The 72089-nt window shown below is 48.7% G+C and overlaps 2 protein-coding genes, 1 long non-coding RNA gene and 7 other non-coding genes across 10 annotated transcripts in view; all 10 read right to left on the bottom strand.

Annotated features, from left to right (window-relative positions):
- The window catches only part of LOC135821923 (uncharacterized), a 104588-nt gene extending 64042 nt beyond the window's left edge, over positions 1 to 40546 (bottom strand). The window contains exons 1-3 of the long non-coding RNA XR_010554419.1: positions 39951 to 40546; positions 21338 to 21522; positions 17589 to 17764 (exon numbers count right to left, since the gene is read on the bottom strand). This is a non-coding gene — a long non-coding RNA (uncharacterized LOC135821923). The remainder of the gene's footprint in view (positions 1 to 17588; positions 17765 to 21337; positions 21523 to 39950) is intronic.
- LOC135821965 (small nucleolar RNA U3) lies at positions 15595 to 15818 on the bottom strand. The gene has a single exon (XR_010554453.1). It is a non-coding gene; the product is annotated as a small nucleolar RNA U3 (small nucleolar RNA).
- Trnan-guu (transfer RNA asparagine (anticodon GUU)) lies at positions 16497 to 16570 on the bottom strand. The gene has a single exon. It is a non-coding gene; the product is annotated as a tRNA-Asn (tRNA).
- LOC135821959 (small nucleolar RNA U3) lies at positions 19052 to 19275 on the bottom strand. The gene has a single exon (XR_010554448.1). It is a non-coding gene; the product is annotated as a small nucleolar RNA U3 (small nucleolar RNA).
- Positions 19707 to 20053, bottom strand: Trnan-guu (transfer RNA asparagine (anticodon GUU)). The gene is made up of 2 exons: positions 20016 to 20053; positions 19707 to 19742 (listed from the first exon to the last, which is right to left on the bottom strand). It is a non-coding gene; the product is annotated as a tRNA-Asn (tRNA).
- On the bottom strand, positions 21629 to 21701 carry Trnak-cuu (transfer RNA lysine (anticodon CUU)). The gene has a single exon. It is a non-coding gene; the product is annotated as a tRNA-Lys (tRNA).
- Positions 33552 to 33775, bottom strand: LOC135821950 (small nucleolar RNA U3). Its single transcript, XR_010554440.1, has one exon. It is a non-coding gene; the product is annotated as a small nucleolar RNA U3 (small nucleolar RNA).
- Positions 38491 to 38564, bottom strand: Trnan-guu (transfer RNA asparagine (anticodon GUU)). The gene has a single exon. It is a non-coding gene; the product is annotated as a tRNA-Asn (tRNA).
- A 2335-nt stretch (positions 40547 to 42881) lies between the features above and the next one.
- On the bottom strand, positions 42882 to 64916 carry LOC135821068 (mucin-19-like). The gene is made up of 5 exons (XM_065334130.1): positions 64365 to 64916; positions 62363 to 62937; positions 55639 to 55884; positions 54738 to 54974; positions 42882 to 47543 (listed from the first exon to the last, which is right to left on the bottom strand). The coding sequence occupies exons 2-5, from the start codon at positions 62442 to 62444 to the stop codon at positions 44128 to 44130; spliced, it is 3981 nt and encodes a 1326-aa protein (XP_065190202.1). The 5' UTR covers positions 62445 to 62937; positions 64365 to 64916; the 3' UTR covers positions 42882 to 44127.
- Positions 64917 to 66680: 1764 nt separating this feature from the next.
- Positions 66681 to 70733, bottom strand: LOC135821627 (uncharacterized protein K02A2.6-like). Its single transcript, XM_065334624.1, has one exon. The coding sequence runs from the start codon at positions 70731 to 70733 to the stop codon at positions 66681 to 66683; it is 4053 nt and encodes a 1350-aa protein (XP_065190696.1).
- Between the last annotated feature and the right edge of the window lie 1356 nt (positions 70734 to 72089).

Raw genomic sequence — 72089 nt, 5'->3', positions numbered from 1 at the left:
AACCCCAGCCACCAACGGCACTGGTGGTGGCTCCGGCGGCGGCAAGGGCAACGGTGGAGAAGGCACATTCGGTTGGCTTAGTGATCCACCACTCTTCCTCTGCACCGTGTGTTCGACTTGCTCTGGTTGTGTCGGTGGTAGAGGGAGCGGGTTCTTGCGTGGTCTTCCCCGCTTCGGGCGCTTCGCTTTTGCTGCGTCCTGCAGCATGTGAAGTGGTACATGCTGCTTGATACGTGCGCTCAGGTGTTGAAGGGTCCTACCAACGTACCGGCTATCACAATTCCGGCACTCAAATTGGTAGACCAAGTGGCTCAATAGGTGGGATGGTAGGACATCCTTCCTCACCGTGAACGCACGTATCGTAGTGAACACAGGGATGAAGTGCGCCGCAAAGTATGTTTGTGTAACTTAAGTTTCACGAACACGAACGTTCCTTTACGAGAAACAATAGACATTTGCGCCATGGCGTTATACCATAACAGATCTATCACTCCCCCAGATTTGAATGAAACAGAGTTCGTGAAACTTATGTTCATGGTCACGTCTGGTGTGGAGTTTTCATTCGACAATATAATGTACAAACAGAATGATGGAGTCGCCATGGGATCGCCTTTGGGACCAGTCTTGGCGAACATATTTGTTGGCTTCTGCGAGTCGTCTATTGACCCTTCACTTTGGCCATCAATGTACTGTCGTTTTGTTGATGATGTGTATTGTCACGACGACGACAAGGAAACCTGTGATAGGTTTATGGAAACTCTCAACTCCTTACATCCAGCATTAAAATTCACATCAGATGGTGAAAACAATGGTACACTTTCTTTCCTGGATGTTAGTATTTCTCGTAACATGGATACGCACAACATGGACACGACCATTTATAGAAAGCCCACTTTCACAGGCTTGTATATCCCATGGTCAAGTTTTACTCCAACTAAGTCCAAAACACACCTCGTCAAGGCCCTTGTCTACCGTGCACATAGGATATGTTCCCCTCATCTGCTGGACGAGGAACTAGAACGACTCTTAACCATAATGACAAAGAATGGCTATCCAAAGACACTTTTAATGAAACTCATCAACCAGAAACCGACCTTGGAAAAGACGATTACTTTTGGACCAGAGAGATGCCCTGTGGTACTACGTTTGCCATGGGTTGGTGCCGGTTCTTCGCGCGTGGAGAAGGAGGTGCGGAATATTGTTTGTTCCTCTTATCCGTGTGTCAAATTGTATGTCATCTTTGGGACGACCCGTGCGTTCAGCGTGAAGAAGGACGTTCTACCTACCCTAAGCAAAAGTAATTTAATCTATTTCTTTCAGTGCCGAAATTGTGAAAATCGGTACGTAGGTAGAACCTTTCAGCACCTGGGCGCACGGATTCGTCAACATGTACCGTTGAATCTTGTCCCTGTAGCTGCACGTGGTTCTCGACCTCGGCGTGGTCGTCCACCGAAGTGTCCAGTGCAGTCCATGTCTGAGGTGGACTTGTCCAAGTCCGCTGTGGATACGCTTGCCGACGCCTCCTCCTTTTCGTCGGGCGGAGGGCTGGAGCCAGCCCAAACAACAGTCAACAAGAAGAAGAGACCTATACGGAAACCACCGAAACTGACATCTGGACAATCGAGCCCCGGACGAGTCACCAGAAGTCAATTGAGGAGACGAATTGATGACGAATCAAAAGAACCAATACTGGAAGTGACAACAACGGTTAATGTGAAGAAACGAGGTAGACCACGGAAGCAGGACAGACTGGACGTGGGGCAGCACACTGATCTCGACCGAGGCAATCGGAATTGCAGGGACGCAGGGCGTAATGGGAGAGATTCGCAAGCGGCAATATCGGAGGTGACAACGGCCAAGTCGTCGGGTCAGGGAAACGGTACCTCGGCAATCAAGTGTCACCTGTCGGGCAGTGCTAGTTGTCGTGAGTGGTATTCCGATGATGTATTCTCTGTTTTGTCGCGTGGTAGGTCTTTGTTACATCTTGCCGTGTTGGAAGCTTTGTACATACGTAAGTTAGACCCTGAGCTTTGTGTTCAGAAGGAGAATGTGTTGTCTTTGCAGTTGTTTGGCACTGTTCGTCGTGAAGGTGCGAAATAGATCTCTTGATATTTCTCTCTTTTTCTTGTCACTACGTTTTTGTCACTTACTGGATTTGCATGCTGTTTTCTTGATTCATTATATTTTTTTTTCGTGTCACTTCTACACATAATTGGAGTGATATATTTCTGAACTTCTTTTCCTTATAGTTGTAGTCTTTTAGCTTATTTCCATCATTCCCTGTAGTATTTTGACAAGAAGGGAACGAAAACGTTCAATACTGTGACACATGTCCTAATTGGCTGGTGGTGACTCTTGCGTAGATGCATGCGTAGATAATACACTTTTTTTGTATTATTATTATTATTATTATTTTACAAGAAGTCGGAGGCGGATAATACTTTAATAACGAAGGTACGTGTTAGGTCGTAAGTATCCACGCAAACACACATCCAGTCAAAATAAGGCACTTGTCAAAGTATCCGAACGTTTTCGGTCCCTTCTCATCAAGGATTATACAGGGAATGGCTCAAGTTGGAAAGACTAAAACTTATATAGCGTAAAGATATGAGATAACAACACTCGTGACAAGGTGAAAAAAAGTATCAAGTTCAGCACGACACAAAACTCGAAGGACATAATAATAGCGACAAGAACATAGTGAGCAAATTAAGTTACATTGTTAACACCTCGACGAGGAGTAACACCAAACAATTGTAGCGACAACACATTTTCTTTTTGTACGCAAAGTTCAGGATCTAACTTACGGATATACAAAGCTTCTAACACAGCCAGATGCAACGCACATCTACCACGTGACAATATTGAGAACACATTATCACTGTACAACTCACGACAATTGGTACGGGCTGACAGATGTTGCTTGATGGACGAAGTGCGATTCTTAGCTCCGTTGGGTGTAGTCTCCTCCAATCTCATATCTTTACGCTATATAAGTTTTAGTCTTTCCAACTTGAGCCATTCCCTGTATAATCCTTGATGAGAAGGGACCGAAAACGTTCGGATACTTTGACAAGTGCCTTATTTTGACTGGATGTGTGTTTGCGTGGATACTTACGACCTAACACGTACCTTCGTTATTAAATTATTATTATTATTATTATTATTATTATTATTATTATTTTAGAATTGCGATCAACAGAACGAGCTGAACCGACATTTCACAAAGGCTTTTATTGTTTTCAAAAAACGAGTGGATACGAAGGCAGTGAAGAACGTGGAAGAAAGAAAAAATGTGATATGGAAAAAAATGATGAACAAAAAATTTGTACTTCGAACTAGTTTTCGCACAACACTCCTCAGGAAGCTACGTTGTACTAATGAAAAACAATCCAGAAAGATACTAATAAAGAGAAATGGAGTGAGAAGAAACAACACCTATGAAAATGATAATCCTAGCACTAAGGTAATAACAGGAAAAACTGCGAAAGCAATTAACGAACTTGTAAGGACTACTAGTATACTGTGACACAAGATATGACACCATGGCCAACCAGAGCCAAACCGACAGAACAAGCTGCCACTAAAACAATTTCAAACGAATAATGCTGTCCTTCTGGACACACAGATCAGGCTTATGAATACGTTGACAAACAGCTTCTAACACACTCAACTGCAACTTATAACCATGACGAGCACGGCACAAAACAGAAAAAGAAGAATCAGAATACACCTTGCAACAATCAGGACGAGATGCAAGATGCTTATACACTGATGACTTCCTACTAGAAAACACACGCTCGCACCCACTCTTACTCACACAATCATTCTCGCTCTCACACTCACCGGAATCACTGGACTCACTGGCCGAATCCTCCTCAACGACGTCCTGCCTCGGAGCAATCAGGTCCCGTCTCCTCCCATCCCTCGTCTCACGTTCCTGTTGTGTATTACGTTGGCTCGGTACTTCCGTACTGAAATAGGTCATGGTGTAATTAGCAGTTGTTCTTCTGGGTCTCGTTGATATTGAGGTAGGTATTTTTGTCGTCTCTGCCGGTGATGCAGCAAGCGATGCTGATGCAAACGTGTCTGCATGCAACACACGTGGCGTCGCCGAAGCCACATCCACCTCCGCTGGTGGAGGGAGTGACTTGGTCATGGCCACGGGAGCCAATGGTGGACTTGCCGAGTGGGACGCTAGGTCCTGTGTTGGCGGAGGTAGTGGTTGTTTACGGGGTCTTCCCCGCGTGGGACGCTCCAGTTGTGCGCTACGTGGGATAATGTGTAAAGGAGTGTGTTGCTTGATGCGTTCGCTCAGGTGCTGAACAGTCCTACCAACATACCGGCTAGCACAATTCCGGCATTCAAAGTTGTAGATTACATGACTTAAATGATGGGTTGGTAGGACGTCCTTCAACACCGTGAACGAACGCATCGTTGTGTAGACGGGTATGAAGTGTACCGCATAGTAGGTTTGTTTGATGATCGCACGAACTTCACGACTCACATTGTCAGACTTCTTGCCCTTCCATGGTAAGCACAAAAAGACGGGACAACGAGCAGGCCCTATCAATTCATGTTTCGGCGTGGGGGCTGTAGACAACAGTTCTGCCAACATGTCGCCTGGGTATCCGTTTTTGGTGAAAACTGAACGGAGAAATTCGAGCTCACCACTGAGTTTACAAGGCGAACAGATCCGTTTGGCGCGATCCACGAGATTCTTTACTAAGTTGACTTTATAATTAGATGAACAGTACGACAATGTGAGTCGTGAAGTTCGTGCGATCATCAAACAAACCTACTATGCGGTACACTTCATACCCGTCTACACAACGATGCGTTCGTTCACGGTGTTGAAGGACGTCCTACCAACCCATCATTTAAGTCATGTAATCTACAACTTTGAATGCCGGAATTGTGCTAGCCGGTATGTTGGTAGGACTGTTCAGCACCTGAGCGAACGCATCAAGCAACACACTCCTTTACACATTATCCCACGTAGCGCACAACTGGAGCGTCCCACGCGGGGAAGACCCCGTAAACAACCACTACCTCCGCCAACACAGGACCTAGCGTCCCACTCGGCAAGTCCACCATTGGCTCCCGTGGCCATGACCAAGTCACTCCCTCCACCAGCGGAGGTGGATGTGGCTTCGGCGACGCCACGTGTGTTGCATGCAGACACGTTTGCATCAGCATCGCTTGCTGCATCACCGGCAGAGACGACAAAAATACCTACCTCAATATCAACGAGACCCAGAAGAACAACTGCTAATTACACCATGACCTATTTCAGTACGGAAGTACCGAGCCAACGTAATACACAACAGGAACGTGAGACGAGGGATGGGAGGAGACGGGACCTGATTGCTCCGAGGCAGGACGTCGTTGAGGAGGATTCGGCCAGTGAGTCCAGTGATTCCGGTGAGTGTGAGAGCGAGAATGATTGTGTGAGTAAGAGTGGGTGCGAGCGTGTGTTTTCTAGTAGGAAGTCATCAGTGTATAAGCATCTTGCATCTCGTCCTGATTGTTGCAAGGTGTATTCTGATTCTTCTTTTTCTGTTTTGTGCCGTGCTCGTCATGGTTATAAGTTGCAGTTGAGTGTGTTAGAAGCTGTTTGTCAACGTATTCATAAGCCTGATCTGTGTGTCCAGAAGGACAGCATTATTCGTTTGAAATTGTTTTAGTGGCAGCTTGTTCTGTCGGTTTGGCTCTGGTTGGCCATGGTGTCATATCTTGTGTCACAGTATACTAGTAGTCCTTACAAGTTCGTTAATTGCTTTCGCAGTTTTTCCTGTTATTACCTTAGTGCTAGGATTATCATTTTCATAGGTGTTGTTTCTTCTCACTCCATTTCTCTTTATTAGTATCTTTCTGGATTGTTTTTCATTAGTACAACGTAGCTTCCTGAGGAGTGTTGTGCGAAAACTAGTTCGAAGTACAAATTTTTTGTTCATCATTTTTTTCCATATCACATTTTTTCTTTCTTCCACGTTCTTCACTGCCTTCGTATCCACTCGTTTTTTGAAAACAATAAAAGCCTTTGTGAAATGTCGGTTCAGCTCGTTCTGTTGATCGCAATTCTAAAACTATTGTCGCCTCGACGCCTATTTACATTATTATTATTATTATTATTATTATTATTAACTGGTTTGAGGGAAAGAGACAAACGGGAAAAGTCTGAAGAAAAAATTGACTGTCACCACCAGGACTCGAACCAGGGACCCTCGCTTGTAGCCAGCGATGCTCTAACCACTGAGCTATGGTGTAGTCGTCATCCCAGCAGAGGCCGTTCAACATTTTCCTCAGACTTCATAACTCACACTTCCTGTGAATCCACACAGGCGGGTGGGACGCAGCCCTCACTGTAACCCACACACTTCACGTACAAACTAGCACGCGGGGAGCCCCAAGTCATAAAATAGTAACTGGTTTGAGGGAAAGAGACAAACGGGAAAAGTCTGAAGAAAAAATTGACTGTCACCACCAGGACTCGAACCAGGGACCCTCGCTTGTAGCCAGCGATGCTCTAACCACTGAGCTATGGTGTAGTCGTCATCCCAGCAGAGGCCGTTCAACATTTTCCTCAGACTTCATAACTCACACTTCCTGTGAATCCACACAGGCGGGTGGGACGCAGCCCTCACTGTAACCCACACACTTCACGTACAAACTAGCACGCGGGGAGCCCCAAGTCATAAAATAGTAACTGGTTTGAGGGAAAGAGACAAACGGGAAAAGTCTGAAGAAAAAATTGACTGTCACCACCAGGACTCGAACCAGGGACCCTCGCTTGTAGCCAGCGATGCTCTAACCACTGAGCTATGGTGTAGTCGTCATCCCAGCAGAGGCCGTTCAACATTTTCCTCAGACTTCATAACTCACACTTCCTGTGAATCCACACAGGCGGGTGGGACGCAGCCCTCACTGTAACCCACACACTTCACGTACAAACTAGCACGCGGGGAGCCCCAAGTCATAAAATAGTAACTGGTTTGAGGGAAAGAGACAAACGGGAAAAGTCTGAAGAAAAAATTGACTGTCACCACCAGGACTCGAACCAGGGACCCTCGCTTGTAGCCAGCGATGCTCTAACCACTGAGCTATGGTGTAGTCGTCATCCCAGCAGAGGCCGTTCAACATTTTCCTCAGACTTCATAACTCACACTTCCTGTGAATCCACACAGGCGGGTGGGACGCAGCCCTCACTGTAACCCACACACTTCACGTACAAACTAGCACGCGGGGAGCCCCAAGTCATAAAATAGTAACTGGTTTGAGGGAAAGAGACAAACGGGAAAAGTCTGAAGAAAAAATTGACTGTCACCACCAGGACTCGAACCAGGGACCCTCGCTTGTAGCCAGCGATGCTCTAACCACTGAGCTATGGTGTAGTCGTCATCCCAGCAGAGGCCGTTCAACATTTTCCTCAGACTTCATAACTCACACTTCCTGTGAATCCACACAGGCGGGTGGGACGCAGCCCTCACTGTAACCCACACACTTCACGTACAAACTAGCACGCGGGGAGCCCCAAGTCATAAAATAGTAACTGGTTTGAGGGAAAGAGACAAACGGGAAAAGTCTGAAGAAAAAATTGACTGTCACCACCAGGACTCGAACCAGGGACCCTCGCTTGTAGCCAGCGATGCTCTAACCACTGAGCTATGGTGTAGTCGTCATCCCAGCAGAGGCCGTTCAACATTTTCCTCAGACTTCATAACTCACACTTCCTGTGAATCCACACAGGCGGGTGGGACGCAGCCCTCACTGTAACCCACACACTTCACGTACAAACTAGCACGCGGGGAGCCCCAAGTCATAAAATAGTAACTGGTTTGAGGGAAAGAGACAAACGGGAAAAGTCTGAAGAAAAAATTGACTGTCACCACCAGGACTCGAACCAGGGACCCTCGCTTGTAGCCAGCGATGCTCTAACCACTGAGCTATGGTGTAGTCGTCATCCCAGCAGAGGCCGTTCAACATTTTCCTCAGACTTCATAACTCACACTTCCTGTGAATCCACACAGGCGGGTGGGACGCAGCCCTCACTGTAACCCACACACTTCACGTACAAACTAGCACGCGGGGAGCCCCAAGTCATAAAAATAATAGTAACTGGTTTGAGGGAAAGAGACAAACGGGAAAAGTCTGAAGAAAAAATTGACTGTCACCACCAGGACTCGAACCAGGGACCCTCGCTTGTAGCCAGCGATGCTCTAACCACTGAGCTATGGTGTAGTCGTCATCCCAGCAGAGGCCGTTCAACATTTTCCTCAGACTTCATAACTCACACTTCCTGTGAATCCACACAGGCGGGTGGGACGCAGCCCTCACTGTAACATTATTATTATTATTATTATTATTATTATTATTATTATTATTATTATGACGACTTTATTCACTCCCAAAGCAGAAAAAGAAAGCTTGAAAGGAGGCATGAAGCACAGCACCGGGATCCATATGACCCAAGGGTGAAGCACCAATCAATGAAGATAAAAGAAAATCCTGAACCAAATTTTGATAAACTTCATGAGAGAAAAATTCAAGTATACCAACTTCGATACTCACATAAAATCACAGTCATGTATAACAGAACTACTCAAGTAGTAAACACCAAGCATGCTGCACATGGGACACTCCAAGCAAGACAAACTCAGACGAGATAAAACGGCATATGCAGAGAAAGACAATACATGACTGGGGGCATATGGCAGAAATTCACGCCTCTCGGCTCGTCACACAGCACATGATGCACCACAATCATAAAACACACAGACTGAGACACATCGAGACATTACGGGCAGGCTAACATAAGGTCAACCGACCGTTCCGACCATGCCACTCTCCCATCCATGACCAGTCACCGACCGCACAATTCTCAGGGTGCCCAGAATAGCACATTGCTGCAGCCGCTGGATCACGGACGCGTGGAGCCCAAGGCTTAAGATGTGGCTGCGGCTCGTTCCTGACACACCACCCAGAGCACCAATGATAACTGGAACAATAGTTATCTTTTTGTTCCAGATCCTCCTCAGCTCTGCTGCCAAGGGCAGGTATTTGCTGATCTTCTCCTGCACCTTCTCATTGACCCTGTGGTCCAATGGGACACTGACGTCCAAGAGCAGTGCCCGATCATCCAGAACCAGCACCAGATCTGGTCTGTTCGCTTTTATTACTCGATCTGTGGGAATGGAAATCTCCCACATCAGCTTGCAACTGGCAGAACTTGTGACCTGCACCAGCTGCTTACTGCTGGGTAATCCATGCTGCTTACACAGCGCACGATGCAGGGCCTGGACCACAAAGTTATGCCGGGCAATGTATGCAGTCCGTGCCAGGGCTGGACAGCAGGCGATGATGTGGTCCATATTTTCTCCGGGTGCACCACATACACGACAGAGGTCCACGACATCATGCCTCTTGTGGATATGGCGCATATTGTTTCTCGTGGCAATCACCTGATCCTGGCAAGCAATGAGAAAGCCTTCCGTTTCAGGACGCATTGTCTGGGATCTGAAACAGGAAAACGAGAGCTGCATGTCCAGGATGCCATCAACACGCGCCCAATAGCGACCATGAAGAGGCATCGCTCGAAGTTCACAGCGGCGGTTGTCATTGAGGGCCTGTTTAACAGTCTCTTTGTTAGCGGTGTCCAGGCTCGTCAGGCGAAGGCGCTGCAGGACAGTATTTGCCAGCTTTGGTATTGATTTTCTAGAGGGACGTGATTCATGGTGCTGGAGAACAGCGGCCAGGGCAGGAACATCTTCCCGATCCTTCAGGTACTGAGCGAGCCGGATGCAAGTACGGTCATGGAGATCTACGATGCATACTAGGCCACGACCTCCCTCACTCCGCGGTAGATATAGGCGACGGATTGAGGCACGTGGGTGGTGGGCCCTGCTAGCAGTCAGAGCCTTCCTCACTGTCCTGTCCAGCGAGCGGAGCTCATCCGCAGTCCAAGGAACGACTGTGCCAAGGCCATAGGACACCATTATTATTATTATTATTATTATTATTATTATTATTATTATTATTATTATTATTATTATTATTATTATTATTATTATTATTATTATTATTATTATTATTATTATTATTATTATTTTACAAGAAGTCGGAGGCGGATAATACTTTAATAACGAAGGTACGTGTTAGGTCGTAAGTATCCACGCAAACACACATCCAGTCAAAATAAGGCACTTGTCAAAGTATCCGAACGTTTTCGGTCCCTTCTCATCAAGGATTATACAGGGAATGGCTCAAGTTGAAAAGACTAAAACTTATATAGCGTAAAGATATGAGATAACAACACTCGTGACAAGGTGAAAAAAGTATCAAGTTCAGCACGACACAAAACTCGAAGGACATAATAATAGCGACAAGAACATAGTGAGCAAATTAAGTTACATTGTTAACACCTCGACGAGGAGTAACACCAAACAATTGTAGCGACAACACATTTTCTTTTTGTACGCAAAGTTCAGGATCTAACTTACGGATATACAAAGCTTCTAACACAGCCAGATGCAACGCACATCTACCACGTGACAATATTGAGAACACATTATCACTGTACAACTCACGACAATTGGTACGGGCTGACAGATGTTGCTTGATGGACGAAGTGCGATTCTTAGCTCCGTTGGGTGTAGTCTCCTCCAATGTCCCGTCATCTCGCCTCTTCGCGGCATCACCACTATCCGTCTCTTTGCTTTTCCGCGGCCTTCCACGTTTTCTGACACTAGCCGTTGTGTGCGCGATGCCCAGTGTCCTTTCAGCTACGTCTCCTCCATTGCGGATTTCTATTGATCTTCTTACTCCAACTTGTCCGGTGTTCGATATTGAGGTTCGTTTTCGCGGTCTACCACGTTTTCGAATATTGACTGTTGTTGTCACTTCCGTTGTCGTTGTACGTGCGTCCTCACCAGTCCGTATTTTTACTTGGCTTCGCGTAACCCTTCCCGACGCAGACAGATCCTTTGTCAATTTCGGTGGTTTACGTGTCGGTCTTTCACCATCTTTCACGCTGTTCTCAGCTGGACCCTGCGCTATACACGCGGAGGAGGACGGGCATGCAGTGACATCTTCACAGGAAGAGGAAGATCCACCGATGGACTGGACAGCACATTTTGGAGGACGACCACGGCGAGGACGACACTCACGCGCATCAAGCGGAACAAAACTTAACGGCACATGTTGACGAATGCGCGCGCCCAGGTGCTGAAGGGTTCTACCTACATACCGATCTTCACATTGTCGGCATTGAAAGAAATAGATAAGGTTACTTTTACTAAGGGTAGGTAGAACATCCTTCTTCACACTGAACGCACGCACTGTCCCAAATATGACGTACAGCTTGACGCACGGATAAGATGGACATACGATACCACGAACATCCTTCTCCACGCGCGCAGAACCGGCGCCAACCCAGGGTAAACGGAGCACCACTGGGCAAAGGTCAGGTCCAAATTGGATCGGCTTGTCTGTCGCCGGTTTTTCGTTGATAAGCTTGGCCAGAAATTCCTTTGGATAGCCGTTGTTCGTAAATATTGATGTCAGTCTGTCTAATTCGTCCTGCAATAGATGAGGGGAACATATTCTATGCGCACGATAAACTAGCGCTTTCACAAGATGTTTCTTCGATTTCGTTGGAGTATAGCTCCCCCACGGAATGTAGAGGCCGGTGAAAGTTGGCTTCCTATAGATAGTGGTGTCCAAACTCTTAGTGTTAATGTTGAGTGAAATTTGTACATCCAAGAAGGATAATCTGCCGTTTTGTTCCGCTTCCGACGTGAATCTCAACGCCGGATGGAGGCTATTCAGAGTTAGTAGAAAAGTCCCACAGACATCCTCATCCTCATCGTGACAGTACACATCGTCTACAAAACGACAGTACATAGAGGGCCACAATGATGGACTAATGGACGCTTCACAGAACCCTACAAATATATTAGCCAATACAGGACCAAGTGGCGAGCCCATGGCAACGCCATCTATTTGTTTATACATAACGTTGCCAAATGAAAACTCAACGCCAGATGTAACCATTAACATGAGTTTCACAAACTCCGTTTCGTTCAAGGACGGCGGAGTAATGGATTTATTGTGGTACAGTGTTGTTGCGCAGATGTCAATGGTCTCCCGTAGTGGCACGTTAGTAAATAAGCTGACCACGTCATACGAACACATGAATCCGCTCGATTCAAAGTTTGCGTCCCTTAGCTTTTCCACAAACTCGAAAGTATCTTTGACGCAGTGGCTGTTGTAGAGGTTGAGTACCGGCTGTAGCATGGCACATAGCCACTTGGATGTTTTAAATTGCGGCGATCCTGACATGCTCAGTATTGGTCGTAAGGGAATGTTCTTCTTGTGAATTTTTGGGAGCCCATACATTCGTGGTCTTGTTGATCCCGTCGGTGCCAGAAGGTCGTACTCATAATCAGAAATTTGATGTGTTTTTGAAAGAGACAATAGGTATTTGCTAAGTTTAGTGTCGATGTTTTCTATATGATCATATACATCGCACGGTCCGAGTCTACAGAATTTCGTCTTGTCCTCCAGAATGACCATCATCTTGGTTTGGTAATCCTCCCTTGACATAATAACCGTTGCCCGACCCTTGTCAGGGCGGGAGATAATAATGTCCGGATTTTTCCTAAGCTCTCTCATTACTTTGAGGTGCTCTCGTGTGAGTGAAAAAGACCGGGTGTCAGGAGAAGACTGCGCAAACTTGTGTGCCTCGGCAGCCAGAGACGCCCGGCAAGTCGCTGCTGTTTCGTCAGATTTTGCTGGTACCTTGGACAATTGCTGCTGCAGCAGCTCAAACTCCGCCAACATCTCCAATCGGTGGAGTTTCGGAGGAATGCCAAAATCCAAACCGCCGCACAGCACGTCCTTTTGTAGTTGCGTCAGAGGGATATCGGCAAGATTAATAATAGTATCATAATTGTCGCTACATGTGCCGAATCGGTCCTTTCTCAAGGCAGACACAATCCAAACGTGTTAACCGCACTTCGTCCATCAAGCAACATCTGTCAGCCCGTACCAATTGTCGTGAGTTGTACAGTGATAATGTGTTCTCAATATTGTCACGTGGTAGATGTGCGTTGCATCTGGCTGTGTTAGAAGCTTTGTATATCCGTAAGTTAGATCCTGAACTTTGCGTACAAAAAGAAAATGTGTTGTCGCTACAATTGTTTGGTGTTACTCCTCGTCGAGGTGTTAACAATGTAACTTAATTTGCTCACTATGTTCTTGTCGCTATTATTATGTCCTTCGAGTTTTGTGTCGTGCTGAACTTGATACTTTTTTCACCTTGTCACGAGTGTTGTTATCTCATATCTTTACGCTATATAAGTTTTAGTCTTTTCAACTTGAGCCATTCCCTGTATAATCCTTGATGAGAAGGGACCGAAAACGTTCGGATACTTTGACAAGTGCCTTATTTTGACTGGATGTGTGTTTGCGTGGATACTTACGACCTAACACGTACCTTCGTTATTATTATTATTATTATTATTATTAACTGGTTTGAGGGAAAGAGACAAACGGGAAAAGTCTGAAGAAAAAATTGACTGTCACCACCAGGACTCGAACCAGGGACCCTCGTTTGTAGCCAGCGATGCTCTAACCACTGAGCTATGGTGTAGTCGTCATCCCAGCAGAGGCCGTTCAACATTCTCTTCAGACTTCGTAACACACACTTCCTGTGAATCCACACAGGCGGGTGGGACGCAGCCCTCACTGTAACCCACACACTTCACGTACAAACTAGCACGCGGGGAGCCCCAAGTCATAAAATATTAACTGGTTTGAGGGAAAGAGACAAACGGGAAAAGTCTGAAGAAAAAAATTGACTGTCACCACCAGGACTCGAACCAGGGACCCTCGTTTGTAGCCAGCGATGCTCTAACCACTGAGCTATGGTGTAGTCGTTATTATTATTATTATTATTATTATTATTATTATTATTATTATTATTATTATTGTAAAATAGAAAAGGACATATGGATACGAGTTTAGAGTAACTCTCCATCACTGTAACATGATACTATATACAGTCAGAAAGTGCAATAACTAGGCACAAAACTGACAGAGTACTGAGACATTCGACGTCCTGACACCTAACTTTAACACATCTCCGTAGCGCTAACCGACAGCCTTCCAACTTGGAAGGTTCAAGGTTATGGAAAAGACCAAAGAGGGGAAGGCAAGCGCAACGAAAACGAGCAAAAGCCACAGTCCCAACGGAACAAAGAATGTCGATTGTTACTGGACGATGACGAGACCAGTACGATATTTGACAAAGCGGTCTAACTACAATTCGAAGCAGCAAAGCAGCACACCACCCAACTTGGGTGGGTCATAAATATCAAAGATAAGTAAAGAAAGGGAAGCTTTGCGAAAACGAATTGTACAAGCCGAAAGCCAAACTCCTACAGTACTCCTTTCTGACTGTATATAGTATCATGTTACAGTGATGGAGAGTTACTCTAAACTCGTATCCATATGTCCTTTTCTATTTTACATTTATTTATGGCTCAACATCCGAGTTTCAAATTATTATTATTATTATTATTATTATTATTATTATTATTTTTTTTTTTTTTTTTTTTATGGTGCAAGCCTCTTTTACGGGCAAAAATTAACACAATGTATTAAAATGCAATACAACATACACTGGAGAAGAAATCAGGAAAATAAAATATGAGCTCAAAAATGGAACGAAAAATAGCAAATAGAATCAAAACTCACGATGGAATCAAACTCACGATGGAATCAAACTCATGATGGAAACTACAACCCAATGAGTTGAATTATTATTATTATTATTATTATTATTATTATTATTATTATTATTATTATTATTATTATTATTATTATTAACTTAGAAGTGTCAAGTTCGGCAAGAAGCGTGTGCTCCTCGTTGGAGCAACCAACTTCATTATTATTATTATTATTATTATTAAGAAAGGGTTTGCTCCCCACACCGGAGCACGCGCTATTCCGCCGACTTTACTTGACACTTGACTGACTCACGACTGCTATCCAGAGCACACGAGAAGTCCATCGAACCTTCGACTCGGCAAACCTGCAAGAAAGCACCACTCCCTGCTCAATACACAGTGTTTCGGGGAATTCACCCCTCATCAGTTGAGCTTGAGTAGGCTGAGGAAGATTGTGCCTGAAGAGCACCACTTATATAGTGCTCTCCAGGCACAAACATCACCAGGGATACAAACTTACAGAGACGCTCCGCTTCCAGCGCGACAAACACCTCGTGAACACCAGATAGCAGCGTGAGTCAGTGTCGCTCCTGGACGGTGAGACAGACGTCGAGGACCCTCGGTCATTCGCAACGCTGTCACCTCCAAACCAACTAGTCGCAAGCCCGCGCTGGGCACAACAGTACGAAGTAGTGGTTGCGACTTCGGCGATGACTTGTAAGAAAGGGTTTGCTCCCCACACCGGAGCTCGCGCTATTCCGCCGACTTTACTTGACACTTGACGTGTGGGGAGCAAACCCTTTCTTACAAGTCATCGCCGAAGTCGCAACCACTACTTCGTATTATTATTATTATAAAGAATGGAGCCACTCATAAAGCAGCCTCCCCCTCCACACTGACCAGAAGGACAGTGCAGAACGGTCATCAATCACCAGCACTCTTGCATCCAAACATGGATGCTGTCGTGCTGGTGCGCTTCCCGCTCAGGGGAGGATGCTACATGTCATCCTCGTGGCTTATGCGGTTGTCTTTGTAGGAGAACAAAGACGGGATACGTACTATAGAAATGATCCTAGTGAGTACGATCTTGATTTTCAACCAGCACTCAGCTTCACTATGAACATATTCTGACTCTAGTGTTCATCATCACCCATTCTACATCAGCCATTCATGAGCTACTAACACTACCAGACCGTGCCGTGCCAACAACAACACCACAACAGTACGGCAGAAAAGTTCCGCGGCATAATCCATCGCCTCTAATACGTCTCACTGTTGTCATGGTTATGCCCTTTGGGTTCTCCTTTCCCATTCCTCGGCAGTCGGTAGGAATTCCCAAACAGACACACACCAAGGCAAGGGTGTTAGAACTGGTGCGGCAGATGCAGCATTTACCGCAGCAATAAATGTACTTATCTTGTGCCTCTCGAAGCAATAAATTTGGCCCCAATTTTAAATTTCCACCCACTTTTGTCTGTCTTTCGTGCACACAAAGACTGTAACGGAATCACAGCCATTCCGTTCCCCGGGACGCAGGACACAAAGGACAAGACTGGTTTGTATTACATTATTTATATTGACAAGACGGAAACGGAGACAACACTCAAAGGGACGATCAAGAAGACTGACAAAAGGACTCTCGACTACAAAATCGCGCATGCTCATATCACACATGCACGCGACTAGACGAGACAGTTTGGGGAATGCCATCACACAGGAAAACAACACATCATTTTACAACAAGACTATAATGCAAAAAAAGATGGTCGTCCCCGGGTGGGCTTGAACCACCAACCTTTCGGTTAACAGCCGAACGCGCTAACCGATTGCGCCACGGAGACAAGTTGCTTTAGCAAGTGGAGATGATAGTCTCTGTTGCAAAAGAAGGAACCACACACGGGATCCGAACCCAGCACCTCCTGTATCTTACCAGGGAGTCGGGGACAGTGCAATACCAAGCAGGCTACTGGGGATCTCAACCACACCCATGGCCAGTTCTTGCTACCGTATTTCTCCGATTATAAGTCATACTCGATTATACCGTAAAGTACCGCCAGAGCGCCCCGTCTCGCGAGAGCGCCCCACCTTGATTTTACAGCCAAGGGAAGAAAATCGTATGGCAGAATGCTACTAAGTTTGTACGATGTGAGAACCTTAGTGTACTACGGTCACACTTGGCATGTTTTCATGTGGAGCTCGCATCCGCTCGAAGGTAAACTGGATACGGATTGACTGCAATGTGTGTACTTCAAGGTTCGTGTCGTATGACCTACAGACAGGAAACCACCTCCACAAGACGACCACGAGAGGAGGAGATGGTGGGGCGCTCTGGCGGTACTTTACGGTAGTTCACAACCCCATTTCAGGTCTGACCCATAATTGTTTCAATATACATGCATTGACATCACAAGGAAGTCAGGTTCGATTGCAAGTCGCACCCCCTTCTTTGCTCTTGGAGTTTAGTGTAAAATGGGGCGACTTACATTCGGGGAAATACGGTTCATGCATATGCCCGATGGATCCGGTCCGGTTGGTCAGGCCATGGCGAGACTAACTTTTGGCCGCCAAAATGCGTTTGCTGCTGAAGAAGTCATGACTGTATATTCCCTCAATATCATACACAAAGCATGTTAGGCTAGGTAGGGTACTGCAAGTCAACAAATATTCGGCGCGTATTTATTTTCAGCTATTTTCGGCCTGGTTGTCTTTGGCCGAAAATTTGATGCGGCCGAAATTTTGTTTAAGCCCTGGCAGGCCAAAATTTGAATGGGCCGAAAATTTGCAGGCTTACAGTATAGGCGGACACATCAAAAACTGCTTTCACCGGTCCTGTGAATCTAAGCCCGCCAGCTTGCTTACCATATATAAATATGCTGCGGGGGCCGTTGTGAAGTGTTTCTTGACACGCTGCATTCCTCTCAGGTAGCATCAACCGATTAGCCGAGAAGCTAGGAGCTGACTGGACCACGTGCATCGTGCCCGTCCACGACAGTCACTCCAGAAAATTAATGTCACAGACATGCTCTGCGAGAGAACTATGCCGGAAACAGCCAACAAAAGGAAGAAAACAGAACAACGCGAGTCAATCGGAGAGCTAAGCCGGTTACCGTGGTCACAGACAGAACTCTTCAATGAAAAAAAGTAAGCGCCCAACGTGGGGCTCGAACCCACGACCCTGAGATTAAGAGTCTCATGCTCTATCGACTGAGCTAGCCGGGCTGCATATTATTTCTTAGCCCGTGGTCTTCAGGGAAAACCGGAAAGGTACGTAGTAGGGAGGTTTCGCTCTACGTAATTACATATGAAAATCCGTATGTCGTACGCGCCGGGGAGCGAGGGCAACTTTCATACGTAAATCTCTCTACGGATTTCCGTAGGAAAGCTCTTTCCTACGTTGGGTCCTCCGTAGGACTTTTGAAATATTTTTTCGCATTTTCGGCATTTGTCCATGGTAACGTTCAAGCCGCGCGAAACACAAGGTACACACACCGTACACCACGTGCAAAATAAAATAGAAAACGCGGTTTCGGTTCATGGTGCATGCGGTGGGCGCATGCAGCCAACGCGTCTCCAAAGCAACTTTAGAGGTCGGGGAACCCGAATTTAATGTGTGCCTCTAATTCACACAAATTTACAGAAAACCACTCGATTTTTAATGGTAGGATTCTTCCATATCCCACACAATCAACTGAGTAAGTATGATGCCAAAGTAACTGCCTATTAACCACAGAAAAGCATTGTGCATGACCGAGAAACCAAACAACCAGTCAACTGCATACCTGTAAAACTCTCTGCCCTGGGGTGAAGAGCGAGGCCTCAATAAAAAGGGAGGGCGGAATTTCTCTAATTCTGGCGCCAGAATTGCACAGTCGGTGTGTTACCAGTCTGGTCATGACTCAAGCGTGTGAAGAGCCTCCCTTGTTTGTGACGTGACATGAATAAAATTGATGAATTGCAAAAAGAGATGACGTACACCCTCGCGCGCACGTGGACCCAGCATCGCGCACACGCCGGCCAGGGAGGCTCTTCGCACGCTTGAGTCATGACCAGACTGGTAACACACCGACTGTGCAATTCTGGCGCATCCATGTTTGGATACAAGAGTGCTGGTGATTGATGACCGTTCTGCACTGTCCTTCTGTCCTTCTGGTTGTGAATTCCAGTCGTTCGTTTACAAGGCCGGAATCCGCTCATTCTGGTCATTCCAGAATTTTAAAAAACAGTTCCAGAATTGCGTAAACGTGTAATCGATAGCGCCCAATATAAGCCAGCATGGACTGGAAAACATGAGTACTTTTTTCCTTTCATTGAAATATAAAGGAGCCACTCATAAAGCAGCCTCCCCCTCCACACTGACCAGAAGGACAGTGCAGAACGGTCATCAATCACCAGCGCTCTTGCATCCAAACATGGATGCTGTCGTGCTGGTGCGCTTCCCGCTCAAGGGAGGATGCTACATGTCATCCTCATGGCTTATGCGGTTGTCTTTGTAGGAGAACAAAGACGGGATACGTACTATAGAAATGATCCTAGTGAGTACGATCTTGATTTCCAACCAGCAGTCAGCTTCCCTATGAACACATTCTGACTCTAGTGGTCATCATCACCGCTTCTACATCAGCCATTCATGAACTACTAACACTACAACACCATGCCAATAACACCACAACAGTACGGCAGAGAAGTTCCGCGGCATAATCCATCGTCTCCTGATGTAACGTCGCAATGTTGTCATGGTTATGCCCTTTGGGTTCTCTTTTCACAATCCTCGACAGTTGGTAGGAAATTCCAAACAAACACACACCATGGCAGGGGTGTCGAGACCGGTGCGGTAGGTGTCACATTTGCCGCACCAATTTTTGATTTTGAAGAAATAAAATATGGGGGGGGTATTTGACCCCAATTTTCCAAAAACATTCCTCCAACTTTTTTCTCTTTGCTGCGCACAAAGAATATTCCCAAAAAAAAGGAGATGGTCGTCCCCGGGTGGGCTTGAACCACCAACCTTTCGGCAAGAGTACATGAAAACCAGAGTGTGCAGCTCGGATGGGTTGCTGTCACGGCGAAATTCCGTGATTACATCATTTTAGTGATGTAGTGCGTACAAGCAGGATTCAAGCAGGTCTCTTTCTGCACAACTGCAGCTCAGTTGTACGCACTACGCCACTTCCCGCCTCAGATCTGGGCCAAATATGATGTAATCACGGAATTTCGCCGTGACAGACACCCATAGCAGAAAAGGCCCCAAGCTGCACACTCTGGTTTTCATGTACTCTTGCTTTCGGTTAACAGCCGAACGCGCTAACCGATTGCGCCACGGAGACAAGCTGCTTTGGCAAGTGGAGATGATAGTCTATGTTGCAAAAGAAGGAAGCACGCATGGGATTCAAACCCAGCACCTCCTGTATCTTACCAGGGAGTCAGGGATAGTGCAATACCAAGTAGGCCACCGAGGATCTCGCCCACACCCATGGCCAGTTCTTGGTACACGGTATTTCTCCGATTATACGTCACACTCTATTAAAAGTCGTACCCCCATTTTCAGGTCTGGGGACTGAGCCAAACATTTTCAATATATTCACATGACTAGGAAGCGAGGATCGATTGTAAGTCGCACCCCCTCTTTACTCTTGAAATTTAGTGTAAAACGGTGTGCGACTTACATTCGGGGATATACGGTACATTCACATGCCCGGTGGACTCGGTCCGGTTGGTCAGGCCATGGACGGACTGACTTTTGGCCACCAATGTCAGGCAGTGGCGTCGGAAGGTAATTTAGTGTGGCACGGTCAGCCAGCTGAAGTACAATTTACTCGTGGGGGAGCGATGGCTGAGCCAAAAATTTTGGAAAATCAAGAGCCTAAATTAGTGCATTTTCTTGATTCACGGAGTACCTGGGGCAAATATTGGTACGGTCAATACCGTAGTGGCCGTACCGTGTGTGACGCCCCTGAATGAGTGTTTCCCGTATGTCACATGACTGTCGCCTTGGAGTCGACCAATGACAGATCAAATTACGCGGGCTGGAAAGCGCGATCCTGCCTGCTGAATGTTGATGGAACTAGTTTCACTGGCCGTCGTCACTTCACGACGGGCAGTGGACAGAATCCACTGCCCTTCGTCACTTGACGGTGGGCAGTGGACAGAATCCACTCATGAGTCTACCATTTCAATGACAAGCTTCTGTGGTCTGAAAGTACATGCAAAAGTCATGTACTGTAGTCTGTGTACGGTTGTCGAAGTCACTCTCACTCAGCTCACACAGAGTCACAGCCTCATACAGGACTCGAGTCACAGAATGGTTCATGTAAACTCAAACAACAAAGATTGTGAGTGATCTCCTTGGCTTGGGTGCATACGGGAAACACGTTCCAGTCACTCATTCTCGGTCAGTACCGCTGCTCATCCAGCCCTTGCCGCTATCGCGGCACGGGCTGGATTCCGCGGTACTGCCCTCATACCCGTGCAGGAACCTGTACTTACTGCTGAAGAGGTCATGTGTATCCCCTCCACATCATACATAGCATGTAAGCCTAGGTAGGGCATGGCCGGACAAATCAAAACTGCTTTCGCCGGTCCTGTGAATCTAGACACGCCAGTTTGCTTACCTTATAAGTTATAATATGCTGCGGGGGCTGTTGTGAAGCATTTCTTGACACGCCGCCTGCCTCTTGGGTGGCATCAACCGATTAGCCGAGAAGCTAGGAGCTGACTGCACCACGCGCATCGTGCCCATCCGCGACTGTCACTCCAGAAAATTAATGGCAAGGACGTGCTCTGCGAGAGAACTATGCTGGAAACAGTCAACAAAGGGAAGAAAACAGAACAATGCGAGTCAATCAGAGAACTAAGCCGGTTACCGTGGTCACGAGATCGAACTCTCAATGAAAAAAAGTAAGCGCCCAACGTGGGGCTCGAACCCACGACCCTGAGATTAAGAGTCTCATGCTCTACCGACTGAGCTAGCCGGGCTGCATATTTCTTAGCCCGTGGTTTTCAGGGAAAACCGGAAAGGTACGTAGTGAATGGTACACACAAGTGTCCCGCCTATAGTTATACTGAAGATATTAATAGAGAGGTTCCGCTCTACGGAATTACATTAAGCGGGATTCACAGAAGTATTTTTGTGATGCGACGGCCGTGAAACTGGGAAATCCCCAAATCGTAGCCACCTTGCAGCCCACGCAACTGCCGCAACTGCGATGCGACAAGCGATGTGGCGTACAATTTTGACCTTTTCTGCAGCAAAGTCGTACAAAGGTTCAAGAGTTGCCTGTAAATGTGTACAGGTTGTGCCAAACTACGCGAATACCATGGTGACGTACCCACCTGCATTGAACTTCGCGCCAAATCAGCAAGGCGTCGTCGCATCGCTGACTTCTTCTAAGAATGGAATTTCGCGAGTTTGCATCTCACGCCTCCGTCGCAGATCGCGTCGCAACGTCCATCGCATCGCAAAAAAGCTTCTGTGAATCCCGCTTTACGCACACTGCATGCAGATCTGTGTTCTGCAATACAGAGTTTTCAAATAATGTAGCTGACCTTGTCAACTCTACACGCGGCAGTGTACGGCTGGATAAAGAGTCTTACATTTATACCCCAATTCTCTTATGGAGTACCTACGTTATCAGAGCCCTATCTACGTACTCTACGTAGCCAACTTTCCGTAAGCGGAGTGCAAACTCGCAAATTCACGGGTTTTCCCGCCCACTTACGTAGAATGGCTCAACTAATTATAGTGCGGAAGCCGTACGCTGCACAGCTGGCCCGTAGAAAGGGATCGAAATCGGGAACTCCCGGTTGTGGACTCTTACACCATGATGGTTCAATCGAAGAAAAGAAGAAAAAAGTTTGCCGTGCCAGACACATAAGGAGATCTGTACAATCCGGATTCAATTCGGGAGGGGTGGTGGGGGGGGGGGGGGGGCATAAAAGTTGTTGTGGTCCCTGGAACAAACATCGTTCATTGGTACGTGCGCGGGGGGGGGGGGGGGGGGTAAGCCAAAATCGCAAGCCGACCGACGCTGTACAGGTGCGTGTGAATATATGCACTTTCCGTCATCCAACATAGCAAGCTGCGCTCATTTCGGTGGGGGGGGGGCAGAGTATGGAATGAATATGGTAAAACAAATGTTGCGCCGACTACGTCGGGCTTTGTAACATGGGAAATTGTGGGCACAAGTTATGCGATCGAGTCCACCAACTAAACCAGATTTTGAACAGTCAGACGTGCACAATCTAGCACAAAACTGACAGGGAGTACTGAGACATTCCACGGCATGAAAGTCAGCTTGAGCACTGCTCGATAGCGCTAACCAACGGCCTTCTAACTTGGAAGGTTCATGGATATTAGTGCTAATTCCAAAGAGGGGAAGGACAACGCCATCGAGCCGAGCGCAAGCTGCACTCCAAGGCTTCGGGGAATGCTGGCCTGGGATGATGACGGGACGGCAAGACCAGACAAAAACGGTCAAACCACAATTCGACAACGCAAAGCAACATCCACCCAACAACGGGCTTTGGTCAGTCTTATGTAAGGCTCAAACGGTTAGTCCGATTAACCGCTTGCAGACCGGTTACAAAGAATTAACGGTTAACCGATAAAGATAACGGTTACGCAGTAACTTTTTCAGTCAATTTTTTCAAGTATCAGGTCGTTGCAAAGTATGCCCTTTCGCAGGCTGTCGCACGCGTACGCAATTTCTGGGCTGTCAACTCGGTCATATCTGGTCTCTTGGTGTGAGAGTATGTATGAATGAGCATGCAAGAGAATGTACATGTGTGCGTTGTACTGAATAGGGTACATTTTTTGAATGAGTATGGTCAAATATACGGTTAAAAAAGAGTCCGCAGGATTGCCGTGGCTTATAGGTTTTAACCGTTAAACCGACCGTTAGCTTCGCAGTTAACCGTTGGGGGTAAAACCGTGACCGTTTGAGCCCTAGTCTTATGATTTAGAACATCATAAGCCAGCATTAGAGAGGTTCTGCACTACGTAAAGTTGAGCAACTTTACGTTAGTGGGCGGGATAAACCCGTGAATTCGCGAGTTTGCACTCCACTTGCGGAAAGTTGTCTACAGAGAGTGTAGACAGGGTTCTGATAACGTAGGTGCACAGATTCGCATGCAGTTTACGTAAGACTTTCCGTAGATCGACTACGTTTTTTACCAAGAGTACATAAACCAGAGTGTGCAACTCGGGATGGTTCCTGTGGGAGCGTAATTCGTGCAGTACGTCATTTCTGACGGCATGGTAAGCCACAGGTACGGTGAAAAGTTGCGTAACCAGTCGCGGTGGTGCAGGTCACTGAGTTTGTCCTGATTTCGGTTTTTTGATACGGACAGCCTGGTGACTTTACTTGTCGGTGGATGTACGCAGTGTACATAGTGACACAAAACACCGAAATCCTGAAACTGGACGTCTAAAATCAAGCAAACGTGGCTGATTTCCGGGCTATGAAACATGAAAATTTGAGCTGTACGCAAGTCGCAGCTTGGCTGACCTCATCAGGGTGACGTAGTGCACGAACTGCGCTGTTTCCGATCTGATATGCACAGTTGCACACTCTGGTTTATGTACTCTTGTTTTCACTAACGCAATTACGTTATGCGGAACCTCTTTAACCCTTTACCGTTTGTACGTACAAATTTCGACCGCTCGCGGTCGATGACTTCTATGCGCACAGCGCTGGACTGGTTCACCGCAGAGAGCTGGGATTTTCCCTACTGGTAGCCAAGATGTACACGCAGAGGGTGCCAACAATTTTTTGTGTGATGCAATATAAAAAATCGCGGAAATCGCGACTTGAAAAAAGCGCTTTGGGAAAAGTGCGTACCTGCGACTTTTGGTATTGCCTGCAGATGTTTTCGACTTTTGCTTGAGCTGGCCTCACGACTGTTTGCCCTGCTATGCAAGCCATGGACGCGGAGCAAGCTCTTTCGCTTCTGGAGACCCTTCCTGACGACCCTGTCGCTGCCTCATCCAGCGAAGATGAGTTTGTGGAGCCAGACAATCCTGTTGAAAATATTTATTCTGAAGACGACAGCAACGATGACATGGCGAGTGAAAGCAGCGCCAGTGAGAGTGACATGGATGTCACAGATGACAGTGTCGCTGAGATGAGTGCTACTAATGGTGGAAGGGGACGTGGCAGAGAGAGAGGATACGGCCGTGGGATAGGCTGTCGTCACGGTAGAGGTCGTGGTGCACAGGTACTAGGGAGGTTTAGTTCCCACGTAACGGAAACGCGTACGTGGGTGATACACGTAAAGTGGATGAAGGGCACCCACGTTGCAATGTTGTGTTTAGTCACACGGAACAAACAAAAAGCATGAAGCGAAAGGCCCAAACCTGGTCAAAGACGAAGCTACCCGGGCCTAAGAAGCTCATCGAATATTTTGATTTCGTGCTTCGGAAACTTCTTCAGCTGAGCACTCTCACAGCTCGCACAATGTGCTCCATTCTGATTTTCACCCACGTTTTGGCGGAACGTGGGTGAGCCTCCATACAGGGTATGTCGTGAATCAGAAAACGTCTGTACGTGGGTCACTGAGTATCACGTGGTACACACACGTAAAGTACCCACGGATTACGTGGGACTAAACCTCCCTACTATGTACAGCCAGCGGTGCAACCTGCAGTAGTCGATATTTGCAATACTTGGGACAATGCTGACACCGCTGTGACTGGTAACACTTCTGCATTCCACCCACAGAACGAACCTGGTATCCAGTTACCTGAGGGAGCTGTAGACATCTATTCAGTCACTCACAAGACAGCCATTGTGCTAAACAGATCTTCTTTAGTTCTCTATCAGAAGTGCGCCATGTCATCTCTCTCGTGCTATACATAAAGCGGTACAAGCACGGCATGCCTGCACGTGCGTACATAGTACTACATACAACTGCATGTACGATATCTACATTACCCCCCTTCCCTCAAAAAGAAAAAAAAAAAGAAGAAAGAGAAAAAAGGAAAACTAAAACAAACAAAAAAACACTTGCATCCGTATCCTGCAGCTTGCAGAGGAATGTACGTACATGTGTTGGAGTAAAAGAGAGACGGGAAGTGTTGCAACTATTAGAAATAATCTGACTCAAAACTTGAGGCAAAAACACCATGAGTTTGAGTTACAATGCAAACTCGACCAATAAGGGGAAAAAATAAAGAAAAATCTAAATATTCACAAGGTAGTTAGAAGATTCTAAACAACGCCAATCTGGTTAGAAGATTCTAAACAACGCCAATCTGGTAGCGATTGAAGCCACTCATTTGGTAATGCATGACTCGACGACTCAGATGTCAGCTTCACGTGCTTTCTCTGTAAGCTTGATCTGACGGCCAGCTCTGGTCTGTACGCCCTCACGGAATACACTTGGACGAGAAGTTGGCGGTGACAGTGACATACAGGCCGGTGTTGCAGGTGATGCTGTCGTCTCCGGTGAAGCTGCAGGAGACAACGGCAATGTGAGCGCAGTTACCGGAGCTTCGGGCCTGGATGTTGCGCTGCTCGCTGACGGAAGGCTTGTTGGGTCGGACACTGGCAGTGCTGGAGCACACACTGGCTCTGGCACATGCTCCCTCTCTGACTGTGCCGGAGGTTCACTCATGGGTGCTTTCTCCGCTGCTGCTGCTGCTGGTGCTACAAACTCGGTAACATGCTGACGGTTCCGGAGCAGTATGCGTGACCCATCAGTGACCCCAACCTGACGACCATACTGCTCTACTACCTTCCATTCTTTTCGAGGGTCGCTGTACCCATCATGGAGCACTACCCGCGTACCTGATGGCAAATGGGGTAACTTGCGGACACCTCGGCGCGAGTCATGACCTTCAACCATTGCTGCTTTCGCCTTGATCTGCTCAGATGGGTTGACGATCTGTGGGGTGATGGATGCTGGAACCCGTGTCCGAATGACTCTGCTGAACAACGCTTCGCTCGGCGATGTACCTAGCATCCGGTGCCGCGAATTGCGAATGTCGAACAAGACTTGAGTGATGCGGCGGTGTAGCGGTAGATGAGGTCTCAGGCTGGCAACTCGTTCTTTCACCAGACGATGTAGTCGCTCCACCATACCGTTAGAGCGGGCATACCGGGGGCTAGACTTGCAATGCTCAACACCCAACTGAGCGAGAAACTTGGACATCTCAGTGGATGCAAACTGTGGGCCCCAATCCGAGACGAGTGTTGAAGGCAGACCAAACCGTGCGAACAACTCCATCAGCTTGTCGATCACACCCGTTGTCGTAGTATTGGACAGTGGTAGAAGCTCTGGCCAGCGGGAACCATAATCAATAGCAGACAGGAACGTGGCTCCCTCAATGGTAACAAGGTCAATGGCCAGTTTCTGCCAGACACCTTCTATCTCTGTAGGGAGGAGCTGTTGCGCTGGATTGGAGCGTTTACGCCAGCATTCAGAGCATTTCTCTGCAAACAGATTGGCATCCTTCATGAGACCTGGCCACCAAACCCGTTCGCGAAGGGTATCCCGGAATGCATCGATGCCTGGATGACCTTCATGTGCTAGTCGCAGCACCGCTGGGCGGAGCTCTTCTGGAATGACGTAGCGATTGTCTAGCATGACAATCCCTTCAATGACTGTCAGCTGATGGCGTAGCAGGAAGTAAGGCTCTTCCGTTTGGATGCACCCTGACCAAACTGATGTGCCCACTCTTTGTCGGACGCTGCTCAGTGTCGGATCAGAGTCCGTGGCCTGGCGAATATCCTTGGAACGAACCGGACAAGCCTCGAGAATGAGACTAACGAATTCCGCCATTGAGCGTGCCTCTGCAGGTGAAGCTGTGCGATCAGGTAGAGGAGCTCGAGAGAGGGTGTCAGCACAAACCATCTGCTGGCCAGGGACGAACACCAAGCTGTAGCGATAGGGCATCAATGCGACCAGCCATCTCTGAAGCCTCGGTGGCACTTCGTCGAACGGCTTCTGGACGATAGAAATAAGCGGCTTGTGATCCGTAAACACTTGCACTTCTCGGCCTAGTACATACTGCCGAAAGCGAGTCAGGCCGAATACCACTCCCAGCATCTCTCGTTCCAGCTGAGAATAGCGTGACTCAACATCTGATAGAGAGCGACTGGCACATGTCACTGGTACCCAACAGCCACTGGTATTCTTCTGCCACAGGACTGCTCCCAAACCGTCTGGCGATGCATCACAGCTGATAGCAGTAGGGACGTCTAATGCTGGTTGAAAGAATGCCAACGCTTGCAAAGCTGACGCTATACCAGCCTTTGCTGAGGTGAATGCCTGCAGGACTTCATCATCCACACTGAAGGGATCACGCTTTGCTAGCCTGCGCAGAGAAGCCGTGATCTGGGCCAAGTTCGGAATGAACTTTCCAAGGTACGTAGCCATCCCCAGGAACCGTCGCACATCAGAGATAGATTTCGGAGGGGCCAGCTCCTGGATGGCTTGTAACTTGTCATCATCTGGGGACAAGCCGGTCGCACTTAGCCAATGTCCCAGATACTTCACACGGTCCTGGTTCAGTCGGCACTTGGTCCAGTTGAGTTGGAGGTTAGCTGCTCGCAGTCGCTGCTTGACTGCTTCTAGCCGTGCATCGTGTTCTGCTTGATTGGAGCCAAACACTAGGATGTCGTCGATGTAGACGATGACTCCTGGCAGGCCTTCCAGAATGTCGGACACCACTCGCTGGAAAATCTCAGGCGCACATGCGATACCGAAAGGTAAACGCTTGAAACGGAACAGGCCACAGTGCGATGAGAAAGTCGTTAGAGGCCTTGCTTCTTCTGACAAGAGTAGCTGATGGAATCCAGATTCCGCATCCAGAACTGAGAAGACCCCTGCGCCATCAAGCTGAGCTGTGATCTCGTCAACGGTTGGAAGAACGTTGCGCTCACGTGTAACTCTCTTGTTCAGTTCTCTGTAGTCCACGCATAGTCGCAATGCTCCATTCGGTTTGCGGACTGGAACAAGTGGTGACACCCACGGCGTGGCTTCCTTGACGGGTTCAATGATATCCAACTTGGTCAGCCGTTTCAGCTCGGTCTCGATGTCAGCCCGGATACTGAAAGCTGGGCGTCGTGGTGGCTGGGCTAGAGGCTTTGAACCGTCTTCCAGAGAGATTTCGATGGGTGACACGTTCACCACGTTTGCTTGTGACAGGAGGTTCAGCTCCTTGATGACATCCTGTCCGAAGAGAACGGAGTGCTGACTGGCTGCTACCACGAAACAACTGCACTTCACGTTCTTGCCACCATGTGAAATGTGGACGTCAGCCATGCCCAAAGTCTCTACGACACCGCCATTGTACGCTTTCAGCAAGCGGTCACTCTTGCGCGTGGGCTTGATCACATCATCAGTGAGGATCGTCCGAGTTGCACCTGTGTCTAACAGTCCAGTGCACAGCTCACCATTGACTTTGAGTGTAGTCTGGAATGTCTTGTCGCCAGCGAGTGCATAGCTACTGACGGCGAAAGCGGAGTCGTACATGCGACTTGCATGCTCATACTCATCAGGCTCATCCTCTACTGGCCGGGCTCTTTCTTCGTGTCTTTCCACTTTGTTTGACATGCAGACCGCTGCAAAATGCCCTCGCTTGCCACACTTGTTGCAGGTGACGTTGGCCGCAGGACAGTTACGCATGCCTGGTTTGTGACTACGTCCGCAGTATTTGCACTTCTTTCCCTCTGATCCAGAACCAGCTGCAGAGACAGCTTGCACACGCTGGATGGGCACGGGGAACACAGGCGGTGCGTCACTAGCTCTGGTACTATCGTACAGTTTACTGTCAGTAATCGACGCTTCCAACGCCACTGACTTGGTGACGGCGTCGTTCAGGGTCAGCTTCGACTGTTTCAGCAGCTCCTTTCGAAGCTCAACAGAACGCAGGCCCACGATCAGCTGGTCGCGAATTTGGCAGTTGACAATGGTATCCACAGAAGTGGAGCTGAATTCGCAAACATCTGCCTTTTCTCTCAGCCGCCCAACGAACGAAGTCACCGACTCGCCCTCCATTTGGCGGAGTTGGCGGAATTTGTGACGTTCAGACGTGACATTTGTTGACGGTCGAAAGTGTGCCAACAATGCGTCCGTCAAGGCTTGGTACTCATCTCCAGGTGAGCCATCTTGTGTCTGCTCCACCGTGACAACCAGACCTTTCACAATGCGCCTCACTGCTAATCCAGCCAGATTCAAGAACAAGCGTTTCTTGTCAGCTGCTGCCGTCACTTCACTGATTGAAAGGAAATCATTTATGTCCTCGAGCCAGAGTTCAAAATCAGCACCGACGTTGCTCGCAGCATAGTCAGGAATAAATTCCTTGGGCGTCCTGCCCTTTGTCATTTTCGTTCACTGCGCCAATGTAGACATCTATTCAGTCACTCACAAGACAGCCATTGTGCTAAACAGATCTTCTTTAGTTCTCTATCAGAAGTGCGCCATGTCATCTCTCTCGTGCTATACATAAAGCGGTACAAGCACGGCATGCCTGCACGTGCGTACATAGTACTACATACAACTGCATGTACGATATCTACAGGAGCCACTCCAGGGCAAGGATCTGATTTATTCCATATTGCAACAGTTTGCCCGATCGGCAATAAATCCAAGTAATTATTAGTGCTAAATAGTGAAATCTGTGTTCGTTTTCTGGACTTGATGTAGTTGCATCGCATTCCTGAGGGTTTTTACTTTCAGAATCACCCCATGTTGTACATAATAAAAGTGAAAAATAAAAAAAGTTACGGCATGAACAATGACCATCGGTTTTTGCTGTACAAATACCTAAAACGGTAAAGGGTTAATGACTGGAAAACATTAGTATTTTTTCTTTTAAAAATTCGACGAGGAGACAATAATTTTAATATGGCAATAAGTAGGACGAGCTGAAGCGACATGTGGACTACTTTATTAACAATGTAAGCGATGGAGACGATGCAAGAAACAACCTAAAGGGTAAGGAAAAATACATGTAAGAAGAAAAAGGGCAATGGAAAAAAAAGATGATTCGAACAAGTTTTCGTACAACACTCTTCAGGAATCACCGTTGTACTAAAGAACAAAATGAGAACAAAGGAAATAATATAGCAATCAAGGTAGGGTGACACGATACAATGACAGCACTAGAATATCGAGGTGCGATTTCTCACAAAAGTGTGCAGAAAACAAGGGTATACAAGTAAGAACTAAGCGTGACAAGTGTGTATCAGCAACAAAAAACAAAAACAAAAAAAGTGAGAACGAATGATAATAATAACAATAATAAACAAGAAGGTGACAAAACACATTTAGGCACAAGTGGCAACAACGTTGCCACACTACACAACAGAACATTATTTGAACAATTTTAGGGTAATAACACTATCTTTCTGGACACACAAATTCGGCTTATGAATGCGCTGACAAACAGCTTCCAAAACTTGTAACTGCAAAAGATAACCATGACGAGCACGGCACAAAACAGAAAAACAGGAATCAGAATAAGTACGACAACAGTCAGTACTAGAAACCAAATGATTGTATACTGAAGACTTGTTATTACGAGACGGACGCACACAATCTCGACTCACGCGCACACCCTCACACTCCCTCTCACCCTCACTCAGCTCACCTTCTCCCTCACTGTCCGAATCAGAACCTGCTCCGTCATCCACCGCGGTTTGACTCTCCTCCTCACTTGCATCGTCCTGCGTCTCACCTTCACCACCCACGCCAACCCTGAATGCCGTTGCCTTCACGTCAGTCGTCGTCCTTTCCGATTGTTTCCTTTGTATTTTTACCGTGAATTCATAGGTCCGGTTGTAATAAAGTTGTCATTTCTAGACGTGCTTGTAGAGAAGACTGGCTGTGAAATGTTGACTTCTGTGTATCGTAAGCCTACGTTCACCGGTCAGTACATTGCCTTCGATTCATATTGTTCGTTTCAATACAAGGTCAACTTAGTTCGTAACCTCGTGGACCGTGCGAAACGTATTTGTTCGCCCAGTAAGCAGCAGGCCGAGCTCGATTTCCTTCGATCTGTTTTCTTGAAGAATGGCTACCCGGAATTCTTGTTGCGTAAGTTTCTGTCCATGGAGCAGAAACCGAAATCGGTGCTGATTGGTCCACCTCGCTGTCCCGTCTATCTATGTTTGCCATGGAAGGGGCAGGAATCGATCAAAGTGTGTCACGCAGTCAAGTCTATCGTCCGTCGTACTTATTACGCAGTACATTTTGTGCCAGTCTTCACAACAATGCGTGCGTTCACGGTGCGGAAGGACGTCCTACCAACCCTCCACCTCAGTCATGTTATCTACAACTTCGAATGCCGACATTGTGCTAGTCGGTATGTTGGTAGGACTGTTCAGCACCTGAACGCACGTATCAAACAACACACTCCACTTCACATCCTTCCACCCAGTGCGCAATCTGAGAGGCCCAAACGCGGGAGGCCTAGGAAAAACCCATCACCTAGACGGCAGGATAGTTCCCTGCCGCTGTCTGCCGCTCCCCCTCTGACATCTGTGTTGGACGGGCTGGAGCTTGGCAGCTCTTTGGAGGTGCGTGCGGAACCGCCACTGGTGCAGCCCTCGGGTGTGCCTAAGTCTGTGCCTCTGGGTGCTTTGCATGGGGCTGTGCCTCGAGTGGTGACAGCACCTCTGCCTCCCCCTGACCCTCCTCCTTCGAGGTCTGTGTTGGTGGGGAGCACCCGTGGTGGTCGATTTGTCCCACCGGAACCAGAGCTGGATTCAACAGAAAGACCAACAACCATGGCGGCAACAACAACACCAGCTTCACATCCAACAACAACACCAGGTTCACATCCAACAACAACAACAACAACTAATCCACAAAACAAAGCAGCAAATGACAGACCACGGAGATCTACAGCAGATTACAACCGGACCTATGAATTCACGGTAAAAATACAAAGGAAACAATCGGAAAGGACGACGACTGACGTGAAGGCAACGGCATTCAGGGTTGGCGTGGGTGGTGAAGGTGAGACGCAGGACGATGCAAGTGAGGAGGAGAGTCAAACCGCGGTGGATGACGGAGCAGGTTCTGATTCGGACAGTGAGGGAGAAGGTGAGCTGAGTGAGGGTGAGAGGGAGTGTGAGGGTGTGCGCGTGAGTCGAGATTGTGTGCGTCCGTCTCGTAATAACAAGTCTTCAGTATACAATCATTTGGTTTCTAGTACTGACTGTTGTCGTACTTATTCTGATTCCTGTTTTTCTGTTTTGTGCCGTGCTCGTCATGGTTATCTTTTGCAGTTACAAGTTTTGGAAGCTGTTTGTCAGCGCATTCATAAGCCGAATTTGTGTGTCCAGAAAGATAGTGTTATTACCCTAAAATTGTTCAAATAATGTTCTGTTGTGTAGTGTGGCAACGTTGTTGCCACTTGTGCCTAAATGTGTTTTGTCACCTTCTTGTTTATTATTGTTATTATTATCATTCGTTCTCACTTTTTTTGTTTTTGTTTTTTGTTGCTGATACACACTTGTCACGCTTAGTTCTTACTTGTATACCCTTGTTTTCTGCACACTTTTGTGAGAAATCGCACCTCGATATTCTAGTGCTGTCATTGTATCGTGTCACCCTACCTTGATTGCTATATTATTTCCTTTGTTCTCATTTTGTTCTTTAGTACAACGGTGATTCCTGAAGAGTGTTGTACGAAAACTTGTTCGAATCATCTTTTTTTTCCATTGCCCTTTTTCTTCTTACATGTATTTTTCCTTACCCTTTAGGTTGTTTCTTGCATCGTCTCCATCGCTTACATTGTTAATAAAGTAGTCCACATGTCGCTTCAGCTCGTCCTACTTATTGCCATATTTTTTCTTTTCATTGAAATATAAAGGAGCCACTCATAAAGCAGCCTCCCCCTCCACACTGACCAGAAGGATAGCGCAGAACGGTCATCAATCACCAGCACTCTTGCATCCAAACATGGATGCTGTCGTGCTGGTGCGCTTCCCGCTCAGGGGAGGATGCTACATGTCATCCTCGTGGCTTATGCGGTTGTCTTTGTAGGAGAACAAAGACGGGATACGTACTATAGAAATGATCCTAGTGAGTACGATCTTGATTTTCAACCAGCAGTCAGCTTTGCTATCAACACACTGACTCCAGCGTCTATCATTATAACTTCGCCACTTTCATGAGGGTGTCAAGCGGCATCATAGCATGAGGTAGATTGAGTTCAGTGTGGTCTCCTGCATTACCCCAGCCTTCCGTATTCATACAACGTACATAGCACAAATACCAGGATTGTCATGGCAACAACCCCTGTGCTAATACCATATGTTGCAAAAGGATCCTCGAGCGGGATTCGAACACAGCACCCCTGACTTTCCGCGGGACAGAGCCCTACCGATAAAGCGGGATTCACAGAAGCATTTTTTTGGGATGAGATTGCGATGTGACGTGATCTGCGACGGAGGCATGCGATGCGAATTCATGAAATACCATTCACAGAAGAAGTCGGCGATGCGACGACGCCTTGCTGATTTAGCGCGAAGTTCAATGCACGTGGGTACGTCACCATGGTATTCCCGTAGCTTGGTACAACTTCTACAAATTTAAAGGTTGAACCTTTGTACAACTTTGCTGCAGAAAAGGTCAAAATCGTACGCCACGTCGCTTGTCGCATCTCGAAAGCTGAGCCAAGCTCAACTTTCGCAATGGCCCAGTTGCGGCAGTTGTGTGGGCTGCGAGATAGCTACGACTTGGGGATTTCCCGGTTTCGCGGCCGTCGCATCGCGCATCGCATTGCAAAAATGCTTCTGTGAATCCCGCTTTAGGCTACCGGGGATCACACACACACACACACACACACACACACACACACACACACACACACACACACACACACACACACACACACACACACACACACACACACACACACACACACACACACACACACACACACACACACACACACACACACACACACACACACACACACACACACACACACACACACACACACACACACACACACACACACACACACACACACACACACACACACACACACACACACACACACACACACACACACACACACACACACACACACACACACACACACACACACACACACACACACACACACACACACACACACACACACACACACACACACACACACACACACACACACACACACACACACACACACACACACACACACACACACACACACACACACACACACACACACACACACACACACACACACACACACACACACACACACACACACACACACACACACACACACACACACACACACACACACACACACACACACACACACACACACACACACACACACACACACACACACACACACACACACACACACACACACACACACACACACACACACACACACACACACACACACACACACACACACACACACACACACACACACACACACACACACACACACACACACACACACACACACACACACACACACACACACACACACACACACACACACACACACACACACACACACACACACACACACACACACACACACACACACACACACACACACACACACACACACACACACACACACACACACACACACACACACACACACACACACACACACACACACACACACACACACACACACACACACACACACACACACACACACACACACACACACACACACACACACACACACACACACACACACACACACACACACACACACACACACACACACACACACACACACACACACACACACACACACACACACACACACACACACACACACACACACACACACACACACACACACACACACACACACACACACACACACACACACACACACACACACACACACACACACACACACACACACACACACACACACACACACACACACACACACACACACACACACACACACACACACACACACACACACACACACACACACACACACACACACACACACACACACACACACACACACACACACACACACACACACACACACACACACACACACACACACACACACACACACACACACACACACACACACACACACACACACACACACACACACACACACACACACACACACACACACACACACACACACACACACACACACACACACACACACACACACACACACACACACACACACACACACACACACACACACACACACACACACACACACACACACACACACACACACACACACACACACACACACACACACACACACACACACACACACACACACACACACACACACACACACACACACACACACACACACACACACACACACACACACACACACACACACACACACACACACACACACACACACACACACACACACACACACACACACACACACACACACACACACACACACACACACACACACACACACACACACACACACACACACACACACACACACACACACACACACACACACACACACACACACACACACACACACACACACACACACACACACACACACACACACACACACACACACACACACACACACACACACACACACACACACACACACACACACACACACACACACACACACACACACACACACACACACACACACACACACACACACACACACACACACACACACACACACACACACACACACACACACACACACACACACACACACACACACACACACACACACACACACACACACACACACACACACACACACACACACACACACACACACACACACACACACACACACACACACACACACACACACACACACACACACACACACACACACACACACACACACACACACACACACACACACACACCTGTGAGTCCTTCTTGCTACACTACTCCCCCGCCCCAACAGGCTGTGTCCTCACGGCGTACCTACTCGCGGGGGGGGGGGGGGGGTACGATGGGTTGTGGGTCTGAGCTATTGCCAGGCGCCAATGTTGCAAAAGAAGGATCCACGAGCGGGATTCAAACCCAGCACCCCTGTCTTTCCGGGACAGTGCCCTACCGATTAGGCTACCGGGGATCGCACACACTCATGGGTCCTTCTTCCTACACATACTTGCGAGGGTTGAATGGGACGTTGGTATTTGCACACAGGATAATACATCTTGGAAAGTAAGCGACTCTATAAGGGGCCGGTCACATCGAGGGAACAATCCTCAGATTATAAACCGGGCATATTTTTTCTGCTTTTCATCACGGCCACACTGCATACGCACAATGAAAAGAATTTCACTCATACAAGTGCGTTTGCCAATTTCGGGCCGCGGCATGGAAATGATCAAGGGAGGGGGGGGGGGGCATGATGGGCTTATACTCCAGTACGGCTTTGGGGTCGGTGAAATATCACTGATTGCACTGGTCCTTGCTTGTAACCCGCTTGTGCCATTCGCCTGTGGGATAGCGCTAGGGCGGCCAGATAGATCTCAATCCTCTGCACAAAGTTGTACCTGGGCGTTCTCCACGTGCAGTTAACAATTTCTTTTGAAACAAATCCCCAAACGAAAACGGTTTTCGGTTTGATAGAACTATTGGTAACCTTGGACCGCCCCTGAGCGTGCACCAATTTGATATTCGGGGCAGAGAGGTGGAAGCAAGAGTGCATAAACAAGAGTATGCAACTGTGGTTATGGGTCAGTGCGCGGTGCGCTGCCTTCATTACGTAACTTGCCTTCATCATGCTCTGAAAGCATGAAAGCTCTGAAAGCATCGCACACACTCATGGGTCCTTCTTGCTACACATACTTGCGAGGGTGCGAGGGTTGAATGGGATGTTGGTATTTGCACACAGGATAATACATCTTGGAAAGTAAGCGACTCTAAGGGGCCGGTCACATCGAGGGAACAATCCTCAGATTATAAACCAGGCATATTTTTCCGCTTTTCATCACGGCCACACTGCATACGCACAATGAAAAAAATCTCACTCACGCGAGCAATTTGTTTGTCACCATTCCCTTCTGGCAGTCTGTCAGCCCCGCTCCTGGGCCAGAGCTGCAACAGCACAGCTTCTAGAGTATCGCTCCACTTCAGAACGCAATAAAAAAAACAAGGAAACTCAAAGAAATCCAGTGGAAGTCGCGGATGATAATAATCTTCTGCGGAAAAGCGGCGCCTCGAGCTGATTTTCATCGAGTGGATTAAATCTCTCAAATCTCCCGCTCAGCGTCAACTATCCATGGTAACCACGGATTTTTTCAAATTTTCCCTCAGTGTGCCCGGCCCGTAATCGGAGTCACGGCACAGTTTAAAAACTTTTTTCAAATGCACATGGGAGAGAAAATATCATGACAAGTTTGAGTGATCGTCATGATCATCATGTGCAAGTCCCATATGGTCTGTTGTAGCAAGAGTACATAACCCCCCAGAGTGTGCAACGCCGATCCAGCTCTGCATAGGGTCTTGGTCGAGCGGAATCGGATCTTCTGATGTCATGCGTACACTCCACACCAGCGCAAGGCCGGTCTCGAGGCAGGGAACCATTGATTTTGATCCGAGAGTACCCGCGACTTCCCGGGTTCCCCTCAGATGTGTATGGTATTATGACGCAAAGATCCGATTCCGCTCGACCAAGACCCTATGCACAGCTGGATCAGGCGTTGCACACTCTGGGGGGTTATGTACTCTTGGTTGTAGTGGTAAGGATTTCTGGTTTTCACCCAGTTCAATTCCCGGTCTCACCTTTTTTTGGATGCTCCGACTTTTTCAAAGGATTCTAAAAAAAGAACATCGTCCCCGGGTGGGCTTGAACCACCAACCTTTCGGTTAACAGCCGAACGCGCTAACCGATTGCGCCACGGAGACAAGTTGAGTGAGCAAATTCAAGTACAAGTTGAAGGAGTCTCATGCCTTCCACCTCTCTGCCCCGAACATCAAATTGGTGCACGCTCAGGGGCGGTCCAAGGTTGCCAATAGTTGAATCAAAACGAAAATGGTTTTCGTTCGGGGATGTGTTTCAAAAGAAACTGTTAACTGCACGTGGAGAACGCCCAGGTACAACTTTGGGCAGAGGATTGAGATCAATTACTATCCGGCCGCCCAGGCGCGTACGCAAGGTCACCTCTAGGGGGGTTTCCAACCGAATCCCAAACAACGAGTAACAAAGTGTGTGTAAGTGTGTTAGTTTTAACCCTTCCTAAAGAGCCCTAGGAAATTTTCAAAATTATGCATTTTTTCGTGTTGTTTGGATCATAACTTCAGTTCAGTTCTACTCACTCAATCTTCATTATCTTGGGCTTCCTGGAAGTGGAAAGGTATCAGGGAGAGAATGAGGTCGACCATGATAGCCAGGACACAGTACAGTCATATACATATCCAGCGCTATAGCCAGTATAGCCTATAGGCTATAGCGGTAGAGTGCAGCGACGGTGCGAAAAATGCCCCAAACAGGCCCAAACACGTCCTGCTCCAGCGATTTCGTTTTTCTTGATCGCAGAGTTTCGACTTTTTCCTGTGTACTCTTGAAAATACCCCAAGGGAAGCCCCTGCAAATTTGAGCAAATCAGCGCGACGAAAATCTCAAATTCTCGATACTCAAATCGCACTGCGCGCTTTTGAAATTGCTGAGATCGCGGCTCAATTTACGAATGATTTATCTCACGATACATTGCTCGTAGCGCTTCACAAATTGTTTCAACCGACAGCTGAGAGTTTTCTGTTCGACCTGGATATTTGGATCGTTGGATTTGAGCGAGATTTGACTGAGTTACGATCTTTTGAAGTTTTGCATTCTTGCCAGATCGATCATGCGCCCTACCAATAAATGCCCAAAAACGTTGCTCGTTTGGAACATTTTGGGGGGGGGGGGGTTCCGGGCAACGGGAACCCCCCCCCCCCCCCCCTGCGTACGTGCCTGCCGCCCTAGCGCTATCCCACAGGCGAATGGCACAAGGTTACAAGCAAGGACCAGTGCAATCAGTGATATTTCACCGACCCCAAAGCCGTACTGGAGTATAAGCCCATCATGCCCCCCCCCCCTTGATCATTTCCACGCCGCAGTCCGAAATTGGCGAACTTCCTTGTATGCACCCCCCCCCCCCCACAATTCCTCTTTTTTCATGGAAAAATCTCGACACATGTGCACAGCACCCCAGTAAGTTTTCATTTACAATACTGATCGATTTGCAATACGGCTCCGAGCGAACAGTCAAGAGGTCATGCTGAGACCAAAACAATGCTTGCTATGCTTACCACAAAACGCTCAGTGCTTCCAGTCGAGCCCACAATGTTTAGTTTCCACTGCTACGCATCACGGTCGGCGGAGCACTGCACGGCATGCACGCGGTCCAGCAGTTTCCACAGCTCACTGTCGACCCAATCTACTAGTATCCCAATATTCCAGGAATGGCAGCTAGCCAAACACGACCGGCCGTGACTCTCAAACCGGCCTGATAAACCAAACGAGGAGGCAGACTACTTGCTAGTGGTCGGCAGAGTATGTTGTACCACGCTCAGCCAGAGCGCGCTATTCAGAAACTATTTTCAAAAATAGTAGATCTACGTAACGTTTGGCGAAACGTCGAAGCGCGGCCGACGGGTGTCCTGTGAAGTAAGTATTATCAAGAGTAGATAAACAGATCTACTCTTGGTATTATTGTTGGTTGGCCTAGCGTATAGCCAGAGCTAGAGCCCAGTGACCCGATGTCAATTAATTCTTTCAACGGAACAGAACTCCCCGGAGCAACAGCTACAGGGCTAGGGGCACAGCCGCAGGGCCTTGGCTTGCGGGATGCCCACACGGCACAACAGAACGGAGGAATTATGTCGACGCGACTGCTAGCTCGAGACAATAGTAATAATACAGTGGAATAACAAGTGAGACAATAGTACTCGAAAGAAAAGAAAAAAAAGCTCGCTGGAGCTCCGGACACGACTGTTCGCGTAAAAAAAACTATTTTTCTTTTTATAACTTATGTACTCTTGGTAGTACACGGATGTATTGTTGGACATGCATTGATGATAGCGCGAGCTCGGTAGATCTCGTACACTGTCCTGTACTGTTTTTTAACATGTTGTGTAGTGTAGAGGTATCACCAGGTCCAGACACAATTACAAGGCCCTACAGTCCGTTTCAAAAAGATTTGCAATCCTGGCGATCGCCCGCGGAGTTTGGCGTCTTACCGTATGAGCACTCGAGCACTGCCTGGAAAAACTCACTGTGAACTCGAAGAAATATTCCGCGCGAAAGCAGGAAAAATGACAACTCACTCACGTTGATACAGTCAGGTACGTCTGGTTTACAACAAACGAGTTCTTCCTCGTATCGATAATGGAGTCAGAGAGGACAAGTCGAAACGAAAGTGTTGTAAATGTTGACGAGCGGCATGGGTCCCAATTCGTTTTGTGACCAAAATAGTTTCTTTGAGCTGCGATGCAATTTACTCACCGTGTGACTTCGACGACATCGACACGGACTCATTCCCAAGGCCATGACTTGGCAAAGCTATCCGTGTGACTTCGACGACATTTTGAGAAAAGCAGACGCTTGTGAACGCTGATAGAAGACAGCGTTGACTGCTAAATTCAAATAAATTGGCTATCTTGAAATACTAGAATAGATCTCAAAAAGCTACAGCGCGATGACTTCCATATTCACTCACACCATTGCAGTGTTGTGGGTGTGTTCACATGGCGTGAGCCAGTCAAGTGCCAGTCAGTTCGGCAGGAAGCGCGAGCTCCAACAACAACAACAAGTCGTTTGGTGCAGCCATCTTCTTTGTCTTGTACCAGCTTGATCACCAAAACAATGAAGAAAAAAAGTTTGATTTGAGGATAGGTTGGGATTTGAACTCACAACTTCATGGTCAGCAGACAGCATTCATAACCACAAGGCCAAAGAGGAAAGAATAAATCGTGGGTTTTGATAAAAAATCGATACTGGCTTCCTGGGCAAATTGTAAACCATGGAAAAGGCCGGAAACCTGGCCGAAATTCTAACTCCTTAACGGCTGATCCAATTGTTCCGAAACCTTCACAGAACAATTTGCTGTGTCCTAACAAGCCATTCTATGTACTTTGTTGTCCAAATTTCCCTTATCTTCATACTTTTTAAGACCCAAACCTGATTGTAAATCTTTTTGAAACAGACTATAGGCCAGGTAGTCTTTCACGTATCCCTGTATCACTTCAGTTCATCACTACCGGCTACACAGGCACAGTATAGGTGCCAATGAATTATTTACCGTATTTCCACAAATAGTAGGCCGGTCTACTATTTTTTCAACCTCGCCCTAACCCAGCGCGGCCTTATAATCGAGGACGGTCTTTTATTCTTTCAACCCAGTTTGACCCTGGTCTTCTATTTCTCGCCACACAGTTTTACCCCCGTTCTTCCATTTTCTTCTACACAGTTTGAGCACGGTCTTCTATTTTTTCCCACAGTTTGAGCACGGTCTTCCATTTTTAACACAAGAACAAAGACTCATTTAGTAGGCCCGGTCTTCTAATCGGAGACGGTCTTTTATTTTTTCAATCGCCCCTGCCCCGGCCTTGTATACGAGGACGGCCTTTTGTTTGCGGAAATACGGTTTAAAAAGTCATTGCAGGGCGTCTAGTTACCACGGATACTTCAATCTAACGTTAGGAGTCGTGAAAGGCTCTAAAAGTAGCATTCCGGAACGCACGGCTGTAAGGAACGTAGAATTTCCAACTGAAGCCCCTGAGATGAGATAGAAACAATCCATCCATCACACACACACACACACACACACACACACACACACACACACACACACACACCGGCACACACACCGCACACACACACACACACACCTTGACCTTGGCAAACAGCTGCCGTTAAACGGCTAAGCTGCCCTCATGAGAAGGGGAACAAAGGGGTAGCATCATGGCGTCGCGGCAGAACATCCGGCCTCGTGCCGCTGCAGATCCTGCTGTCTGCGATATCTCTCGCCGCACGCACAGCAGAACTTGAACTCAAGACGCTCCCTCGCTGTTGGTCGCTTGCCACGCTCGCAATTGTGCCGTTTAAATCCAGCAGCAGATTGAAAGCACCGGCATACACACACACACACACACACACACACACACACACGTACACACACACACACACGAGCAGCCGCTCCAGGTAGCCACAGCTGCAAAGAATTTTTGCGCATTTTTACTGACTGCACACCAGGCACTGGCATGCAATAGTGATGAGCAGTGCTGGGAGGAGATGCCTCGACCAACTATCATCATTATGTGTCCAAAGTAGGTGATCTAAAATTGAAATAGATAAATAAATAATTTGCCAGCAGGACCGTGGCATTCCAATACATGCTCTACTTGTACATCTGCAACACCTGGCGGAATTTGAAATTCAAAAACGGCCTCCAACTCTACCTTCAACTCATCAATGTAAAAAGATCAGCCCGGAGCTCCGGTGAAAGGTGACTACCGGTACAAAATTGATCAAGCTTGTCAAAAGTACTATGACACTCTAGCGTGATCAAAGTAGCCGTGACAATACCTCCAAAGTCTGTGCAATCAAAATAATACCGTTATGATACTGGCGGAGCTTTCAAAACAAAACGAACAGGAAAACAGCAAACAGAAACAATACGCAGTCGTGCCACCCACAGCTGCTGCGAAAAGAGGACACGCTTCAGCAGCCGAGTTTTAAAGGTGGGTCAGACCGGCGTGGGGTTAAGGAAAACTTCGGGAAAAAACGTAAAACAAAAATAAATACAGGAGGCAAGAGGAAGGGCAAAGGACATGCTCTGCGGACCAAAGGAAGAAGCTGTGAGGTCCCGTTGCAAAACTATTGGAGTTAAAGAAGGCACTACAACAAAATCTTGGGCAAGCGAAGAAGAAGAAGAAGAAGAAGAAGAAGAAGAAGAAGAAGAAGGGCACTGGAAACCAATGCCGGCTAACTGGCAGGTGGAGAATTCCAATGCCGACTACAATAGAAAAGGTTGAAGAAGGAGCTATTCCCATCACTCAACCCGAGTCCTGAGCAAGACCGCTTGTCGCCACTGGAATAAGTTTGGCTTATGTGTAGTAAAAAAGAAAAGAAAGTAAATTATCGTATCCGTTCCCAAAGGGAACTCACGACGGCCGCTAACACCCGATAAACCCTAGCGGCAGATGCAGCGCCTAACGGTGTGTAGTAGGACAGGGAATGTAGGAGGACAACGACCCAGCTAGCTGGTAACTGTAGCAGTGGTGCAGCATCTCTCAACAGCACTTGCAACACGTGTACATGGCATGTGCTTAGCAACACGTGAGTTGACGCCCACACGCTTATGTCACACGCATACATCCATACACGCCTACACACGCACATGCGGACACACTCACACACACGCACACATACACCACACAAACACACACACACAAACACACACACACAAACACACACACACACACACTAACACGTGGAGTTGGGCAGAGCGCAGTCCCTGTCAGCAGCATTATCTGCCATCACCAGGCTATTTACATACACCTCATCCGCCAGCTGCTGCCCTTCCGCGAGAGCCGCATCGTCATCTTCAGAGTCATCGCAGTGCAGTCCTTCCTCGGGCCCTGCATAGCTGTGACGCGCCCGCCCGTCAAACAAGGCGGGGTCGTCGTGCCGAGCCGCGTTGGCGGACTGGAACTGCGTGAAGACGTACGTGTCGAAATCCTCGTCAGCGGTCCCAGCATCACCAGACGCGGACTTGCCGTACAGTTGAACCTGCGAATAGGAGGACGCGGAGGAGTTGTGGCGAGCTGACGGTGTGATGTTGATCGGTGAGTATTGTGCGGCGGCATTACGGTCATGCGTCGTGGAGTTCGTCGTCGTCGTGGGAGCGCTGTAGGTGCTGTGGGTAGCACTGGTCATGTCCTGTGTGTCCTGACTGTGTTGTGATTTGGCGACGCCGCGCGCCGGAATCGCGTACTCATCACCCTCCGCCAGCACCGGTCCCGCGCGTGCGCTTGTAGCATCCAAGCATGGCGATTGGTCATCGCACTGACTCGCTGCAGCCGCAGAGCCACGTTGACGAGAAAACCGCGTGCTTGAACGCAGAGACTCGTCATTACTGCCGCCACGGCCAAGCATTAAGCTGGCCGAGACGGAATCGAAATTGCCGCCTGCAGCAGCGTCCGAGTTGGAGCAGCGGGAGGCGCGTGCGGCGGACGAGGACCGTGGCGACAGTCCACCGCCCAGCGCCGAGTACAATGAGTTGGAGCGCGACTCTTGCGTCGTCGTGTACATCTCATCGAGGCCACCGCCGTCGTGCGGCTGTGCCTGGACCTGCTCGCCAGGCGACGTACGACCGTGCGCACTCAGTGTGTCGTAGCACAAGTCGGATTGCAGCGCGCCACTGGCAGTGTGGTTGGCGCTACCCGCTAGAGTTCGGGAGCAGACACTGGCGGAGCACGACGTACGGTCCGAGCCCTGGATGAACCGTTCGTACTCGTCGTCCTGCTCCGCTGTGGACACACGGGGGAAGGAAGCAAGCGGAAGACCCCTTGCTGCACTGCTCTCAAAGTTGTGGTTGCTGTTGTGCCGCGATGATAACGGTGACGCGATGATCTCGTTCTGCTCGTAGCCTTCTAAGCTGTCGTCGCGTCGCCGCAGAGAAGACAGCTGCTCGTCCATGTCTCTCTGCTCGTAGCCATTGCTGGTTGCCGACGGTATGGGTCCCGAGGGCGAGGGTGGCATACGGGGCGGGAACACCCCCGGTCTCCGGTTCGCTGCCTCGCCTACACAGGGCAGGGGCGGGAGAGCAGCCCTTTCCCGCGACCGCTTATCAACAGCAGCAGCGGTGGCCGGTGGTGGCGGCAGCCCCGACTTGGACACGGCACTGCTCTTGTCTTTCTTCGGCTTGGCGACGGCAATGGTCGACGGCATTGGCGGAGGTACAGTTCTCTTCTTCTCCTTCTCTAGCGTGTCCACAGCGAGGGTTGACGGCAGCGCTGGAGGCAGACCAAACTTCGCCTTGCCTTTGTTTGCTTTACCACCACCACCACCACCACCAGCAGCAACACTGCTCGACGGCTGTGCCGGTGGTGGTGCGAACGTGTTAATCTCGTCTCGTCTAGTTGCAGCCTTGCCGCCAACGCCGCCACCGTTGCTGCGTTCGTTCTCGCTTCTTGCCGTCGGGCTGGTCGGGAGTGGCTTCTTCTTGGTGCTGCGCTTGTCACGCTCATTCTTGCCAACACTGCCTGTGCCGGGAAGCAGCGACACGGACGGTAGCATTGGGCTACGTGCCGTCACCGTGTCACCCATGCTGCCGGTACTATCCAGACTAGCGGCAGCATTGACAGTGGGAATGGTTGTAGCCGTGGATGGCAACGGCTGCGGCGCCCGATGGCTAATGGCGTCGCCGTCCTGAGACGCTAGTTGCGGCACAGGTGGTAGTCCACGCCGTAAACGCATGGTCGAGGCCACAGTGGGCACATTGCTGCCGCTGCTGCTAACGCCTCCTTCGCCGCCGACAGCAGGCGAGTCCGAACACACGGAGCTGGGCGCGTCGTACTCTGAGCACACCGAGCTGGGCGCGTCGTACTGACAGCCATCGTTCGTCGTCTGCGAACTGGGCTGTTGCATGCCAGTGCCCATCAGATCGGGTGCAAGCTCGCCCGGTGCATCGTACATGCATTCCTCCACGGTGTGGCAAGCGTCCGCGTACAACTCATCCGCTTCTTGGCTGGAGTTTTCGCTTATTCCTCGTCCGAGCAAGTTACCACCGCCGGCAATACTTGACCTGGAACTGCCGCCATGGCCTAGACTCGGGGCGTGCATGCTGGAGGTGGTGCTGGACGAGGCACGCCGACTGTGACCCTCGTTGGGCACGAACGTGGTGACGCTGAGCCGCGAGCGCGCCCCGTCAGGCGTGTCGCCCAGGCCCGGCGTGCTCTCGTACACGTCGTCCAGCTGCTCGGGCTCCGCGTCCGAGTACGCGTAGGCCCCGGTGTCACTGTCGCCGATCAAGGGCCCGCAGACCTCGTCGCTCTGCGTGCTCTGTGCGTACGTCTTGCTCAGCAGCGGCGGCGTGGCCGAGTTCGGCGACTGCAGCCGCCTGGCAACAGGGCCCGTATCCAGGGTAACTTCCCCCGGCGCCACCGATATCGTGGAGCTACGGCCCGGTCGCGGTAACGGCTGCGGCGCCCTGTCCGTCTGCAGGCTGGCCGGAAGCACGGTGTTGGTCAGCGGCGACTTGAGCGGCGGTGGCTTGGCCGGACGGGAGCGCGACGAGTTGGAGGAGAGCGACACCGAGCTGCCGATGCTTGACACCGAGCTCTGGCGCTGCAAGCTCCGCGGCGACATGGGCATGCTGGACGGCGGAGCTGACTGCAGGCACATGGATGTGGTGGAGATGTTGCAGCTGGTCGAGCGATCTCCCGGCGCCATGCTCGCGCTGTCGTACGTGCCGACAAACGAACGTGAGGTGGTGTCCGAGCCACTGTCTGGCAGAATGGCAATTGCGGACACGGAAGAGGACGAGCCGGCCGCCGAATTGTTGCGCGGATTGCTGCGGAACGAGCGGCGGAATGTGCGCAGCGACGACGCGACTGTGTCCGTTGAAATTCTCATTTGGGCCCGCGGTTCGGCGTTGTGCGGGCCGAGTGTACTGCCCTGGCGTTGGTGCATGAACTGGAGCTGGCCGCCGTCGATTCCGCGCACGGTGCTGCCCATCTTGCGCTGGTAGTACAGCGCTGACTTCCAGCCGGCTACGAAGGACAGGAAGAGCGCCACCAGAATGAAGATAATGGCAACAGCCAGTGTGGCGGAGGAGAGAGACAGGGCTGCGGATGATGCTGCGGCCGGTGGTGAGGGTGGTGGTGGTGACGCTGAACCTGCAACACACACCAGCACACACACACACACACACACCACGGGGAGAGGGGCACCGTCACACATAGCCACCACACATTTCCAATGGCCACACGTACACACACATACATACACACACGCACACACACACACACACCAGCACACACACACACACACACACACACCACAATGTAAGTGCACTGGCCGCGACCGGTAGGATATCCATGATATGATGATACCCAGAGTACATACGCTCCCAAGAGTGTGCAAACTCTGGACAGCCTTTCAATGGGGTTCGTGGTTGTACAAATCATACTTAGAACACGTGATACGGGTTTTCGCCGTCGGAGACTAGGGAGGTCTAGTCGCACCTAATCCGTGGGTACTTTACGTGTGTGTACCACGTGATACTCAGTGACCCACGTACAGACGTTTTCTGATTCACGACATGCCGTGTATGGAGGCTCACCCACGTTCCGCCAGAACGTGGGTGAAAATCAGAATGGAGCGCATTTTGCGAGCTGTGAGGGTGCTCAGCTGAAGAAATTTCCGAAGCACGAAATCAAAATATTCGATGAGCTTCTTAGGCCCGGGTAGCTTCGTCCTTGACCAGGTTTGGGCCTTTCGCTTTATGCTTTTGTTTGTTCCGTGTGACTAAACACAACATTGCAACGTGGATGCCCTTCATCCACTTTACGTGGATCACCCACGTACGCGTTTCCGTTACGTGGGAACTAAACCTCCCTACTTACTCCCGTCGGAGACCCTGTATGCAGAGTAGCACACTCGTGGGAGCTTATTTACTCTCAGTGCTACAGCGGCAGATCCAGCGATCTCTACAGGGGGGTTCCAGTATAGTCAAAACTGAATAGCTGATACATGTACATGGACACGCATATTGTTGCCAGCAGTGCATTCAGGAAATTTAGGGGGTTCCGCGGAACCCCTGGAACCCCTCCTGGATCCGCCCCTGGTGCTACCCGAATAGAAATACTCAATCCCGTCACACGATCAAACCTCTACCTGGTGTAGCCCTAGTTATTAGTTGTGTCCGAGCCTTGAGAAGGACCATACCGAGTTTGCAATAAATCAGCCGTGTCCCTGCCCTATAATGTGGCAAACGTCTCGCCATCAGAAACAAACGCATGTACGCGAACACACCAGGTGGCAGACAACCTGAAATTGAAGAGGGACAGCTGGACACACTTTGTGCATAGCCTTTCAAACCAGCATGCCACCACAGCTGACGCCCAGCAAGACGTGGTAGGCCGTCGGTACTCAACTTTAGTTTAGCAATCAAACAGCATAGTACAGTTGTGGACAGTGCATAATATAAGCCTTATGCACGCTCTACAGATGTACGAAATCCCGTAGAACCCCATAGAATCCCCTTGGCCCGGTTGGTGTTAAATGTGCAGGACCCTATTGTGATTCTGATACAGTCAACTTCGCTAATAACGACTGCGGATATAACGACAATTCGCGAATAACGGCAGAATGTCCATGCCCAGAGCAAAGTCCCATCTAACTGTAATGCATGTAATGAGACTTCGGGTATAAAGACACTTCGCGAATAAGGACACTTTTCTGATGCCCCGCCACGTGTCATTGTACGCAAAGTTGACTGTATTTCCATTGCGAAAAGTGCCCTGAATGCATTTCACACAAAACCTTTTTTCGGACACAGATCTAGCTAGTCACTAGCTCTATTCAAAGTGATGAAGCTGGAAAAGCGACTGTCTGCTACTGATTATTGAGCTAAATTGATCAAAAGCACATCATGTACTGTTAATATACAAATTTTCGGCAGCTATTTAATTTCGGCTATATTCGGCACCGACCCAAAACGCCTAAATTAAAACGCCGATGAAATTTTTCACAGCATCTGTCGCACTATACCATGCCCTCTACCCCACGCCGAAAATAAATCGCCGCCGAAATGTCAAAAATCGTGAAGTGCCGAAATTTTGTATATTACAGTATAGCACACAATGAACATCCAACAGTGGGTCCATTGTTAGTACGCATAGGTATGCCTGTTTTGATTTCCACTATAAATCAAGTATACAACAAACAATGAACACCCAACCGGGTATGTAAACACCGGCGGGATTTCGTCCATCTGTACAACATGCACCAGGACCACACAACACACCGTACTGTGCAGAGAGTTCATAAAACAACACACATACACACAAAGGCAGGAGAGAACAGGGACACTCCGGCCGGGTAGATCATTGTTGTACTGTTCAGTACTAGTAGTCCGGGGATCCCCCCTTGGCTTTGCTACGTGCAAGAAACGCAGCGCTACAACAATGACCTATCCGGTTGTCTCTGTTCTCTTCTGCCTTTTGTGGTAATGCTCCATCCCGTTGTGGTGTTGAGCACTCTAGGCAGTCTGGGAATTTTGCTATAAGCCTTATGCACGTTGTACAGATGCACGAATCTCGTAGAATCCCGTAGAATCTTGTAGAATCCAGTAGACCCGGTTGGGTGTTCAATGTGCAGGACCCTATTGTGTTTTCTGCTATTTCCACTAAGAAATGGGCCCTGAAGGCATTTCATACGAAAACCTTTTCCGTGACAAAGATGTAGCTAGTCATTAGTTCTAACCAAAGTGAAGAATATTATTACATGAAACGCAGCGTTAGTGAAGAAGCTGGAAAAGCGATTGTTTGTCATTAATTATGAGGTTAAAATTGGTCAAATGCGCATGTATCTCTTTGTCTGTCACCAGTTAATCCCATATATAGGATTAGACTTCAAGACGCATTTGCAGCCTCGAAAATGGTCGAAGTGTGAAGCAATGTTATTGAAGATGCATTTTGATTTTTCACACAATGCCTCTCCTTATTTAAAATGAATGAATAGAGGTTACTCATTGGCTAAAAAAAAAAAAGGACGTGACGCCACCACCCTCTTGGATCAAGGCGCAGATGCAGCTCCTAAGCGGTGGGAGGTGAGTAGATCAGACCCACCACAAAGTGGTCAAAGACCGAAATCCCATTCACTGCATCCATGTTTCCCTCGTGCCAGGCCACGAGTTCCCAATTAACTGTGGGTCGCAGCACGGCTGGAAAAAATCCTTCCGCTTCCAAGCAGGACTTGAACCTGGTACCCTCTGTTTCTCAATCATGGTCTTAGACCATCCCACTGGCTAAGACCCCCAGGAAAGGTATCTGTGTGCAATTATTGCTGATGAATTGCAATTACAAGTGGTAGAAATAGACAAGGAGTGGAATAGATGAATATTAGCACCATCCTAGCATTGAAGTAGTGTTGTAAAGTGCTCGCAGATCAATATGAACTAAAGACACTACATGTTTGGGGCATTTACTAAATCAGTTGTGTTCAAGTATGTACACATACCGGTATTAATCGTGGAGTACTCTTTTGGTACTAGCCTAGGAGGTCCTTATTCTTTAGCCATAGATGCATAGAATGTTTTTGTTAGCTCCATATGGGCTATATCTAGGCTTGGATATTGCCAACTATGGTTTTTATTGGCAGGGGAAACTGGGAAGAACAAAACCAATTTTTGAAGAGGCCAAATCCTATATAATATTATAGGATTTTGAAAATTCTGGACACTCTTGCACGGGAAGGCCCTTTACAGAAAAAGTAAAGCCCTTGTGCTGGTGAAACTTGGCAGGCATCATCTCTGATAAACACGGAATGCAGCCTCCAACAGGTTGTTGACGAAAGAACTTTACTTTGTAAGATATGATCTACTCTTTCCCAAAAATTGGGAAAAATCCTATATATAGGATTTGACAGACAAAGAGATAGCGCACAATGAACACCCAACCGTGTCTGTAAACACCTGCGGTCCTAGTACAGAACTCCGTACATCTGTACAGCATGCATATAAAGGACTATTGCAAGAAACACATACAATCACGATTGTGTACCAGATGTACACATTAGCTGTGCAGGGATCTAGATGTTCCATTTTTGGCTAGGATTCTAGCACAGTAGTGCATACGTATAGTATTTAGTGAAGTATAGTATTTATTCATATTTCTCTAGGGCAGTCTCCACAGACCTATGGTCTCCTTACGGGGTACCCTAGCCAATCTAGGATTGCGATACGAAATTGACTTGGTCAAGCAGCAAGGCGGATACGTACACACGGCCAAGTAGGCAGAACACCTCCTGAACTCGGTTTGATCTGACTTGAAGTAGAGGATATAACCCGAGTCAGAGGGTTATACCGGCTGAATATAAATCCCGACTGCGATAGCAGGAGGGATTTATATGAGGGTACGGTATAACCCGACTACGAGGGTCATATCCTACTTATGCCAGGTACCCCTACGCATTTCCAGAACAACGAACATATTTGGAGATCTCCTACATCATGCAGTACCGTGATGAACATCTTCTGATGGTTATCAGTTGTCAGTTGAAAGAATGGTCGAGCAAGGTCAGAAGGAGATTCCTCCGTGGATGTTTGGCATAAGATTTCCTTTCAGTACCAGTGCATATTGTAGCATCTTCATGATCTTGTCTTGAGTCGTGAGCGGTGCGGAAGTCGACTGAATTGCTGCGGTGCTGGAGTTTGTCGTTGAATCAAACTACCGTCACTAGTTAGATTACAGACTCTTTGGGAGTAAGTGTTACTATAATTATGGTACAGTGCTGATTTTCACATGCGGCATCTTATAATCAGTTTTGCTTGCAAGTAGATGCATTTGCATGCACTGTTTTGTATCACATTTCAATCCAATCTATTATAGCCTTTTCCAATCGGGTTGAAGTACATGTACACTGGTATTATAAACTTATTTACGAAGGAGACAGTCTGTTGATGATCTTCAACTCTTCGAAGTACAATGTACATTGCTGACCCATTCGGGATACTTCGTGGTTATTCGACGTTCTTTATCCTCAGATTCAGTATAATAGAATACTCGGTAGACGAATTCCAGGTCATTCTTCTTTTCCATTGTGTACTGTTCCTCGTCATGCCGTTCTGTGTGGAGTGTACACGTGCATGTGGTGTCCGTTGTGTCTGTTTATGTATGGTCCGTGCGCTGGAGTACTGCCGCCGTACAAGTTCACTGCCTTTCAGGCAGTGAACATGTACGGTGGCAGTGCCCTAGCGTACGTACCGTTCACCGGGATTTATATTCTATATAAATCCCGCGCGGGATATACTGGCCAATATAACCATGGCTAGACGAGCGCTGATTGGCTGAAAACAGGCCCTCCGTACCGTACCATGGTATAACTTGTAGTATAATTGTACCGAATGCATGCAACATTGCACACGGTTGCATGCAAGGCTAGTAAGGCGGTGTTTACATGAGGTGTTTCAACCCGGGTTGAGTTCGACCCGGGTCAGATTTCAAACTGCCATGTACACAAAATGAATGGTGCGTTTACAAGACGCATTGCGCTTGACCCGGGTTGATTTCAACCCTCCCCCAAGGGGAGGGTTGAAATCAACCCGGGGCGAGAAAATCGTACTAACGTACTTCTGTGCGTATCTCGCACCAGGTTTGAATAGCACTGCACATGCAAATTTCGCGTGAAAGGATTCACGTGACCATACAGGACTGTAGAAGTGGACTTTTGGCGGCATATCAGTATTTCACGCGGGTCAACTGGCTTCATGTAAACACCCACCTATTTTGTCTATCGTACAGACTTTCAACCCGGGCTGAACTCGACCCGGGTTTGAAAACTCTCATGTAAACACAGCCATAGGTGCTTCTTGCGGCGTACACATTCTCTCTGGTTTCGATGTCAACAAATGCAATAGACTCTATGCGCGTTGTACAGTCAGACCTCGCATAACCGCACACATCCGTTTTCGACAAAAATATCCGGATAGGCGAGGGAACCGGATAATCAAACACACATACTGTATGTATGCATGACATAATTATGCTGTAAATCGGCAACCAACAATTTTCTTCCGGATGGCGAGGGATCCGGATAAAAGAGGACAGGATAAGCGAGGTCCGACTGTACAGAGTTTCGAAGTTCTGTACTAGGCTATAGGTGTGTACATGCCCGCTTGGGTGTTCATTGTGTGCTATACATGCGCATTTGACCTAGTTAGCCTTATTAAGTTATTATCAATGGCGAACAATCGCTTTTCCAGCTTCAGCACTTTGGATAGAACCAAGAGTAGATAAACAAGAGTGTGCAACTCGCGGATGGGTAGGCCCACGGCGGAATTTTTTGTTGACGTAATCTTTTCGACGACGCACGCACCGCGAGTCTTTCGAAAAGTGTTCCCTCGTGCTCTTGGCCGGCTTTACACTGCAAGGTCGGTGCCCAGCACGTGCGCCCACACTGCTCTGCGGCAAAGTGCGCGTTCTTCTGAAAAAAAGGTGACGTGAACAAAAAATTCCGCCATGGGCGGGGTATCTGCAGATTGTGCAGGAGAGATCCGGAGTTGCACACTCTTGTTTATCTACTCTTGATAGAACTAATGACTAGTTGAACTCGGATGGTGAGCCAATTAAATTATGGTGAAATTATGGTGTCAGGTCGCCGACTGTCTCAGTACCGGTACTCTTTGTCAGTTTTGTGCCATTTGTTCACACTCGCTGACTGTATAAGATCTGGTTACGTTGGTGGACGGTTAGTCATAACTCGTAACATTTCGTCCTTCTCCTTTTGCACTAATGACTAGCTAAATCTTTGTCGGAAAAAAGGGTTTCGTATGAACTGCCTTCAGGGCCCATTTCTTAGTGGAAATAGCAGAAAACACAATAGGGTCCTGCACATTCCACAACCAACCGTGTCTACGGGATTCTACGAGATTCTACGGGATTTCGTGCATCTGTACAACGTGGACACGGCGTATGCAACCACCAAATGTGCACCCTGCACCATGTCACTGCACCATTTCGCGGCTCAGTGTCCGCAGGTCTAGGGCTGCACAGCGCCCGGTGTGGCATTGACTGGCTTGATCGGATTTCAGTGAGCAATGCTGCACTGTAGATGTACATGGTAGTAGTGATGGCACCAACCAGTCAGTGTACTTTTCATTTTGAAAGGGGCGCCCACTACCTAAAGGGGAGGGGGGGGGGGTACAGCGTCGCTCAGTGCAGCTCTGGCTACAATCTCGACACTCGCACGTACCATACACACACACACAGCCACACACACACACCGGGCACATTGCACCACACACACACACACACACACCATGCGCACGCACACACACACACACACACAGGCAGGCACTTGGAACTCACCAGCAATTGAAGCAGACGGCGACATACTCCCACTGAGCGGACCAAGCGTTGAACCGACACTGCCACCGGGTACCGCTGAGGCGATGGAGCCGTAACGACACACATACGAACCAGGTACATTCTGGCAGATTGCAGTGGCTAGAAGCGTGTCCGGGATACCTCCTGAAGTGCCGTTTGGCGTGGTGCTGATGCTGCTGTCACTGCAATCATGCTGGGCCAGTAGGCATTCATCAATGTCTGCCAGCCAGAAACACACACACACACACACACACACACACACACACCATGAACCTTGAACTTGCCCATTGCCATAGGCAATGATGGCGAAAGGACTAATTCGGCGGCAACCGGCAGAAAGGTTCGTGGAGCTTGAGATCGCCGGGGCGGCAACACGTCTTCCCGCAAGCACAACGATACTCTGGCTTGGCGGAGACATCACGAGGCTGAGGACGACTGTGGATGACCTCTCTCCACCCCGAGCGGTTCTGGGCAGTGTCGAGCCATTCCTTCTCCGGGACAGGTGGATGAATGCGGTTGAAGTCGTCCACAACCACAACCCGCCAACGCTTGCATGGGCCGTGCTGCGGTCGAGTTGCAGAGAGCTCCCCAAACACACACATACACGAGCACACACACACACACGCGCGTACACACACGTACATACATACATGTATACACACATGTGCACACACACACACACACATGTGCACACACACACTCTCTCTCTCTCTCTCTCTCTCTCTCTCTCTCTCTCTGCGCAATTCGGATCGGGCTTCATATAGCGCGCATGTACTTCAAAGTGCCTACTACCGTACGCGGCGGCAAGACAAAGTATGTGCACACCAGATGTACGCGAATGCACTGCCAAATCATACACAGGGTTGGACACAGACATGCTTACCCGAGCACACAAGCCGTACAGTCGTCCAGACGTGGCTGGTCAAATTGCAAGCACCGTCTGGTCGGGACACACCGTCGTCGGGAGCCGAGAAGCCGTCGCGACACCGCAGGCGTGCGTGTGTTGCGTTTGCCACCAGCCGACTGTGGGCAACGGGCGGCGCGCCGACCTGGCACTCTGCGAAGCCCTGTGGGGTGGTGGTGGGTATAGCTGTTGCCAGGGTTACGGGTGCGGTGGCGCCGGCTGCTACTAGCATGTCAAGATAACACACAGCACATGCACACACGCATGCACACACACACATACACATACACACACAAACAGACAGACAGTGAGAGACATACACACACACACACGGGCACGCGCGCACCCCCCCCCCCCCCCACACACACACAGGCGTACACACACACACACACGGGCGTACACCATCACACGCACGCACACACGCACACACACACACACACACACACACACACACACACACACACACACAAACAAACAACCGTATGCATTGCATTACAATTTCCACCAGAGAGATGAGAGTTTGAGCCGACCTGAAAACAGTTCTGCCAGTCACTCGACTTCACTGCGATCGGTTCGGTCCGTCACTCGGAGCTCCGCTGATGAGACCCAGGGGCGCAGCTGATCCCCCTTTTAGGGGAGGGGGTGCACGGCCGCATATGTGTAGGATGGCTGGTGCATGTCATTCATGGTTATTATGTGCATGCTGAACTCAGGTCGAAATTTTACGGGGGGGGGGGGGGGGGGGAGGTGCCCCCAGTGGGCTATGCGGGCCATGCGCGTGGGAGCTGAAACCATCAATGTTGGAAACAGCCAGCTGCCCGGAAACTGACGTACAAACTACTCTTAGGGTTGGTTCCCATAGGCAAAATCGGCGCCGCAAGACATCGCAAGACATCGGCGGTGAGCCAGCTCCCGATCCATTGCGCATACGGTGTGCCCCCAGTGGGCTATGCGGGCTATGCGCGTGGGAGCTGAAACCATCAATGTTGGAAACAGCCAGCTGCCCGGAAACTGACGTACAAACTACTCTTAGGGTTGGTTCCCATAGGCAAAATCGGCGCCGCAAGACATCGCAAGACATCGGCGGTGAGCCAGCTCCCGATCCATTGCGCATACGGTGTGCCCCCAGTGGGCTATGCGGGCTATGCGCGTGGGAGCTGAAACCATCAATGTTGGAAACAGCCAGCTGCCCGGAAACTGACGTACAAACTACTCTTAGGGTTGGTTCACATAGGCAAAATCGGCGCCGCAAGACATCGCAAGACATCGGCGGTGAGCCAGCTCCCGATCCATTGCGCATACGGTTCGAGTACCAAATCTACTACAAAGTTGTACAGAATGTGTCCAAATCCCACAACAGGTTTGCCAACTGAAGCTTGAATTCTTTGTTTCTTCAGTAGTTCAAGGTCTTTCAGTGATGGCCACTGGTTGCTACCTTTTACTGGAGATCAGGAAACTACTTCTACACATTTTATTGCAGTCTAGTAAGCAATGGTATTGAAATTATGCAGCCAAACGTTGATGAAGTCACAAGAACTTGCCAATGTATCCATCGTATTTTTTAATTTGTTTCAATGGACCGTATGCGTGTTAAAACAAAATGGCGTCACGATTTATTGAAAGTGGTATAGTTGGTGGTACGAGTGTTCAAAACCATTTGAACTTCATACTGTTCGTCTTCTTTTTGACATGCTCTCTTTCCATCGTCCTTAGCTTTTGTTTGTTGAGAGCTGTTTTGGCTTTCTCCTATACCTCTGGGGGATGCCAAGTGATGGTTTTGAGAGGCTGGTGATGGCTGTGAGCGAGAGTTTGCCGATCGGCGTCGTCCTCGCTATAGCGATGAAAATACTAGTTACTGCGCACCTGGCAGTTATCACAACACGTCGGAGCGTCCAGGAGCAAAGGAATCTTGGGTTTTCACTGGAATCTAGTTCCTCCAGCATCGTGTAGCCCACCGTCGGTGAATGGCGGTCCAGAAAGGTCGAACCTGGTCTTCTGCAGCATCTCGCAGTCCTGCGAGGCACACTGAATACGCCTGTCATGTATTCTACAAATAAAAATCACGAAGTAGTGGACTTTACAGTGACGAGTCTATCCTGTATGCTGTAAAAGACGCAGGAAATGTGACTGGTGTTCGTACACTGGACGCCAATATCATCCCAGTCTTCTCCTGCAGGATCTGTTTGACATTGACATACCGGTATGCAGTGGGTCGACATTGGCCTGGTTTGGCAGCTATCTGCCTGGTTGGATGTAGCAGGTTTGCATTGGCGCGTCGTCCAGTCCGACATTTTCTTGTAACTGTGGAGTACCGGCAGGGTTTGAGAGGTTGCTCGTGCTGTGAACACATCTCTACTGCCTGTCTCGTCCTGGAAGTGCCGTCTCGCCGCTTCCTTGCTCTACAGTCACGCCGTTATTTCGCTTTGTTTCGTGGTGCCTGCCCAAACAACTGTGAGCTCGCAACATGGTATGGACAAATTGCACCACTCATGCTGGTTAACTAAAACCGGGATAGTCGAGTAAGCGAGTTCACTCCCTGGGCCATGGCAAGATCTGTTCAGCGCGGGCTATTCCAACCTCTAAGTGCATAGTCACCGATCGATCCATGCCATGGTGGTTGACCTACAAAGAGCCAAGGTCTACGAGTACTACTATTGGATGCTGTCTACATGCAGTCAACAAAATCAAAGTACCTCAGTATGCCCCACAATAGGGCATGTGCATCTATAGCATGACACAACAGGGGTTCTGGCGGCACCTGTCAAACAAGCAGTAGCGACTAGTGCCAGCTACCTATTGGAGGCTAGCCGCTACAGTCTGTCACTGGAGATAATTATTACGCTCACTGTTTAGACTGAGCACAATCAATGATGCCCAATCAATCTGCCCAATGTGTGTTCTGTTCCACCTAATTATAACTTCCCATCGCATCAACCCTACTACACGCACATGTCGTCACTCTAGCATGACTTGTGTTATTATTGTTTATTTTGATTCGCACGATAAATAGAGCACAATAAACGTTAACTTGACCGAAGGATAAAGGCGACTGCAGATAGAGGAACACATCGAGGTACAGGTACCGGCATCAATACAGTATCAGAGAGAAACAAACAAAAATGAGAGGTACGCAGAAAAAACTCTCGTAAGCCCAAGGGGAAGTGGTTGATGAGGGATGAATGCCCTCTCCACGCTCATCTACACTGTTCGTGGAAATGCACACATACATACAATAATAATATACAACATAGCAACAGCATGCACAGAACCGAACAATTTCATGTTCACACATGCAAGCACAGACCTGAACATTAGTACCAAAAGCCGATACAGACAATATCCCCATACACACAGACGCACACACACACACACACACAATGTCCCATGTATGCGCCCGTGGCGAGAAAAGCACGCAAATCTACAAATGCACTGGATGTGAACCCACAGATTTTCTCTTATAGCAACGATAGCGGATCTGATTCTGAATGAAACACACACACACAATACAATCATTGAATGCCCATCCGCAGATGATGGCAGGTCCTGAAAGAACAGGCAGTGTTCCAGTGATGGGGAACAGAACTTCGAGTGGCGAGTGAGGTATACACACACACACACACGTGCGTGCGCGGGCACACACTAAAGTATTCAGAAATAGAATCGACATCGTAGTATTCATTGGTTGGGGAATGGAAAGGAAAATAAAACATTGCTGTAGGTTATTGTTGTAAGGACACTGGGAGCACAACAGAAAGGTAAGCAACTTGCTTTGAAGCAAAGAAAGTTATTATTCCACGGATCTCAGAAGGAAGGAACGTTCCACAATGCTGCACTGGCAACAGGCGGCCTGCATGTGCGCGGCCCCTGCAGTCGGTCCAGCTGCCGGCCTTGCAGTGCTGAAAAGAATGTGCAGTACAGCATGTCACATAGTATCGCAGCCTGGACAAATAGGCGCTGGGAAGTCCTAGTTATGTGCTCACCTACACCACGATGCACCAATCTTCTGAGCTACTTTGGCAAAACCTTTGTCCACTTGAGACTCCCATGGGCTGAGCCAGTTGTTGAGGGCTGCATCAAGGTGGACGGCAATGACCGCTGATGGCAAGGCAATCCACGACACACAGTCACTAGGGCATCGTCAACATGGCGCTGAGGCTGGATCGATAAAATCAACCTTTAGGCTGCCGCGGGGTTGACAACGAGGCCGCTGTCTCAAAGCTAGTCAGTCAGCCTGGTCACCACCATCGACGAACCAGTCGCCACCGCCAGCAGTGGCGGTAGGTTGTGACAAGTGTGGTGCAATATTGTCAGCAAATTCAGTACTCAGGATAAGATGAGTGACAAAGGGAACGTTATGTTTGATAATATTGAAGTGAACAGGAATGATCACAAACCCTGCGCGTACTCCACCGTGAGTTACAAGAAATTCCGGACTGGACGACGAGCAAACACCAACCTGCTACATCCAACCAGGCAGATACTATTACGATAGCTGCCAAACCAGGTCAATGCCGACCTACTCCATAATGTCAATGTCAAACAGATCCTGCAGGAGAAGCCTGGGGTGTTGGCGTCCAGTCACTGAGTGTACAGACACCAGTCACATTTCCTGCGTCTTTTGCAGCATACAGGATAGACTCATCACTGTAAAGTCCACTACTTCGTGATTTTTATTTGTAGAATACATGACAGGCGTATTCAGTGTGCCTCGCAGGACTGCGAGATGCTGCAGAAGACCAGGTTCGACCTTTCTGGACCGCCATTCACCAACGGTGGGCTACACGATGCTGGAGGAACTAGATTCCAGTGAAAACCCAAGATTCCTTTGCTCCTGGACGCTCCGACGTGTTGTGATATCTGCCAGGTGCGCAGTAACTAGTATTTTCATCGCTATAGCGAGGACGACGCCGATCGGCAAACTCTCGCTCACAGCCATCACCAGCCTCTCAAAACCATCACTTGGCATCCCCAGAGGTATAGGAGAAAGCCAAAACAGCTCTCAACAAACAAAAGCTAAGGACGATGGAAAGAGAGCATGTCAAAAAGAAGACGAACAGTATGAAGTTCAAATGGTTTTGAACACTCGTACCACCAACTATACCACTTTCAATAAATCGTGACGCCATTTTGTTTTAACATGAATATCGCGGATTGTATTTGTCTCATAAGTTGCACAACAGTCAAGCAGATCATCTGAAAAGGACGGATTGGTATGCTGACTTATTTGCCACCTTGAAGCGATTACAAGAATGGCGAACGAACCTCGTCTCTAGCTTCAATGTAGGAAAATTTAGGACGAGCCTTGGTTTGAAATGTTGACAAAGTCTGGCTTCGGGCAGCCGGCGATCACCGGCGCAAACGGTTCCCAAACCACTTTTGGTCAAAATCGTACGGGATCGGTGCCGGGGCAGATCGCAAGAGTTGGGCACTGTCCAACTTTGCCGGCGGTCCCTTGCGATATTTTACCGTATGATTTTGTTACGACTGCACTGGTTCACATAATCGCAATGCGCCGGGAAGAGGTTGCAAGAGGCCCACTCCCGTTCACTCCCGGCACGTACCGGCGATATGTGAGCCAACCCTTAGTCTTGGAGCATACATCACTGATCTCTCTCTGTCCTTGGCCGTCAGATATTTTAGCAACGTTTGCCCAAGTATAGAGATTATGCGACTACATCATCAGTAGAGAGGTTTTGGAAAAGTCGCGGCACCCAGCAATGCAACAAGCCCATTGCGCAATGATGTCATTCGTACTCTCATAACACCCCACACAGCCACCAGGGCACGGTCGTGCGGGTGTTGAACAGTGCATTGCTGATCCCAGCGTACTCACATGCATTACTCGTGCATGCCATATTTGGCAATGTGCAATGGGCTTATAGCTAGAGCGAATCCACCGACTTGCGCTGTATACATATCGCCTAGTGGTTCCGCCGACTCACGCTATATGCAAATGCGGTTCCGGTAACTCACCGACATGACCTTGTTCGCACACAACGTTTATACAGTGGAACCAGTCTAAGACGACCACTCAATGGACCATAAAAACATCTCTCTGTATACAGTCAACTTCGCTTATAACGACACTCGGCGGGGCATCAAAGAAGTGTCCTTATACCCAAAGTCTCATTATTATGTATTACAGTTGGAAGGGACTTTGCTCTGGGCACGGAAATGCTTTCGTTATTCGCGAATTGTCGTTATATCCGCAGTCGTTATTAGCCAAGTTGACTGTACTGTATAACACGCTATTTTCGGTGGAATTTAAATTTCGGTAATTTTGGAGAAACCTGGCAACTCAACTTAGATTACACCTAAATGGCACTGGAGCATGCACTGTATGTGCAGGGAACGGTGGTCACCTAATTCTACATTACACCTGAAACCTGGCAGGTTCCTGATACGGAAATTTTACTACACCTAAAATTACATCATATGTAATATTATTACTGTACAAGCAGAAATATTCGTCTGGAATTTAATTTCGTCTTTTTCGTCCAAGGACCCTTTTGGACTAAATGAAATGCCGGACGAATGTCGATTTGTCCAGCTTGTCAATACACTCTTTTGGTCCATGGACGAAATTTTCAACCGGACGCACTTCCTTTCTTTGGAGTTGGACGAAATTATCGACCGATGAAATTTTCTGCCAGTACAGTATACATACAGTATTGGTGCTCTGCAACAGGCTACTTCCACTCACCCTCCGCCAGAACACTATAGACAGCGGCGAGAGCAACGCAGAGGCTGAGACACATGGGGGGCCATGTTACGCCACGGAACATGGCAACGAGATGTCACCGTCCCTCAGCGGTGTATAACACTCGAGGTGCTTAGCAGTGGAACGTCGGTCGAGCAGTGTCTCTTCACGTGAGCAACGCCGTGGTATACTACAGCGGCGGTGATCTTACTGTGTTGCTTGAAGTCCAGGGCAGCAGCTATTGCCAATCGTACTACCTTTGTGGATGCTAACACTGCAGTGCTGCTGGGGACAGACTATACACGGACCAATCAGCCGAGGGTCGGTGCTGCCGATTCGTCACTCTGCGCTGGTTGCCATGCTAGTTCCGGACAGCGTAACGGAAGCGGGAAGGCGCACAAACGCCGATGTGTGTCTGCTTCTCCCTATATGGACACTTGAAATCCACCCGTCACGCAGAAGTCACTGGCCGGCTTTATGCGAATACTCAGATGCCGTTATAAATACAATGTCAGTGATAATGTAGTCTGCTGGCAGGTAGAGTTGTTGTGGAACGTTGCAGAACTAACTAGGCTTGGCTGCAACGAACAAACAGAATGCAAAACAACAACTAAGGCCGGTTAGCATCCTCATTACATTCAGGGACAAACAGAGGCAGAGGTAAGGAGAAAACGAGCTACGACCAGAGATCACCACTTTCGTCCACCAAAGCGGACACTCTCGAGCAACGACACGCAAGACGTTCATACAAATTTCAGACTCGTGACAAGCCAGGATGCAGCCCCAAGGCCACTCCGGAAAGCTATTATAATTACCCATATTTTCAATAGCATAGTCATGTTCAAGAAGATGCCATGACCAATGGACAGGGCTTGACGGTGGCGACATCAGACGTCGACAAATAACGACTTCCTGGTCAAATTGGATCCACTCTGACCACCGTGCAGTTCAGTACAGTGGAACCTGTCTAAGACGACCGCTCAAGCCCTTCAAACGTGGTCTCTGTTACCAGGTGGTCTCCTTATCCAGGGTCAATTGACTGGAAATAGCATCCCTTGGTCCTGGTTACAGTGGTCTCCTGAGACAGGTGGTCCTCTTATCCGAGTGGTCGCCTTGACAGGTTCTATTGTACATGATAGTAAGAGTGCATGACCCTCAAAGAGTATGGAAACTCCCGCATACCCTGCTGTCCCGACAGAATTTCAAGTCGACGTCATTCTTATGATGCAATGCTCCTTGCACCAGTGATTCGAGACATTTGTACGGGGCGTCACTGTCAGGGCATCATGCGTGCCTCCTTAAACTAGTTTGTACGGGATCAAACTGGGCTTTGTCCACCACATGTGCAGGTTCAGTATACGTCTGATAAAGCGTGTACAGTGCCGTGCGCATTGCATCGTAGCAATGACGTCGACTGGAGATTCCGTCGGGACAGCATACATACTGGAGTTGCACACTATTGGGGGGGGGGGGGGGAGGTACTCTTGGCAATGCCTGGCTGCAGCACAAGGCTGTACTGTCGCCCCAGCTACCTACATGATAACACCGCATACGCCCCCATGCACACTTCCTATACACTCAGGGACAAACATGGAAGATTTCAAGCAACACCAACATTGGTCACCTGTATACTGTACGGAGTTGACTCAGTGAGGCTCACACATTCACGGACAGTGCACGCAAATCAACTAACGTGCTAGCATCCAATCATCGGTCTCCTTCTGCATACAGTACTATCGTTTCTGACCAAAATGTAATCGAAACAAGCTAAAAATAAAACTGTTGATGTCTGTAAATTATACGTTGCAAACTCACAGCTGAACTAGTCCACCATTCTCAAACATTAGGTAGCCTCAGTTGGTTTCATGGCTATCCAAGCACCAACGAGCACAATAGCATGTCAAATTTCTATTGCATAAATCATCGACCAAGTGTCTTTCAAAATCCACTCAGTTTTTCTATTCAGATCAGGGGAAATGAAACAAACGTCCACAGCTTTCCTAACCTTCGTGGTGACGGTGCTCTGCCAAGCCACATGTGTCGCTGGGCCACACAATGTATACTGATTATGTAGATCTACCAGCTCTGTATTCGGAGCTTCTACTACAAAAGGGGTGCTGGGATATTCCAAAGAAGACAAGGACGTTTCAAAATGCCAAATCCGTCCTCGACCTTGGCTTCCTGCCTGACGAATATGGGTTCAAAATTTATTCACCGAACAGATTTGAAAACACTGATTCCGGCTCACCTGATGATCTGAGACCAATGAAGGTGTAGTTACTAAACTAACTTGGCTGGGATAAAACTGAAAAGTGGCTTTGCCTTTGCCTTGGCTCTGCAGTGCACACATCTGATGGTGATCAGCAGTGTTTCGACTTTGCACAAATGGGCTCTTCCTGCACTCACGTAAAAGTCGTTCCTGCGTGCTCGTACGGACAAACTAACACTTTCGAACAAACAAGTCTTGTGGAACCCGGCAACGAAACAGCCTGTCGAAAGGTTACCAGATCTGGATACCCTTGGCCTTGGGGCACGTATTTGCTGTTTGGTTATTGGTCCTTCGGCCTTGCCGATTGCTTGCATCTACAATTTGTACGTCTTTGTAGGGTGGAAATCGACGGGATTGCAGGTACGACGATACGTGTTTCACAAACTTTCAGTACGTATGTCGGTATGATTTACTACAAGAGAAAGTCGTCGGACTTGTAGCAGGCTGGTACATGTACATTGTACTACAAAGGTTCTGTAGTGTAGGTAGGTAGTTGTCCTCCTCCCTCCTCCCGATGTAACCATGCTCATCAAAGCAGTTACTTTTTAGCTCGTCTTTCATCAATACTGCTGTCAGGATCGGCAGCAGAATTCCGGCCACCACACTAGCTCAAAGCCCACCTCGAGGAGTACCGGTAGTAGTGAATGGGTTCGATCTACAGCCAAGTCCCAAGCAAGAGCATCAATACGACAACACCATCGGTCAGGAGGGTCACTAAAGGTGGGTGATTCTTGAAAGCCAGTTTTGCTTTTTCATGCGCGACTGCTGTGCCGGTAGGTGAGGGAGTGGGAGTGGGGGAGAGAGAGAGATGATGTCTGTAGTAGGGTCCCAGCTTTATGTTTGTGAAAAGGAGATGGATCATTGGATGTTGGGGCACGTCAAAAGTCCTGTACAGAAGAGTCTACATATTTGTACACGACTGGTGAGCAACGTGGCCACGTGGAGAAGGGATCCAGGAAGCAAAACTGTGGCAGCTAGCTCATGATGTCTACAACATGCAAACAGTCAGTACAAGACTACCGGTATACGCGGTAGTAGACTACGAGGTACTCTACTCGTGGAGTGCGTAGCGTCACTGCACTGTGTATCCAGTGTTGTACAAGTTTTTTTGTTTTTTTTTGAAGTTACAACAGCCTCTTTTACGGGCAAGATTAAAAATTAAAAGCAACACAATGATGAGAAAACAAGAGGGGTAAACACAATAACTTTATCAAAGCTGTAGTGTTGACTCACGCATACACACATACACACACACACAAGATAACAATGATACTCAGTACCTAGACTGCAGGAGTTGCAAAGAAAGTTAAATCAATGCAGCCTCCGCGTTTGCGAGGACAGCAGACTGATCATTGACGCATCCGCCGGGCACCGCGAAGGCAGGCAACACTGGCACGCAGGAGACCAAAACCAAGACGACAACGCAGCAACGCCATCACCATTGCGTATGGCTCTCCGGATTTCTCCCGTACAAGTACAATGTATTGCACGTAGATTCTACGCGTAGTAGATCTACTGCCGCACGGTATACGGTATATACTTGCAAACAAGTCCTGAGAATATCCGCACTGGAAGAAGGAGCATTTGCCTGTTTGTTGTTCGGCGTTTAATAGATAAAGTATCTTTAATATTTTTTAAAGCAAAACAAACAAAAACCAAAGACAGTGCTACTGGCTGTATGTGTGCCAGTATAATGTATTATGATCACACCAGAGCAGTTCAGGACAAGACAAAAGGGGAACTGTTGACTTCAAGATCAAAACTAGAACGTCGAATTAGAACGACAGAGAAGCTCCGCAGCACAACGGAAAAGCATGCGCGGCTGATACAACTTAGAGCAGAGGAGTAGAAAGATAATGATCTATCACGTGAGGTAGCTCACTAGTACGGATATCACATCCCTCCACCATTAGATGAGGAACACATAAGCAATAGTATGAGAAATGAGTTCACTATAATTTGTTGCGGATACGAGAAGCGAGTTCAATGTAACACACTAAGGAACTGCAAATATCAACAGAGAGCTGAATGCAAAACCCAGCAGGTCTGCAGTTACAAGTTCATACGATCAGGGGACTTCCTTGAGCGTGTAGACCTGCGCAGATTAGAGCTAGGAGAATTAACAGAGATAGCAGAAGACTGAGTAGAAGATTCAGCAGAAGGTGCAGCAGATGCAGAAGAGGATAGCGATGTTGATTCCACATCCTGGCGGCTGGCGGCAACCTCTGGCTGTGACGGCTGTGGTGATTCGGCATCTGTATGTGACGGCGGCTGTGCAGTTGCCAAAGTTGAAGTTGATGGCGGTGATGACCGGTCGGATATGCCTGCACTCTCGGGTAGCATTTCTCCTCCCTCGGACGGAAGACGGCGTCTAATGTGATCAGCATGGCGCTTCCATATGCGACCATCATCCAGACGTACAGTAAACGTGGCTGGACCAAGACATTCTTCCAGCACACCAGGCATCCATTTAGGCGTCGATGTGAAGTTAATCACCCAAACAGCATCACCACAACAGAGATCCGACGCCCGAGCTGTGCGACGGTCAACAGCAGCACCTTGCTTGTTCAAGACACGTGCTGATGTATCTGGAAACGTCAGGTCAAGACGAGAACGTGGCGTGCGGTTCATAAGCAGCTGAAATGGTGACTGGCCTGTTGTTGACTGAGGCGTTAAGCGATAATGAAACAGAAAGCGGTGTAACCGTGACGCTAGGTCTCCACCAGCACCTGACAATTTCTTCAAGCCGGATTTGACTGTTTGAACTGCTCGTTCAGCAAGACCGTTGCTTGCTGGGTGGTAGGGTGAAACCAAGGTATGCTTGATACCGTTACTTGAGCAGAATTGTTGAAACTCCGAGCTGGTGAACACTGAGCCATTATCCGAGACAAGCTGTTGCGGAAGACCATGTGTAGCGAAACACTCACGAAGCTTGCCAATGGTAGCTGTCGACGTAGCAGATGGAACGGCGTGCACGTCGATGTACTTGCTGTGGCTGTCGACGATCACAAGTAGCATCTTGCCTTCCACAGGGCCTGCATAATCAATGTGCAGTCGGGTCCAGGGTTTGCCTGGCCACTCCCAGGGATGCAATGGCTGTAGTGCTGGAGACTTCTGGGTTGCTTGACATGGCTCACAGCTGCGGACCTTGAGTTCAATTTCGGCATCGATCGATGGCCACCAGACGTAGCTGCGGGCGAGCGACTTCATTCTGGTTATGCCGGGATGGCTGAAATGTAACTCTTCCAGTAACTTTTCTCGGCCTTGGGGCGGAATGACAACGCGAGACCCCAACAGTAAGCACCCATCGATGATGGAGAGTTCACTTCGACGACGGTAGTACGCTTGGTAATCACTATGCACGTCGTTAGGCCAGCCTTCCTGGACGTACTTAAGAACTAATGCAAGTACTGGATCACGGCGAGACCATTGCGCAACGCTCGATGATGTCACGGGAGTTCCGTCCAAAACAGTCATTGACAAAACTGTTTCAGCCGGCACGGGAACCTGGAATTCTGGCGTTGGTGCCGGCAGACGACTGAGACCATCAGCGTTTCCATTCGATTTGCCGGGCTTGTACTGTAGCTCATAGTCATAGTTGGCTAACATCAGCGCCCAACGCTGAATACGACCGCTGGCCATAGCAGGAACGGGCCGACACTCGCTGAACAAACCCAGCAGAGGTTTGTGGTCTGTTTGAAGAGTGAATGATTGGCCATACAGGTACTTGTGGAATCGCTTGACAGCGAAAACCATGGCGAGGCCTTCCTTCTCAATCTGTGCGTAGTTTCGTTCTGCTGACGACAGGGTACGCGATGCGAAGATTACCGGATGCTCCTCGCCATTGACAACATGCGACAAAACTGCACCAATGCCATACGGTGAGGCATCACAGCTCACAATAATTGGTAGTTTAGGGTCGTAATGCACACGGACGGGTGAGTCAATGAGCAGCTTCTTGCTACTCTCGAATGCGGACTGTTGACGATGAGACCAGTCCCAACTCTTGGAAGACAATAGTTCATACAACGGAGCAAGTACTGAGCTCAGGTTAGGAATGAACTTGTGGTAGTAGTTGATTAGTCCGAGGTAGCTTCTCAGCTCTTGGACGTCGGTAGGAGCCCTTGCATCAATGACATCTTGCACTTTCTCCTTGGTGGGCTTAATTCCAGATGCATCGATGATGTGACCTAAGAATGTCACAGAGGACCTTGCAAATGAACATTTGGTGCGGTTCAAACGCAATCCAGCTGCGTTGAGACGTTCCAGAACCATGTTCAGATGTTTGTCGTGTTCTTCACGAGTTGTGCCAGAGACAAGGATGTCATCCAAGTAGATCACGACCATTGGTATTTCAGCTAGCAATTGGTCGAGCGTACGTTGAAATATGCTCGGGGCCGAAGACACACCAAAAGGCAGTCGGTTGTACACAAACAGTCCCTTCGTGGTGTTGATGGTGGTAAGAAGTTTAGACTGTTCATCCAGTGGTAATTGGAGATAAGCTTGACTGAGGTCCAGCTTGGTGAAGCAACGGCCATTAGCAAGTTTCACGTACAAATCCTCTATGTTCGGCAATGGGTACTTATCTGTCTTGGCTGCCTGGTTAACAGTGCACTTGTAATCACCACAGATGCGGACTTGGCCATTGCTCTTGAGAACTGGCACAATCGGTGCTGCCCACTCAGCGAATTCGACTGGCTGAATGACATTGTTGTCGACTAGTTTGTCCAGCTCCTTCTCCACGGCAGACTGTAGAGCATAAGGCACAGAGCGAGCTTTCAGGAAGCGAGGTCTAGCATTGCGGTCGACTGCAAGCTTGACACTGCCGTGCTTCCAGGTGCCTAGTCCGGGCTTGAAAACATCAGGATGCTTGCTCAGGAGATCACTGCTCAGATCTCCGGTGACATTGAAGACTCGGTTCCAGTTGAGCTTTAGCGTCTGCAGCGCGTCTCTACCCAACAGATTCGGACCAGAACCCTCGACGACAAACATGGTCAGCTGAGCCGAGTTCTTCGCATGACGGGCATTGCAGATGAGACGACCAATAACTGGTATGATCTTGCCAGCATACGACCTAAGGCTCGGCAGGTCATTCGTCTCCAGACTGGGGAGTTGCTGCTTGGTATCTTTCGACGCCAGTGTCTGGTACTCCGCTTTGTTGATTATTGTTACTGCCGCTCCGGTGTCTATCTCAAACACAACAGGGGTGCCAGCCAGACTCACACTACACATATAAGGATCCACGTTGGAACGCACATGACCAGAGCAACTGGTGTGGTGCAGCTCCGCACTGTATTCCGCCGTCTGGTCAGGTGATGCGAACTCCGGGGCTCTCTGCTCGGAAAACTGATGCACAGCCTTCGACCGGCATACCTTTGCGAAATGATTCGACCTGCTGCAGGACTTGCACGTCTTGCCCCATGCTGGGCAATCCGAGCGGTTGTCGTGCCATTTCCCCCCGCATCCGCTACATTTGCGAACGGCCTTACTGGAAGGACTGGGCTGGTCACGACTTGATGGGTGTCGCCTCTCCACTTTATGGACTTGGGGATGTTCAGGCTTGCTGAAGCTGCTGGCCCCGGCCATGGCTGCCACAGACGACATCGTGACTTCCACTGAACGTGCATAAGTAAGGAGGTCTGCCAACGACATGCTGCTCTCCATGAAAGCCTTTTCACGTACCTTCGACGACACACAGTGCTGTACGACCTGAGACTTTAGCTCTGTGTCCATATCTGCAAATTGACAGTGCTTGCCCAAACGCCTAAGACGAGTTACGTAGCTATCAAGGGTCTCCGACTGAGATTGTTTCTCACGACGGAACAAGTAGACCTCGTATTCCCTGTTGCGCTTCGGACTGAAGTGAGCCGTCAGAGCATCCTTCAAGTCGTCGTAACTTGTAATGCTACTGCTGTCAAAGGTGAGGTAGACGTCAAACACGTCCTCACCGCCACCGTGCAAGAGCTGGGCTCTCTGCCGCTCGTCTTCCGTGATGTTTGCTGCAATCAAATAATTATCGAAACGAGCCAGCCATTTCTCCCAACGAGGGCCAACCGACTCAGGCGGTTCCAGATCAAACGGGTTCAATGATTTTACTGTGCTCATCGTGGCAGCTGAATCAAGGACTTCGTCGCCAAATATTATGATCACACCAGAGCAGTTCAGGACAAGACAAAAGGGGAACTGTTGACTTCAAGATCAAAACTAGAACGTCGAATTAGAACGACAGAGAAGCTCCGCAGCACAACGGAAAAGCATGCGCGGCTGATACAACTTAGAGCAGAGGAGTAGAAAGATAATGATCTATCACGTGAGGTAGCTCACTAGTACGGATATCACAAATGTATACAGTGGAACTCGCTTAGGGCGTTCTCCGGTAATGCAGTAGAGTCGCGCACTGAAGAACGTGGAGCCCAAGAACGTCCAGCCTGAAATGCTAAGAACGCCACAGCCTGAAGCTAAGGACGGCGGTGTTGGTTTTCTGGCAGCTTGTGGGATACATATGATCCAGTACGGATTGTTTCTAAGAACGTGCTATAAGAACGCAGCCAGATTGCTGACAAAATAGGAACGTCCCAGGCTAACGCCTTGGAAACAACGTTCTTGGGCGCGCGACTCTACTGTATACACTTGCTAAGTACGGGTACATGTACTCTGATATCACATACACCAGCTGAGTACGGACCAGGGAGTCGGTATTTTATGACTCCCTGGTACGGACATTGCCTGACGTATGGGCCACGGGCATGTGCATTGTCCGATAACATGCCAAGCATGCACATTGGCCACGAATGCAGTCTCCTGTCCTGTCAGGCTGGCACTTCCTGGAAAACAGTATTACTGACCATAGCATGCTGTGCTGTCACACGAGTCTTGTCGACTTCTGGAGATGCCGGGTGTGTTTGCATGGTGACATCCGGGTGCAGTGTGACACAGGGATCACACGCGCGCGCGCGCGCGCACACACACTCAGACCTCAGACCTGCCCATCGTGGAAGCAATGATAGCGAACAGCTATGTTAGACATAGCAACTTGCACACACTATTGGACGCCCATCGCCAGAGGCGATGATAGCGATGCTACAGCAGAAGCCATAGCAACTTGTGCTGGGATTGCACCATTCATCAGCTTGCAAGGCTGAAGAATTGGCCGCCACTATTCAGCCTGGTCTACACCACACAGCTATGAAGTGGCTTTTCTGACCAGTGAATCCCTACTTTTTGGTCTTTTTGTTTATTTTTCCCGCACACACATCACACTACAATACATACTCCGGCATGCACTGGCTGTTGGTAACCACCCAGGAGAATGAAAGAAAAGTCAGGAAGAGTCTGAGAAAGAGAAGAAAGACGTGTGTGACCATAATCCTCGGGAATCGAACCCGCAACCTATCGATTGGAAATCGCTGCACATACCACTGCACCATATGGGACACACACACACACCTTGGTACCTTGGTA

Source organism: Sycon ciliatum, chromosome 7 (genome assembly GCF_964019385.1).
Source record: "Sycon ciliatum chromosome 7, ocSycCili1.1, whole genome shotgun sequence".
Lineage (NCBI taxonomy): Eukaryota > Metazoa > Porifera > Calcarea > Leucosolenida > Sycettidae > Sycon > Sycon ciliatum.
The sequence above is the reverse complement of the archived record's forward strand: the minus strand, read 5'-3'. Positions and strand labels throughout refer to the sequence as shown.

Bases quoted from the DNA above. Each gene is read 5' to 3' on its own strand.
- LOC135821068 (XM_065334130.1), bottom strand. From the start codon at position 62,444: ATGTTCCGTGGCGTAACATGGCCCCCCATGTGTCTCAGCCTCTGCGTT. The intron at 55,885-62,362 runs GTGAGTGGAAGT...TTGACATGCTAG, and splicing joins CTATAGTGTTCTGGCGGAGG to TAGCAGCCGGCGCCACCGCA. The intron at 54,975-55,638 runs GTAAGCATGTCT...TCTGGCTGGCAG, and splicing joins TGTACGGCTTGTGTGCTCGG to ACATTGATGAATGCCTACTG.
- LOC135821627 (XM_065334624.1), bottom strand. From the start codon at position 70,733: ATGAGCACAGTAAAATCATTGAACCCGTTTGATCTGGAACCGCCTGAG.